The following is a 72089-nucleotide window of genomic DNA, read 5'->3' as shown; positions in this document are numbered from 1 at the left end:
TTAACATATAAAAACATCCGAAAAACGTTTAGTTCTAACGTTTTTTACATCTGAAAACATCCAAAAACGTTTGTTTCTAACATCAGGAAACATCTACATTAGAAAACATCAGAAAACGTTTACATTTAAAAACATCCGAACAACGTTTAGTTCTAACGTTTTGTACATCCGAAAACATCCTTAAAACGTTTGGTTCTAATTGTGAGGTGCACAATTGACTGAATGGATTATCATTCAGTCATAGTGCAATATCCATTGATGATCCCCTCGACGAGCTGTCAACTGGATGAACAGGATGAATCTATTCATCCTCTTTAATCTGACCACCCAACGACGCTTCAATCAGCAAGCATCTCGTTCGTCCTCTTTCGTCGCAGTGCAGTTGAATAGGTAGGTTGTGCCTGCTCTCCAAAAGGGTTGGGTGATTCCGGTGGGATACGGTCCAAACCTCACACTAATGTCAATAGATTGAAATTTTTGACGTCAGACCGACATTAGAATGGCAAAATTTTGTTCCAAAATTTCTGATGTTTCTATCGAATTGGGCTCTCCGGCAGCAATTTATGTGCGTGTGGCAGTGGCTATCACGATATCGAGCATGTTGTTTGGTCGTGTACCCTGCACCGTGTTGCTAGATCTGAGTTATCCACATCCCTCAGGGCCCGAGGAAAACAACCCGCGATACCCGTTAGAGATGTCTTGGCGAGCCGAGATCTCGACTATTTGAATTTAATTTATGTGTTTTTAAAACGGATAGATCTGAGGATTTAGAAGTTAGTGTCATCTTGTGTTCTCCCAAGTTGTTAGCTGCTCATCGGTGTACCCCCATGTGTCTTTTTCATCAGAGTGTCGCTTAGTTCGAGATCAAGAGCATATTGCCACAAACGAAGTGACAGACGGAGCGGCTCGAAAACTTTGGTGACTAACCTGCTATTTCAATTTTTCAGTGTACAACATGGCAACATCATTACTACTGGATTGTACCACATGGCAACACTACTACTGGATTGTGCTAGCATTTTCACCAAATGTATTAGAATGTTTTGGTTCTATCTCTTTCACTCTACTCAAAACTGAAATGCATAAAAAAAAAGACAAAATGATATACTCTTTGCACACTGTCAAAGAATCATTATACACAAAATCAACTTTGTTCAAATCAAAACAAAAAAACTAACCCATCTGGTGGATGATGGCACAAGCTTCCAAGAAAATTCTATTACAGTGAACCACATTATTTTAATGGATTTCTTCGCCAGTTAGTCGTCTGTAACTTCGTTTGTGATATTGCTCTCCAAACCTTGTGTTCACAATCCCTACCCTGCCATCCATTTGTTACAATTTGTCACCCTTAACCTCGAGATAGCTGCGAGTAATCGGCCCCCGCTTTACTAACGTTAGTTTTAAGTCATTTTGTAATCTATTCAATGAATATTGGCTCCGCAAAGCTATAGCAAATGAGCCTGGAAAAATAAACGCATTATAAAAAAAAAAGTGTCGTATTTTCAATTTTTTTTTCTCCTTCTCAAAACTACGACTTTACTTCACAGCGATCATTTACAGAATCACATGCTCAAGCTGCTTTCTCTTTCACGTTCTTTTCAATTTCTCCTCTTGCACACCTTTAAGCCAACTCGGCATCCGGTCAGAGTTTGCGTTTCGATGTTTTGATGCAAGTCCAATAACTGTTGTAAAGCTTCCAGTAGTGTGCGTTCATAAGCACACTGAACATAAAATAGAATTATACTTACTGAATTATTTATTTCCTCTTCCGTAAAAGTAACATCATTAAGGTCAACAAATAATTTGTATACTCGTTTGTATATATCTTTCACATAAATAAACTAAATAATTTATAATCAATTCGAACTGCTAATCCGAATGCATAATTCGATTATCTTATTATGAATTTCACATTCAGATTGTTGTAACCAAGGTGGCTACATATAGGTGTTCTAATGTGTCAAATTCATGATTCAGCCATGTTGGATTTTTGTATGGGACAGCGACCGAGTTTGTTTACAATTTGCTCTAAAACTGCACTTTCCCCCCCCCCCCCCGCGACCTCCTCACCTATATAGTGACAAAGCTGTATCACCATTTATATACCCACCATGGTTGTAACTATACGTATACAACCAAAATGTAAGCATAATCTTTAATTTATTTTTGTTAATTCGTTTTACTCATTTTATTTACATTTGACTATAGCTTTGTAAGTTCACATAACAGTGTACCCGCTAAGATCAGTTTACCCCGCAGAGAGTACAAAGAGATTACCGAGATTGGCCGTAAATTGCACAAACTCACATATGGGTAAATTTTTTTAACCCAAATATGGGTTCTTATGATCTATAAATGATTTATTTTTATTCAAATTTGACTTAAATTTCCTCATATTTGGGTTAAAAAATTTACCCATATCTGAGTTTGTGCAGTTTACGCCTGATTTGGGTAAAGTAAACCTACATTTGGGTTATCTGAACTTAGCGTGATAGCCTATAAAACAAACGTTGTAGTGTTTCAATCATATCTGTTCACATCTCTAAACAATGGTCATCATACGGTAACCAGCGTAAACACATTAATTAGAGTCGGTGTATAATGAGTCACGCCAAGAGAAAAACAGTTGAACTCGCATCACGGTTTTCGAAAGATTCCAATTCTTTTCACTTGGCAACAGAGGACTTCTACAACAACTTCAAATGACTTCTAGCGAGAGAAAAAATACTGCGGCTGTATTAAATCATTATATCAGTGATTTTGTCAAATTATCTTAACAAAACTAGTAGAAATTCTCATTACTAATCATTACCGAGCGTATCCCATGACAATTTAACGCTCACTGCGTGTTTATGCTCATTTCTTCGATTATATTTTATATTTTATTGCAATACCTTTCGTGAACCTTTCATAGCATCGTAATGTTTATTTACTTTGCACGATAGGTAGCCGCTTTGACAGTTCAATAGGTAGACTTGGCTTCACTCTTGGCGTGACTCATTATACACCGACTCTAACATTAATGTGTAATAATATAATAATATGATAAAATAAAGCCTGGGTTCAATCCCAGTCGGCACCGCTGGGATGTTCTGAGGCATAACATCTCTGATCACGCCGAGAATCACGTATTCCTTCGGAAGGGAAGTAAAGCCATTGGTCCCCGGTTCATGAGTTGATGGATCGAACGGGAAGGATCCAGGTGTGGGAACTGCCTTCCTGGCGTCAGAAGCATTGGTGCTCAGCACAGAAAAACAAATCAAGGAAAAAAAACAAAAATCAGGATGAAGCAAGCAAAGCGAGACATCGGACATTGAATGATTTTTTTTTCTAAAACTTAATTATGAAAATAGTATTAATCACCTACCGTCTAGTATGTCCATCGTTGCACTGTCCAGTTTGGAACATAGTTCCTTCATTTTCCGTTCAACAGGAAATATATACAAATGGCGTCTTGTTTACGCAGGATACAGTAAAGTTTGAAGTTTTTTTTACCCATTAATGAGTATAAAAATACACATTTTTTGACTTGTACTTCATTCTTAAAATGTGTATATTTTTACACATTTTAAGATCTCCAAATTTACACATTTTTTGACAGCTGCATATAAATATAAAAAATGTGTATTTTTTTACTCATTAATGTGTTTACGCTGGTTACCGTGCGTATGACAACATGTGAATAATCAATGACATTTATATAAGGTCTGGGCCAACAGGCCAATGAGTACAGAGAGAGGTGAAGCAGATCGTGAAATATTGTTGTATTAGTAAACCAAAATATCAACGTAAACGCAAGTAGTGACGTCACTAATTGCTTGTATCGTACAGGGGTTTTACTCACACAACTTAACCGATTGCTTCACCTCGGTAATCCAGCTCATTGCCAACAGGCAGCTTGCTGGTGTTAGAAGCAAAAATGTTGTAAACATTGCTGAACATCTGCGAACAGATAGAAATACGTCACTGCCAACATACTGAGCACAGATATAAATACGTCACTGCCAACAGCTGTTTCGTGTAAAAAGATAAACGTTGCAATAAAATACGAACACCACTAAACATTTGCACATTTCACTAACACCAATAAGCCCTTTGACCCAGACCTTATATAAACGTCATTGGTGAATAATGTCATGTCGCAGATGTTCAGCAATGTTTACAACATTTTTGCTTCTAACACCAGCAAGCTGCCTGTTGGCCCAGACCTTATATAAATGTCATTGAATGTCATGGTGGTAGCTCCAACCGGTATTGTATTATCTTCGGATTACTTACCTTACCAATCAGGCTAAGGCCTTGTTGTCCTCTGCTATCCGAAGAAGTCGTCTCCACTCTACTCGATCCATGGCCACAGTTCGCCAGCCTCGTAGTCTGCGAAGGGTCCGCAGGTCACCTTCTACTTGGTCGATCCACCTTGCCCGCTGCGCGCCTCTTCTTCTTGTTCCTGTTGGGTCGCTTTCTAGAACCATTTTCACTGGGTCGTCGTGCGGCATTCTTACGACGTGCCCAGCCCACCGTAGTCGCCCAATTTTTGCAATGTGGACGATGGATGGTTCTCCCAGCAGCTGGTGCAATTCGTGGTTCATTCGCCTCCTCCACGTTCCGTCATCCATGATGTGTGGGCACGTTGTATTCGCGGCATTTCTGCAGAACCTGCCGAATCGCGAAAATTTGGTCCGTGGTAGCGCGGGCACCCATGAATCCCGCTTGGTATTGCCCCACGAACTCTCTTGCATATGGTGACAGACGGCGGCATAGAATTTGGGAGAGTACCTTGTAGGCGGCGCTCAGCAGTGTGATCGCGCGGTAGTTGCAGCAATCCAACTTGTCGCCCTTTTTGTAGATTGGGCATACGACACCTTCCATCCACTCCTCCGGTAATATCTCCTCCTCCCAAATCTTGGCAATTACCCAGTGCAGCGCTCTAGCCAGTGCTTCACCACCGTATTTCAATAGCTCACTTGGTAGTTGATCTACACCAGTTGCTTTGTTGTTCTTCAGCCGACCGATCTCCTCCTCAACTTCTTGAAGATCAGGGGCCGGTAGCCTGTCGTCCTCTGCGCGTGCTCCAAGGTCTGTTGCCGTGCCACCTTCGTTTTCTGCTGCTTCACCGTTGAGGTGCTCGTCATAGTACTGCTTCCACCTCTCAATCACCTCACACTCGTTCGTGAGAAGGTTACCGTCCAAGTCCTTGCACATATCGGCTTGCGGCACGTAGCCTTTGCGCGAACTATTTAGCTTCTCGTAGAACTTCCGTGTGTCGTTTACGCGGTACAGATTTTCCATCGCCTCGCGATCTCGGTCTTCTTGCTGACGCTTCTTCCTTCGGAAAACCGAGTTTTGTCTGTTCCGCGCTTGTCTGTATCGCTCCACATTCAATCTCGTGCGGTGTTGCAGCATTCTCGCCCGTGCTGCATTCTTCTCCTCTACTAACAGTTTGCATTCGCCGTCAAACCAGTCATTTCTTCGGTCCGGGATTGCAGTACCTAGTGCCGCTGCAGCAGTACTACCTATGGCTGAACGGATGTCCCTCCAGCCATCTTCAAGAGAAGCTGCGCCAAGCTGCGCCAAGCTGCTCTTCCGTGGGTAGTGCAACTTCCAGCTGCTGCGCGTAGTCCTGGGCAACTCCGGTGTCCCGTAGTTGCTCAATGTTGGGTCGTGGCGTTCGACTTCGACGTGTGTTATGCACCGTCGAGAGTTTTGAGCGCATGCATACTGCAACTAGGTAGTGGTCCGAATCTATGTTCGCACTGCGGTACGTGCGGACGTTGATAATGTCGGAGAAGAATTTCCCGTCGATTAGAACGTGATCGATTTGGTTTTCTGTGTGTTGGTCAGGTGATCTCCAGGTGGCTTTGTGGATATCCTTGCGGGGGAAAAAGGTACTTCGAACTACCATACCCCGGGAGGCTGCAAAGTTCACGCATCGTTGGCCGTTGTCGTTCGATACGGCATGCAGGCTGTTTGGCCCGATTGCCGGTCTATACATTGCCTCCCGTCCTACCTGAGCGTTCATGTCGCCGATGACGATTTTGACGTCCCGTTGCGAACAGCCGTCGTACACCTGCTCCAGCTGCGCATAGAACGCTTCTTTCTCGTCGTCGGGTCTCCCTTCGTGTGGGCAGTGCACGTTGATGATGCTGTAGTTGAAGAAACGGCCCTTAATCCTCAACTTGCACATCCTCGCGTTGATCGGCTGCCAACCAATCACGCGTTGGCGCATCTTACCCAGCACTACAAAGCCGGTTCCCAGCTCGTTGGTGGTGCCACAGCTCTGGTAGAAAGTAGCCGCTCGATGCCCGCTTTTCCATACCTTTTGTCCCGTCCAGCAAAGTTCCTGCAGTGCTACGACTTCGAAGTTGCGTGGTTGAAGTTCGTCATAGATTAACCTATCGCAACCCGGGAAGCCGAGCGATTTGCAGTTCCATGTTCCGAGTTTCCAATCGTAGTCCTTATTTCGTCGCGTAGGTCTGTGCCGATTGTTCCGATCCGTATTTCTTTCTTCGGTATTTGCAACTTTGTTTTTTTCCAGGGCGGCTTGTTGGGCCTGCCCCAACCCCCTGTCTCGCCGGGGGACCATCGTGCACAGCTCTGTTTAGAGTCCCACGCTGGCACTAGGACGGTGATCAGCCGCTCCTAACATGGAGAACAGACGCCGTTTTGAGCCGCACCTCCATGGTGAGCAGACGCTCAGGTTTGGTGAAGCATTTCCTCTATCACCGTACTATGGTTACCGCGCCAGTGTTCGCGTCGCACCTCTTCACTTTGCTATTGCCGGACTGGCAACATTGCCCAGGCTACGCCAACCAGCTGTGTCCATGTTTCAGCTGGTAGTCTTTTGTTATCATATGACTCGAGGAGGCGTGAAGTAGGAACTTGTGAGGACCAGGGCTAGGTATTCCGCTCCTTCCAGGTTGTCAACTCACCATTTTGTAGCCCCATCTTCGGATTAAGTCCTCATCAAAATGTCCGATTGTTTTGATGTCGACTTCAGAGTTAATCAACACGCCTCTAAGCAAACATGTTGCAGATCATCCAAACAGGGACGGGATCAAAAGTTAATCTGAGGTGGAGCTTACCGTCATCAAAGTTTGGTTTCGTTCGTCTATTGGCGTTGACAGCACCGTCGATAAATTTGCTCTTCCAGCAAATTTAGATAGTTTCTTATGGGAATTTTATGTGGAGTGAAAGGATAGTACAAAGTCCGCCATGTTTCACGCACAGTCTGACGTTTGCCTATGGATTTTCTCATAGGAGTAAAGAGCTACAGAGTCGCCGTCAACGACAATTCGTCTCGGTGCCTATACATCCTTCTCCTTGTCTACTCTAAAATACATTTTCCAGGTAAACAGTAAACAGAGAATTCCAGAATAATTTCAAATCTAAATGTATATTGCAGGGCACATATCGCACCAAAACAAACTCCGTCACCTCATAATCTACCATGGCAGAACAGTAAAAGTCAACCTCGAGTTATCTGCTGCATGAAACGCAGGATCATGACAGAACACAAGCGAAGTGCAAACAAAATACACTGGAGTCGCTTTTTACGCGGTTGATACGTCCTGCGTAAAAAAACCGCGTAAATTCCGGAATCCGCGTAAAAAAAACCGTGTAAATTCCGAAATCCGCGTAAAAAAACCGCGTAAAATAAGACCGTGTAAAAAAAAAACCGCATAAAAAGCGATTCTAGCGTATAACAATAAACCGCGTAAATTCTGAAATCCGCGTAAAAACAAAAACCGTGTAAATTCCGAAATCCGCGTAAAAAAAAAACGTGTAAAAAAAACCGCGTAAAAAGCGACTCCAGTGTAGTCTACCGTACTCAGGGCTGGTAGCGAGTCACTTTTTAGTGACTTGGTCACTTTTTTTAAGCCAGTCACTAAAAAGTCTCTTTTTTTAAGGCTAAGTCACTAAAGTCACTTTTTCTTGCAATAAGTCACTATTTCTAACTTTTTTAAACGTGAATTTATTTCAAGATTGATCATTTTTCTGGATAGGCCTATACTGCCCATAATCGCAAGTCAGTCCCATCTGTAAAAAACTGGAAATGAAAAAAAGGCGTTCAAAGATTTTTCAAGATTTCTGATTTGACACTTATGTTGGCAGGATAAATTTAAAAATAAACGTACAATGTGATAGAATGTTTATCCAAAAATATTTTAAAAATATCATATATTTTTTTATTTTATGGCTAAAATCTAATCTTGCGATTACATTTAACGTCAATGAGAAAAATAACCGCAAGTCAGTCACAATTCCATGATGATGCTGCATTAGTTTAGTACAGTATTGAACAGTAGAAAGATACCATGGTCCCATAAAACGTTATTGCATGTTTTTGGATTTGTTCCGCTGGTTCCAGAGCAATGTCCGAAACATACTCCGGTGAGTATGGGTCTTTATCAGACCAGAGCTTTTCATAAACGTGCCAAACCCACCATGCGATAAATCAATTCACATGAAAATTAAAAAATAAGATCAATAAGAGTCATGATGACTGACCAGCACCATGTTGGCCACACCCGGACGTATTCCGGGTATTCCCGGGGAAGTGGTAAATCCTTTTTAAATCAAAATCCATCAAGCGTTACGTCAAATCACATGATAATTCAAAGCCATATCCATTGGCGGTCAAACTGAGTATCGTAAGAACTATATTGGCCACATCCAGACATGTTCCAGATACCATAAGGGAAGTGGACTAACTCTGTCTTGAGACAAATCTCATGATGCGATGCGTTGTCTAACATTTCTAACACATTTTTTTTCTAATGGGACTGACTTGCGGTTACTTTTCGCTGTGGGACAATTTGACTTGGTATTGTTTTTCATTTTTCTTGAACAAACCACCTTTTTTCAATAGCACATCTCAAAAAACATAGAAAGATAAACTGAATAATGATGCTAACTCAAAATTGATAAAAATGCAGATGGGACTGACTTGCGATTACCGGCAGTATATTTTGTTCTATTTTTGAACAATTCGAGGTTTACGACCTGATATAGAATTTTTTTTACGTTTAATCGTTCTTCTCTATCTACAGGTGTCCATTCATTTGGCTAAATAAAGTTTCTTGAGTTTTCCAGGTTTTTTTTTCCATAACTTTGGCGGATGATTTCCAGGTTTACAATAAGAATGCTATTTATGAAATGCGTGGAAAATATGTTTTTAAGGCAAACGTTTTTAAGACATAACAATCAGTTTTAAAGAAACGGCTTTAACTCAAATCCAATAAATTTTGAAGTTGCACACTTACTTCATTTTACTAAGTCTAAGATTACAACATTTTTAATGGCTTGCCGTTTCGTACTATCAAAAATGTGGAAACTTTAGTGACGTTCTATTGATCTCAGAAAAGCTAGATCTAGAGATCTTTAGGGGATTCCAGAGATCCTTAGGGGAAGTCCCCCAAACTTTAGCCCAGACTATTATTTATTAAGTTATTTGATAAGGCTCAACCGAATTAACTTGTTCACTATACAAAACACTAAAACTGTAGTCAAAAGGTACAACACAATAAAATCTTTATCTTCAACTATGCTATAAGCCTCCTGCATCAGAACGGGAGCCGCTTCCAGTGGTTGTATGGCAGATTCGCCAATGGGGGTTAGAGCGCTTCCATTGCAGCAATAGACGCAAAACGTGGTCAGTACTCACACATTCATCACGAAACGGTTGCTTTCCAAAGTCGACGACGCATCGACTGAAAGAACTGCTGATGAAGAACAATGAGGAGGACCACACAATGGTTGCTGCCGAGTAAACAAACGATCGCGTGACACACATCGAGAGTGGCCTACTTCTGTCGATAGCCGAGTGAACACTCAACCCACACTATTAAATTGGTTTAAAAATCTAAGCGTGAGTTTAGACAAATTCAGGTTTGTTTCATGAGGTGCTGAAACCTTAAGGAAATTTGCAGCGACTTACAAGGAGTTCCTTAGAATTATGGGATATTCCGAGAATTCTATGATTGATCCGAAAACTTTAGAAGCTTCAGGGAATTATAAATATTTATCAGAAAATTTACCGGAACATTTGATCAATTTAGAGAAATTAAGGTAAGCATTCTTCTTGTAGGGAAAATAAGTGATTTAAGGAAAAGTTCCGTGAGCGTTTATAAACTTTATAAAACATAAGAAGAATTGTAGAACTTAAAGGCAATTTAATCAATTCCATTAAAATGGTGGATTCTTTTAAAAAATACTAAGGCATGACAGTCTAGAGATTTTTAAGGAAATTGAGAAATATTTTGGGCAGTTTTATAAACATCAGGAAACTCTAGACTATCGAAATAGCTACGAATTAGTTTCGATGATTTAAACTTCAGACAGATCTTGAGACCTTCTGTGAAAATCATAGAACTATATTAATTATTTCGCTGCGGAGTGCGTATGAGAATCTAATTGAATAAGTCTAAAACATCAAATATTTATTTGGTATGCCATCAGAACGACTAGTTTTCTTCCCTTAGGTCACTTTTTAGTCACTTTTTTACAACTTTAAGTCACTATTTGGTCACTTATTTCATCAACATGGTCACTAAAATCACTATTTTTGACAGCATTGATCGCTACCAGCCCTGACCGTACTCCAAATAGATTTCCTCTTCAGCAGGATGCACTGATGACCACACATGGCATACATACCAGCAACCATATCATCACACCGCTGAGTGAAAAAGAAGAAAAAATTATGTTCCTAGCAAACTGGAACTAAGTAGGTCAATTTATTTTCCATTTTTTTTTCGTTTCTATGACAATTCCGAAACAAGTGTTGCGTTCTGATTAGCTGTTGAAAAATTAATGAAGCTATTTCATTCCACGAAGGCTAGTTGAACACGAAGTCGTTGTCATATCTCGAAGGTCGTTTAATGAAATTCCTGCGACGAAGCGATCTTGATTCTGTGCTCGATGAAGGAAGAATCCCCCTTATTCTGCGAGTCACGTGACTCTCTGTAAATCAAATGGAGAGTCACCTCACACGAGATGACTATTGTCACCTCACCGGTGAGAGAGAGTCACGTGACTCGCAGAATAGGGGGGAATACCTGATGCACCTGAAGTTTCTGGTTGTTGGAACGGTTCCCGATTTTTAATAGGAGAAGTCAATGATTCATCAAGAGTCGTTCCTGGCATTTCGTTCTCTGCTTGGAGAAGCTGCTCTTCCCGCATAAGCGCGAACCATAAATTGACCTTACCTAAAATGGTTATAAATTGTTTATAATCCCTGCTAAACTTCAACTGAAATGGTTATGGAACTTTACATGAACGTTTAATGATAAAGTTTTAACCTTAAGTATTATAGTTTTTTGGAAGTGGACCTTACAAATAATGGGTTGTTAAGAACCATTACCATTCAAAATTCTTGTTTTCTCCATACATTTTCGGAAAGAAAACTATACTAAAACCTTTTAACTTATGGTTTGAGAACATCAATGGTAATGGTTATGGTAACCAGTAAGGTCCATGAATGGTTTTGTAACATCGATCAACTTTATGTGGAATATATCGCAAATTGGTTGCCTGTAAATTACTGATTACCAATTCACGATATATTTCACGTAAAGTTGAGCGATAATACAAAACCATTAATGGACCTTACTGACTACCATAACCATAACCATTAATGTTCTCAAACCATAAGTAAAAACGTTCTAATATAGTTCTCTTTCCGAAAATGTATGGAGAAAACAAGAATTTGGAATGGTAATGGTTCTTAACAACCCATTATTTGTAAGGTCCGCTTCCAAAAAACCATAATACATAAGGTTAAAACTTTATCACACAAACGTTCATGTAAAGTTCCATAACCATTTCAGTTGAAGTTTAGCAGGGATTATAAACAATTTATAACCATTATCGGTAAGGTCATGTGATGGTTCGCGTTTATGCGGGTTCTGTCTGAACGTCCTCTGGTTCAAACCCAGGAGCTTTTTACGTCTTGAACATTGACAATTGTCACCTCGTGTGAGGTGACTCTCCATGTAAATCAAATGGAGAGTCACCTCACACGAGGTGACTATTGTCACCTCACACGAGGAGACTATTGTCACCTCACCGGTGAGAGAGAGTCACGTGACTCGCAGAATAAGGGGGATTGTTGTAAAGCGGATCGCCAATTTCTACCTTCCATGGTAGAGGCCGATAGAGTCTTGATTATTCCCTGGTGCTGTCTTTCGACAGCTCCATTGGACTGCGGACTTAGAGGTATAGATTTACGTATATTAATTCCCTTCTCTTCCCAGAAACTAATGAAAGCCGAACTTTGGAAAGGTGGACCATTGTCGCTCTGGATTATGATAGGCAATCCCCACATTTTAAATACCTCACTAAGAGCAGCATTAGTACTACCCGCATCCATGGACCTCATCTCAATTACCGATAAGTATCGCGAGTATGTATCGATTACAACTAGAAACTCACCTGAACCGCAGCGAGGAACAGACAAAAAATCTATCTGTAGGATTTCCCACGATCCGTCAGGCAACTCCCTGGATACTAATGGCAAAGGTGGATTACGTTTAGACAGAAGTGTGCATGTTTCACAGTCTCGGACGAATTTCGACACATCAGAAGACATTTTTGGCCACCCTAAAAATTGTCGCATTATGCGCTTCATGGCCATTTCTCCTACGTGACCACCATGAGCTGAGTTTAGAGCTTTCTGTCGAAGAAATTTTGGCAAAACAACCCGCTCATTTTTGAACAATAGGAATCCCATATACTGTAGATTTTTCTTCTGTGCCTCATAAGGACGTAATTCACTAGGCCATTTCTTTGATTCCAAAGCTTCACGAACCAGTTGAAGCTCGTTGTCTTCTTTTGACATAACTTCGATTTCAGTCCAGGTAACCTCCATGCAGCCAGCATCTAACGCATACAGGAAATGTTTCTCGTCGTCTCCATCAAATGGATCGGTCTTCTGTGTTTCTGGAACCAGACGCGATAATACGTCAGCAACATTTTCATCACCGGGCACACGTTCCATAGCAAAATCAGAAGGTTGTAACCTCAACGCCCAACCTTCTGCTCGGGAAACGGCTCTCTTCCCTAGTCGATGTTGTGGATTAAAAATGTACTGATTAGCTTCAGAATCAGTGCGAACTACGAATGATCTAGCGAGTAAGTAGTAGCTGAAACTTTCCACTCCCCAGACTACTACTAGCGCTTCTTTCTGAGTTTGCGGGTATCTCTTTTCGGAATCACTAAGCGTGCCTCAACATGCTATAATCCGAGGATTTCCTGTTTCGTTAAATTGAGTAAGAACAGCTCCAATTCCTACCGGTGACACAACAACAAGCAACTCAGTCCTGTCAGTTGGACTGCAGTAGCCCAAACGCTGTATAACACCAAGGGCTTCTTCTTTCAGGTAGGCAAATTCCGCTTCTTCGTTTTCAGTCCAGTAAAAGCTGTCTGAGGTAGCAATAGAACGCGGGTTCTCTGTTTTCGTAGCTCGGTGCATAATGAACTTGTCGACAAAAGTGATTAGTCCCAGGAAACTCTTGACTTCTGAGTGTAACAGGCATCGGATTTTCAGAAGTAAATACACAAAATAGGCGTCCCGTTAACAAGCACTTTATTCGGTAGTCCGATCTGCTCAACTAGCTACTAACGACTGATACAATGTGTTTCTACTCTATGGAGGCAAGTGATGCCAGTTCTGCCAAATTCAATCTTTCAACGCTTTCTTTCTTTAATTAAATTTTTCATGAAAATGTCTCTTACATTTGATCAGAGATTGAGTCTGTTAGGAGGTCACGAAAATCTACCACTTCGAGTGGTATACGGAACTCTAGGGTCTTTACGTGCCGGTGGACTAAGGGTCATGGGAAGGGGACTGTTCAAAGAACTAGGCGAACTAGGCGAAGGCTCAGAGTAACTGTCAGAATCACTACTAGCATCATAGTATGTAGACAAATCAGAGGATTTAGGATCCGATCGGTTACTTATGGAAAGATCTTCACATGGGGGCCGAATTTCTTGATCAGAGACGATTTGGGGAGAAACTGCCTTTGCAGGGTTATCTGCTTGATCCAAATATCTTCGAACGTGTTCCTCATACAACAGCTCACTCGAATCGCAACCAGAGTTTTGTGACCTTGTTATAAACCGTCTATTTCTACGAAAATAATTTCCAAACTGATCTCTAATGATATACGAACGGTCGTTCACTTGCCGAGCTATTTCCCCATACTTCCATTCCTTTCCGTTTTTCTTGAAGAGGACCCTCTCACCCATGGTTAGAACCGGTAACTGTTTTGCCGAACGATCAAAGTAGCGTTTTTGATTCGAACGTTTCCGTTCTATTCTGTTTCTGACATCTGTTTCGCTCAAATTATGTTTCATTAACAGTTCACTAGTTACCGGAAGACGTGTTTTCAATTGACGACCGAAAAACAACTGAGCTGGTGTAAGACCCATTGAAGCAACTGGAGTGGTATTATATTCCAACAATCGATATTGGTAACTCTCAACTTCATTCATCTCACAACACCGTTTCAGGATGTTCTTGGTTATAGCTACGCCTTTTTCAGCTAAACCATTGCTTTGTGGAAATCTGGGGCTTGAGAAAACAAATTCGACATTACACCGGTTAGCATATTCTTCGAACGCAGATGAGTTAAAAGGCACGTTGTCACATCGTATTTGTGTAGGATATCCGTATCGGAGAAATATTCGATCGAGGATGTCAATAACATGACGAGCAGTTTTTTCACGCAAGGGTTCTGCGAATATATAACCGGAATAAGCATCAATAACGGCTAGGTAATCTGTCCCAGCATACTCATAAAGATCTGTTCCAATACGATGGAAAGGATACTGCGGAGAACTTTCCTGAACCAATGGTTCTTTCTGAAGGTTTCGTGTAAACTTTTCACAAATTTCACAGTTCTTGACAAGTTCTGTTATATCCGTCGTCATGCCTGGCCAAAAGAACTGAGACCTGGCACGGGCCAGAGTTTTTTCTATTCCGAAATGCGGTGCATGTAACCACTTGGAAATGAGTTTTTGCAACGCCGTTGGGATGACCAGACGATGATCCTTGAATAACAAGCCGTGTTCATAATGCAAACAGTTACGATATTTGTGGAATAATTGGCTTAGATCATCCAGCTGATGATACGAAGGCCAACCATTTCCAACGTACTTCACCACACGTTGGTACCTCTCATCGTTTTGCAGGGCTTCAACATATAAGTTACGATTTTCGGGCGAAAGACATGCTCGTTCGGAGATCACATGGATCATACCAGACAGCTCCTCACTAAAGTCACTTTCATCAGTAAGTGGAGCACGTGACAAACAATCAGCAATTAACATGTCTTTCCCCGGTGTATATGTTATACTAATACCCGGATACTTTAGCAAATGCATGAACATGCGTTGAAGACGAGGAGTTACGTCGTCAATGTCGCGCTGGACAAGTGACTCGAGGGGTTTATGATCCGACTGAACAACAAAACTACGCCCATAGAGAAAATAATGAAAACGTTCGCATGCGAATACTATCGCCAGGAGCTCTTTCTCTATCTGAGCCCATTTCTGCTCAGATTTCGATAATGTCCGAGAAGCATATGCTACAGGTGCACCATTTTGCATTATAACACTACCAACGCCGTCTTTAGAGCTATCTGTCTGAATTACAATAGGTTCTTTGGGATTAAAGATAGCTAGAACGGGTGTAGAAGTAACAGTGTTAATCAAACTCTCCAATTCAGCGACGTGATCCTTGGTCCAATTCCACTCAACGTCATTGTGAGTCAAATTACGCAACGCCACAGTACGTTGGGATAAATTAGGGATGAACTTTCCCAAATACTTGAACAATCCCAAAAGTCTAAGTACGTCTGATTTGCTCTGCGGTTTAGGTATATCAACAATAGCTTGAATATATGACTGATCCGGTTCAACGCGACCCTCCGATATGATGTGACCCATAAACTTCACCTTATCAGTTCGGTACTGGATTTTAGCAGGATTGAACTTTATATTATTCTGCTGAGCTCGATCAAGAACAATGGAAAGAATTCTGTCATGATCATCGTAATCTGTCCCTGCAATAGACAAGTCATCAAAATAAATTTCTACACCCGGAATATCCCCGAAGAGCTGCACCATTCGTTTTTGAAACATTTCTGGCGCACTGTTTATCCCAAATGGTACTCGATTCCATCTATAACGGCCAAATGGGGTCATAATAGTGGTCAAATCAGAGCTTTTACGGTCAAGCTCCATCTGCCAGAACCCGTTTCGTAAGTCCAACACGGTAAACACTCGCTTACCACTCAAACGACTGATGATATCTTCAGATGTAGGAATAAGATAATGCTCCCTCTTGATGCAAGCATTAAGCGGCTTAGGGTCCAAACATATACGCAGGGAACCGTTAGGTTTTTCAACTATTTGCATATTGTTGACCCAGTCTGTCGGATAATCAACGGGGCTGATAACTTGTTGTTCGACCATCGAAGTTAATTCACTCTTGAGGCGATCATGAAGGAATGCGCTTTTTGTAATGCAACACAGGTATTGAATTTTCTTTGAGGACGATTGTACAACTGACAGGGAACTTTCCAAGACCCACAAATAATTCACTGTTCTGGTCAACAAATAGTGATTGGTCAGATGGAAACCGTTTTTCAGACTGTACGTTACACACACGCTTAATTAATCCAAACGACACACAGGTTTCTAACCCCAGCAACGGTTCAAATGAATTATCGACCACAAGAAAATCTGCTACTTGAGTTATTTGCCTTTCGGCATCAAAACAGGGGAGAGAGACTTTGCCATGGATTTGGATTTTATTTGAACTATAGTCAATTACTTCAACAGCGGAATCATGAACAAAAGAAAATTTCAACCCTTCAACAACATTTAGCGGAATACAGTTGACATCTGCCCCGGTGTCCAACTTAAAAACAACGAGCTGATCCCGGATACGATACCGCTTAGTCCACCTGACACGTTTCACCTCACCTGGAACTGTGTTCGAATTTATTCTATAATTAGAGTAGAGACCACTTACTGTTTCTGTTTCAACCTTATCCTGATCAATGAAAAAATTGTTACCTGCATCGACCCAGTTTACGCTGCGAACAGCGTTACTAGTCGGCGGCCGTCTCGAAGTACCAGGCCTTCCTCCGTTTGCTTGGCCGTTGATGTTGTTACCCTTCTTCGGCGTTCTGCAAAACTTCTTGAAGTGCCCAAGGCGTCCACAAGCATCACAGTTGACATTGGCCGCCGGGCAGTACCGACGATGACGCACGCTGTACGGTTGACCACAATTAAAACACGTAGCAGCCTTGACCACAGCGACTTCGTTGCTTTCCTTGGGTGGTGACTCGTTTACTGTGTGCACCTCGCTATGCATGGCTTTCCGGTCGAGTAACTGTTTATTTTCAGCGGCTGCCTCATAGATTTTGCATGTCTCCACAATTTTCAATAATGGATCATCCTTCCCGTCCAATAACTTGAGCTGCAACTTTTTGTCTTGCACACCAATGATGATTCTGTCCCGCAACATACGGTCTGCATACGATGCATGGCACGCCGAACATTCGTATTCACAGTATGCAAGTTGTGTACGAAGCGCTGTTTCGAAATCAGCAAATGGTTGCTTCTCTTTTTGAGTGATCATATTGAATTTAAACGCCTCCATGGCAACATTTTTCCGCGGGAGGCAATATCCATCAAATGCTTCGATGACAAGCGTAAGTGTACGCTCGGCTCGTCGACCAGCAGGTGCAGCAGCTCCAGCACCAGCGGCAGCATTGGCAGCGGCAGCGCCACCAGCAGCAGCACCTCCAGCAGCAGCACCCTCAGCAGCAGCACCTCCAACAGCAGCAGCACCAAACAAACTTTCGACGTCCCCATTGTTCGGAAACAAATTATTGTAAATTTCCAGCCGTTCCCCGATGAGCCACAAAAATGTTGCTATTTTGTTCTTCTCCGATTCCTCATTTTTGTTCGTCGCGATCATGTAGATGCAAAATTGTTGCTTCCATTTCGGCCACTCTTTTGCCAGATTTGAGCAGTCAAGTGGTTGTGGCAAACGCTGATCCATAGCGTATCTCACTCAAAGTCATCAACACACGCGCACAATCCGGCAATATTTGTTTTTGTTTTGTTTTCACTTATGTGCCGACGTGATTGTATTAGTCAAACGTTTCACTCATACAACCCTCGGACGATGCGAGTGGCTCGGCATCACACACACACAACTGTTTGTTTTCGTATTCACGCTTCACGCTTCTGGAACATTCGTTTCCACGGTTGTCGCGACCAAACCGCACTTCATCGCAATGCAAACTAAACGCTCCACAAATTACACTGCACCTTTTACAAGTGTCCTGGTATCCTTTTTCTTCTGACACCATGTAACAGGCATCGGATTTTCAGAAGTAAATACACAAAATAGGCGTCCCGTTAACAAGCACTTTATTCGGTAGTCCGATCTGCTCAACTAGCTACTAACGACTGATACAATGTGTTTCTACTCTATGGAGGCAAGTGATGCCAGTTCTGCCAAATTCAATCTTTTTACACTGAGCAACTGTTCGGTCTTCTAAAATTTTTGATCGCTGCGACTTTCTCTTTCTCTACTTGTCAACCCTGAGGAGTTAATGTAAATCCAAGAAATTTCACCTTTTGGCAACCAAATACACATTTGCTTTCATTTATCTTCACATTGTGGTTAGCCAGCCTAGCGCGCACTGTCGCTAGGTTTGCATCATGTTCAGTTTTTGTTTTTCCAAACACGAGGATGTCATCCAAGTAGTTCTTGCAGCCTTTGCATCCTCCTAATACTTTTTGTTGCAGAATCTCCTGAAATAAGTCTGGAGCATTGCAGAGGCCGAATGGTAGTCTCACACAACGAAACATTCCAAACTCCGTAAAGAAGTTTGTTAGATGTCTCGAATCTTCATCCAACTCAACATGGAAAAATGCGTTTGAAAGGTCGATAGTAGAGAACCAGGTAGCTCCTTCTAGTTCTGCTAAAATCTTTTCCAATGTTGGCATCGAAAAAGGTGTTCGATGGATATACTGATTTGGCCCTCTCAAATCGATCACCAAACGTATGTCCACCGACAAACCGACATGAATGACCATAATAAAAACATTAAAATTTCTGACCAAAGCACACTACTGACATCTGGCTCCGTGTTCGCGGGAAATATTTAGCTAAGCCATGAACCCGCATGCAAAAGTTATGAATTGGTTCGTTTCTGATCTATTCTGGACAAACTATGTTTATCTAGATCAAAAAATCTTATGGTTTTGACAGTTCGGATCACTGCACATTTAAATCGGCCGTTTACGATTTTCTAACATAAGTCAAAATTAAGTGTCATGTCGGTTTGTCGGTGGTATGTCATCCTTCCCCTTTGGCACCACTAACAAGGATGAACAGAAAGAGGAATCCATTCCATCTACCACAGGCTCTATGATATTTGAAGAGATTAATCCTTTAAGTCGTTTCTCAACTATAGGTTTCACAGCCAACGGAACATTCACGAAAACATTTCTGCATGGTGGCTTCGACTTATCATAATAGATATTCACAGGTGGAATGATGAATTTCGGGACGATATCCGTGGAAATCGACGCAATTTCCCCTGCATGCAGTGACTGAAGAATGGTGTTCACACTGTGAGTATTTACTGGGAATTTCAGTCCGAGCATTAAAACGCTGTATCTCGATGCTGTTGCTCTACTCAAAAGAGCACGAAGTTCCTTGACAACATAAAATTTTTCCAACAGTGTTGGCCTATCATCTGTAATGTACAGGTACGCGTGGAATGTAGCAGTCACCTTAATTTCTCCAGCGGAAGCGTACGCTTTTAGTGGTCGATCTGTATAGTACTGTACATTGAACACCTCACTATGACATTTATCGTCTGAGATGATCTGAAGAAACCTATCTTCCGTGAAGGTATTTACCTCGGCTCCAGAATCGATCAAAAAAGGACATTTTAATCCGGCTACTACCGCGATAATAACTCCGTCGTCGCAAGACATAGCATTTGAATATTGATCTAGTATACAGAGGTTAAGTGATAAGCATATTTCTCACATCTAACAGATGACTAATACTTACTCCATTTATGCTTCTAGCATCACTGAATTCTCCAACCATTTCATCAACACCAGCTTCAACGAGGTTGTTAGAGCCATCTCGCTTTGTTTCAGTGCATGTCACATCAACAGTTATTGATTCCGGGTTGGGTTTCTTTGATTTACTTGCAATTGTGGATGACTGACCGCAAGAAGCGATGGTTTGTGTATTATTATTTCTTTCCTGTATTGATACATAATATTTTAATTATCTTTCATTTTTTTTATTTCTTATACATAAGTATCGAATGTCATTGGCAATTTCGTTTCATATCATTGTATAGCTTCTATTTTAAGAAATATGTTAATCTAATGACTTTTATTATTGCAATTATTCAGTAATTCAATGCCTCAACTTTCAAGGTGTAATCACAGACAAACAGACGTAACTCTTTGAAAAACTTGTTCTTGAAAACATAGTATCTCAAAACATATAACTTCAGTAACGACATCTATCTGGCTTCTCGCTGAAAACAAGCTTGCCCGTTAACTCGTAAACAATATTGCATAAAATTTCTATAGAATATATAGAAACGTCAAAGTGATCCGATGCCAGCGCTGCGGCGAGTAGTTCGCGGAACTGATAATATTCAAATCAACCGTTAAATGCATGAACGAAGATACACAATGAAGAGTTACGTCTGTTTGTCTGTGGTTGAATGATTGATATTAATAACTCAAACTTTAATGTTCGTTGTTTAAATTTTAGTGAATGAGATAAAAAACATCACTCATCGGCATTTTCACTTACCCTTTCTTCCTCCTTTGTCTCTTCAACTGACTTCTCAAGAACAGCAATCTTCGTTGATAGGGCTTCCAAAGATTCTTTCGCTGGCCGTTTGTACGTATCTCGAGAACGACACGCCCTTTGGATATGGCCAACGTGTCCGCATTTATTGCAAATCTTATCCTTAACGCAGCACTCGTTTGCCGAATGGTATATGCCACCGCAACGCCAACATTTTTCACCACGCATGGGACGTGATTGGAAGCTTCCACCTTTGAATGCCTGCCTGCTTCTGGGCGCACGCCAATCACCGCTATGAGCTAGGTAATTTCGCTGATGTCCACTTCCACGAGAATCATTTTCCGTAAAACTTTGTTGTCGATTCCAAAACCCGTCAGAGTAAGAGCTAACCGGTGCAACCAACGCTTGATCTGAATATCCGTGTTTCCGCATAACGAACTCCTCATTGAGCCTGATAGCCTCAATCTCACGCACCTTGTCTACCAGGTCTGTGAAGTTACATTTGAGAGCAGTAGTACGAACTTCACGGTTTCTAGCATGTTCCGCAACAGTGGCCACAATTTCTTCAAATTCTTTTCCGCATCGAATTCACAAAGATGTGCGATAGATCCAATTCGAGTAATAAAAGTGAGGTCAGATTCAGTTGGTTTTTGCGTCATAAATGCCAGCCTGCGCCTCATCAACATCACATCTGACCCTGACCCGAAATAGGTCTTTAGACGGTACATTGCGTTCGAAAAAGGGGCTGTGTCTGAATCTGGTGCATCTGCTTGAAGCTTGGAGTTCCTGAATATCTCAAGAAGGCATGGTCCAGCCTTTACCTTGAATACTGATAATTTGGTAGATTCGTCCTCGATTCCTGTCAGCTTCATGGAGTCGGTGAGCAAATCCTTCCACAGCTCAAATGTTTGTCGGTAAATTTCTCGATCATCTGATGCCTTGCATTCAGGAACGTTGATCGACGCAACGGAAAGTTGGTTCATTTATGATAAAAATCTGGATTTTTCAAAACTGTGGATTGAGGCCATATTCCGAGTGCTACAAAACCCATTATCTGCATAAAACTCCACATTAGGGTTATTCTGTGCGTTGCCATTGTCCGTAGAACTGGTACCAGCTTGGAGCTCTTCGTTGACTTGTAGACTGCGATGTAACTCCTTTTCCAACAGGGCACTTTTAGCCTTTTCTTTTTCAAGCTCCCGCATTAAATCTTTAACTTTGCTCAAATTCACTCGGTTTTTGTATTTCTTCACTCAGATTATTGGAAAAGATTTTTTTTCTTTTTCGTTCCTCAAGTGTTATCTATAAACACACAAGAAAAAATACTATTCTTACTTGCACTCTACTCATTACTCATTTATAATAATGATTTTCATTATTTTTCTATTTTTTTTCATTTAGAGACCTGCTTGCTCTAGATTTATCTTACAATAAAGAGACCTACTCGCTCTTTATGGTTTTTTTTTTGTATAGGGACCTACTATATTCTTTCGATGTAGAGACCTACTCGCTCTACATTTATCTTACAATAAAGAGACCTACTCGCTCTTTTTCAATGTAGAGACCTACTCGCTCTACATTTTTCTTACAATAAAGAGACCTACTCGCTCTATATTCTTTCAATGTAGAGACACCCTAATAAAAATTGTATGGTTAATTTGCTTAACGACGTGTTCTGGGTATCATTCAAACCATTTATGAAATAGTTCAATAATTTGGGTTATCATTCGTTTATGGTTATTTTTTATTAGGGCATGCTCGCTCTACATTATATATAAATATATATTTTTTTATAACAGCTATTCCTCCGAAAATTAACTTCTTTAGTGCTGAGATCTACTCACTCAACACATTTTGATTATATTCTTCTTGTTTTCACCCTCCATTGGTGCAGAATCCACTCGCTTCACAGCAATCCCTTTACTCATCTGATTCAATCAGTCCCACCATTTTGGATAACACATAGCAATCCTTCCACTTCAGCCATCCGTTCCACCATTTTGGATAACAAACCTTTTTTCACCCCTTTATGGATATAACGATAACCAACTTCAATTCACACGTATTAACAATCATCACCAATTTCTGGTTTCTGTCGAGTCTGATTAGTAGAAATATTCTACTATTCATACTTACCTGCCGACTGCGTCATGTCGTATTTTCAATTTTTTTTTCTCCTTCTCAAAACCACGACTTTACTTCACAGCGATTATATACAGAATCACATGCTCAAGCTGCTTTCTTGTTCACGTTCTTTTCAATTTCCCCTCTTGGACACCTTTAAAGGCCGGCACACAATAGATACGTTTTCAGGTTTTTTGACAGTTAGCCCATGCATTATCTGTCAAAAAACCCGAAAACGTATCTATTGTGCGCCGGCCTTAAGCCAACTCGGCATCCGGTCAGAGTTTGCGTTTCGATGTTTTGATGCAAGTCCAATAACTGTTGTAAAGCTTCCAGTAGTTTGCGTTCATAAGCACACTGAACATAAAATATAATTATACTTACTGAATTATTTATTTCCTCTTCTGTAAAAGTAACATCATTAAGGTCAACAAATATATTTGTATATACCTTTCACATAAATAAACTAAATAATTTATAATCAATTAGAACTGCTAATCCGAATGCATAATTCGATTATCTTATTATGAATTTCACATTCAGATTGTTGTAACTACGTATACAACCAAAATGTAAGCATAATCTTTAAATTTTTTTGTTAATTCGTTTTACTCATTTTATTTACATTTGACTATAGCTTTGTAAGTTCACATTACAGTGTAGCCTATAAAACAAACGTTGTAGTGTTTCAATCATAGCTGTTCACATCTCTAAACAATGTACACGGTAAGAAAAAAGTACCCAACGGCCAGTTCACTTTTACCTAATTTTGACTAGTTTGTCTCATTTTCTCCTTCTAATGTTGTCAAAAAAGAAGGAGCAAAACCACCCAATAGGGGTAGTAAAGTTTGGGAACCCAACGTTGGGTATAATCATATTTACCTACTGTTGGGTACAACTAACTTACCTTTGGTTAAAAAGCTAGTGGAAAATTCCATACGAACTGCACACAAGTAAATCAAAATTACTTTGACCCGCTTTACCTACTTTTGGGTTCCTGCACTATAGTGCCGAGATGAGTGAAAAGAACTTAATTTTGGGTACTTTTTTCTAACCGTGATGACAACATGTTAGAGTCACGCCAAGAGAAAAACAGTTGAACTCGCATCACGGTTTCCGAAGGATTCCCTTTCTTTTCACTTGGCAACAGAGGACTTCTACATCAACTTTAAATGACTTCTAACGAGAACCAAAAATAACGGCTGTAGTGAATCATAGTATCAGTGATTTTGTCAAATTATCTTATCAAAAAATAGTAGAAATTCTCATTACTGATCAAAACCAAACGTATCCCATGACCATTTAATGCTCGCTGCGTGTTTATGATGATTTCTTCAATTTTATTTTATATTTCATTGCAATACCTTTCGTAGACCTTTCATAGCATCGTTAATGTTTATTTACTTTGCACGATAGGTAGCCGATTTGACAGTTCAATAGGTAGACTTGGCTTCACTCTTGGCGTGACTCATTAATACACCGACTCTACAACATGTGAATAATGTCATGGTGGTAGCTCCAACCTAAGAGGAAGAGGTGACAATTAATTCAAGAGCAAATTTTTATTATGTCGTAAGTAACATTCGCACCGATCCAAGAAAAATAAAGTTTTGTTTTGATGACCGAAAAGTTATTCCTATTTCCAATTAAACACATATAATCTCATAGTGATAGCTTAGCTTAGTCTTAGCTTAGTCTGACTGCACGTATCGATAGTTGCACTCCGTGATTGATCTGAACCAGTGAAATTGTACAAAGAATCAACTGAATGGGGCTTGGGAGTAACCTGCCATTCTCAGTGTACATGTTCCAGTGACTCCTACCTTTAAAGATCAATAACGTCACCGGCCACGTCCTTGCAATCAGGTGGGAGAGGGAAGGAATGTTAGTGTGTGACTTTTGTTGTTTTGGGACCGTGTTTACCTCTGCATCCCACAAAAGTCACAGGAAGGAGGTTTTGTTAGTGGGTTAGGTTCGTTGGATCAGGATTCACCTTGATAAGTGATGCGATCTTTTGTTTTGTGTAGTTATTTATAAGTATTTTCGATTTATGCTCTAAACAGCCGGCTGTCTAGAGATGTAGATCATTATTAGATGTGTGTATACCGATTTAAACCAACAATAAGGATACTGTTGGGGCCCCTCACAAAGTGTGATGATGGTTTATTTTATTTTATCAATGACCAAAATAATTAATTATAAGCGGTTTGAACCGATTTAAACCAACAGCAAGGATGCTGTTGGGGCCACTCACAAAGTGTGATGGTGGTTTACTTGATGGAATATAAAATAATTATTAGAACCGATTTGACCCGATTTAGACCAACGGCAAGGATACTGTTGGGGCCACTCACAAAGTGTGATGGTGGTTTATTTAGTTCGGAAGAAAATGAATATGTATACTTCTTTTTTTTTTATATAATAGAACGAATTTGTACTGATTCAAACCAAAAGCAAGGATTCTATTGGGGCAACTCACGAAGTGCGATGGTGGTTTATACTATAAGGGCATAAAACAAAATCAAGAGCCATTTCGGTTTCCATAGCTTCCTAGACACTCGGCCGCAAAATAATCTTATCCGACGGAAACGTCTCGATCATCGCGCGATTTACCTTATTGATTCAAATTCCGAACAGTGCGTTAAAATCATCCTTTGAAAAACACCTTTTTTACCTAAAATATTGCTGATCCGCTCAGAATGTATTTAAACTCACGACTTATCGTAATATGGACATCCTAAAAGAAAATTTTTCAAAATCCGTCCCATACAAAAACACAAGTGCTCAGAATTTGAGCGTGTTCGTAATATGAATCAGAACGGTACAAACTGTAAAAATACCATTATACAATACATACTGGTATCACGTATGCCCCATTCAAATTCACTCATGCATTTTGGGTTCATTCACACTCTTAGTCATAGAATAAAATTCACGTAAAGTTTCGAAGTGGTTCCGAGAATAAAGATGTCACAGCTCTTCACTTTAACCCGTAACGGTTCTCCCTTGAGGGGAAAAGCATTCCTACACTGTGCGCCGGCCGGCACTCACGCCGGTATGAAAGAAGCAACTAGAGCAAGTTTACTCTCTCACACCATCGCAAAACACGCCCGACCAGGACAGCGCACAGTGCAGTTAGATGAGCTCTTCTACCACTACCACGAAACACAATTTCGGCGCTCACACTTTCCCACTCCAGCAAAGATCGACCGTTTCTAATAAGAATTTCCAGTTGGGAGAAAGGATAGTAAAAATCAAGCACACCAACAAAACAAAACATCACACACTCATAACGAATTTTGTATCTGCCTAATTCACAATATCACAGTATTAGCTACTCGAGAATTTTTGACAATATTTTAGTTTGAAACATGATACTTAGCTGATTCCTTTGCGATTATGTATTTAGTCCAAATACTCCGGGCAGACAACATTCCTCACAGCCAGAGCATAAGCTTCGTCTCACGGTAGAAGTGGCATCAGGAGATATTTTGCTGTCAATACACACACTCACACCCGTTATTATACTGCGATCCACGTATCCGAAGTATAGACAAAAAAAACAATACGGGGGCGAAAATGAACCACTTTTCTGTCAAACGTGAACCAGCTCCTGATTGGCTGATTTCATGTGCGTAAGATAGAGATAGAGATAGATAAAGATAGAGATAGAGGTAGAAATAGAAATAAAAGAGGAAGAAGCCAATTGTCATCTCTTCCTCTTAGGTTCCTACAATAAGTATTTCCCAATTCCCAGGAATTATCAAGATGAGCTATTAGGTTTTGCACCGTCGGGGTTAACCTCAATCTGATGACAGTTTAGTGGTTCTGTTTACGTGGACTTAGCCGATTTTTTCTTGGGTGGATTTTCTCGATAATTTTTCAGACTGCAGTGAGATGTAAACCACATTTCTGCAATGTTCACGAGCATCATCCTTGCAATGCGCTGTTCCTCGACAATTTTTAAGTTAAAATTCGGAAATTTTAGAATTTTTTTTTCGAAAAAACGACTAAGTGCTTGTAAACAGTACCACTGAACTGTCAAAAAGGTTCAGCCGATAGATCAGTGCACGGCCCTAACCTCACTTTTTGCTCCCTATCATTTTGCTTCTGAGTAAAAGAGATAGCAACGAATGGGAGCCAAAACAAACCAGCCAAAACTGTCAAAACTTACGGGTGAGAGAAGAGTGCGGCAAATCTTCGTGAACTGATCAATTAACGCTGAGTTCATTTGTGACGTCACGCTGCAGAACCTAATTAGCTTTTTCTCGATTTATGGGTTGCCAAACACGGCGAAGAAATGGAAATATAATCAAAAGAGTATCAAGCATAAGCGAGCATGTATTAAGTACGTCACGTCGTTTTAGAGAAATTCAACCCCTCCCACCTTTTGTCACGTTTTTCTTATACCTATTACGTTCCCAATAAACAATTTGAGCTGATTAATAAGCTGAATAAACTTTCATAGTGAATCAAAACAAACATAGTGCAGTACTAGAAATTCGACTAGAATGGGATGCGTTAATCGATTTGCTTGGGACCAATAGGCTAGTCAAGTACTGAGCCAATTTAAAATTGTTAGTTTCCACCGGTTGATAAAAGTCTCTCACACTAGTTTTTTCTGATATTTGAGCGTAGGCAGGCATTCATAATTGTGATTATTAAAAATCGGTATAGAATCTAAAAAATCGGTATCCTGATGAGCCTTATCTGTATATCGGTATCAAGTCTAAAAATCGGTACAAATCAAGAGCAAATTTTCATTACGTCGAATGTAACAAAGGTAAACAAAGTCGAGCTATCAGTGTCAATCGATTCTCCTGCTATTACACTATATACTGTCCGAATATAGGATCAAATCCCATTTTTAAATTTATTTACCAGTCAAATTGCTTTTTGACGTAATCACCTTCCGATCAAAATAGTTTTCGATGTTACTTAAGTCACCCAATTTCTATGGATATGCCGTTTGACTTAAGTAACAGCGCTGAGAAACCCGTGAAAAGTGTACGTTCGTCGTTTCGCTTTCTCATTATTAAAGTGAATAAATCGAACTGTTTGTTGCTAAGATGATTTCGGTGGTCCTAAAATGATGAATGGGCTGCACGTAAGGAGACGTAATTGATAATTCTCCCGAATATCCTGGTAAATACACTTTGACTTAAGTAACAATAGGGGCCACCAAACGGCGTATAATAACTTTTGACTCAAAAACCAGTATTTCTTAGCATGAAAGCTAGCGATTTGCCTTTGTATGATTAAAACCCGGCTGAATATGTTAAACATTGCTATCACTATGAGATTATATGTGTTTAATTGGAAATAGGAATAACTTTTCGGTCATCAAAACAAAACTTTATTTTTCTTGGATCGGTGCGAATGTTACTTACGACATAATAAAAATTTGCTCTTGAAATACCCATAAATCGGTATATCTGGCAACGCTGAGTGGAAGGGACGGTCCCGGGTACACTGAACGAATTTGACATTTTCCTGTTATGTGGAAGTCTAATAAATTTGCGCTATAAGATAATCCATTGAAAATGATATGATTGAAAATGTGTCAGGTAAATTCTATATGAATATCTGATACATTTACAATGCTGATAATTTGGTAACTTTTATACGATCGTCATATGATAAATGAAAATCGATCAAATTATAATAATTAACTGAAATGGATTTGAAACCCATAAGCATAAGCTATACTTTTCACCACAATATAATATACGTGTCATAAATCAATCGAAGTAAAGTTTATGTGAAAATAACATGAAATTTACTTCTTCTTTTGACACATATATTTAATCGATTTCTAAAAATAAATTCGAAAAATAAACATCAGGCAGTGGGAGCTTTCACAGTTGTGCCTTTTTTTTTATTGTAGCTGATTTGGGATTCGATCAAGATCTGTTGAGGTGTGATGCTTTCGGTGTCTGTGCTCGATTCCACTGAGCCACGGCTGACTTCAAGATTGAGCTCGTTCAAATAGCATGAAGTAAGAACAGCTCTCCCGACATGGAATGTAGTGCAACTTTATGCTCGTTTTGCTAGAGTGAAGACAAATAGCACTGACAAATTTATGTTCCGTTTCGGTGGTGTGGTTTGTTCAAATCTTTCTTAATGCACCTGTGTGCAATAAATCAACGACTAAATTATATGATTTGATAGAACTGGCTCATGAAGTTCGAATACTACTTAGGGCTGGAATCTGAATTAGCCGTGTAGAAGGCTTACAATTAGAATCATAGCAAAGTAAATATTACAGTAGAATCATCTTTTTTCAATCTCAATACATTCTTTTCTGGAACCAATTATCATATGAAACAATAACAAACAAAGATTATTCAATACAGTAGCATTGTTGTTAGTAGTATTTAGTTCAACTAATCATTTTAATGAGTGTACGTTAACATCGTTGAAAATTGTTTCAATAATTTATAAAGAACAATCATGTAAGATGTATTTTATTGGGAGCGATATTCATCCCAGAAAAAACATGCAAAAACAAATGCTTGCTGTTGGATTTCTTAAAAGGAATTTCTATATGACTATTTAATGATTGGGATAGATCTGTTTACAATCCCGAATAGAAATTGTAATGTAGGAAACATCAGCAGACATCTTCAATACATTAAATTTTAATGTGTATTGCTGTACCCTTAATGTATTCAGACTTCAGTGTGACATCCAAGTACATAAAAATACATTAGCCTCAAACGTTACATCAGAATCAAACGTCTTGACGATGTAAAATTTGACATCAGAATACATCCAATAACAACAGAACCAAACGTTACATTAGAATCAAAGTTCATCACGATGTAATTTGTTGCACGCATAAAACATCAGAATACATCCAATTACAACAGAACCTAACGTTACATTAGAATCAAACTTCATCACGATGTAATTTGTTGCACGCATAAAACATCAGAATACATCCAATTACAACAGAACCTAACGTTACATTAGAATCAAACTTCATCACGATGTAATTTGTTGCACGCATAAAACATCAGAATACATCCAATTACAACAGAACCTAACGTTACATTAGAATCAAAGTTCATCACGATGTAAATTGTTGTCCTTCGGTCCCTCGCCGCATGCAAAGTTTGTTTTGTCCTGAGTCAGCACTACACGGCGAATGAGAACACCCACATTTGAGTTTAGTTCACTCATAAATCGCAAAAAGTACAGGAACTCAGTTTTGAGTTAATTTCCCTTTGTTTTTCCAGGTTTTCCAGGTTTTTCCAGTAATTTTTTTCCGAATATAAGAAAAGTAAAGATTGGATTCTGTGGATTTTCGTCAATCCTAATTTTCCGAAAGATTTTTGAAGTTTTCCACCGGAAAACATGAGGCAAATCTCGAGGCAAATTTACTCATCGCTGCGTTCCTGCACTTTTTGTGATTTTGAGTACACTGTATTCAAATTTGGGTTGATCACATTGACCGTGTACAGTTTTTTTCGCGGTGTGAAAAGATCGAAAAGATCGATTTTTTGGCGAATTAGTCCGGGAAAGTGCCGAAAATGTGTCCGTCGCGAGTTTTGGTGGCGATTCGGTGTCCGACGTTGCGGCAAATCCTTTGGTTTGTTTTTTTCCGTCGATCTTGTTTTCCGTGCTTCACGATGCGAATACGCATCCCAATGGGGATTCCGTAGACGGATCCCGATGGGGAAACCGAATACGGATCCCGATGGGGAAACCGAATACGAATCCCAATGGGGAAACCGAATACGGATCCCGATGGGGAAACCGAATACCGATCCCGATAGGGAAACCGAATACGGATCCCGATGGGGAAACCGAATACGGGTCCCAATGGGGAAACCGAATACGCATCCCAATGGGGATTCCGTAGACGGATCCCGATGGGGAAACCGAATACGGATCCCGATGGGGAAACCGAATACGGATCCCGATGGGGAAACCGAATACGCATCCCGATGGGGATTCCGTAGACGGATCCCGATGGGGAAACCGAATACGGATCCCGATGGGGAAACCGAATACGCATCCCGATACGGATCCCGATAGGGAAACCGAATACGGATCCCGATGGGGAAACCGAGTACGGGTCCCAATGGGGAAACCGAATACGGATCCCGATGGGGAAACCGAATACGGATCCCGATGGGGAAACCGAATACGGATCCCGATGGGGAAACCGAATACGGATCCCGATGGGGAAACCGAATACGGATCCCGATGGGGAAACCGAATACGGGACCCAATGGGGAAACCGAATATGCATCCCAATGGGGATTCCGTAGACGGATCCCGATGGGGATTTCGTAGACGGATCCCGATGGGGAAACCGAATACGAATCCCGATGGGGAAACCGAATACGGATCCCGATGGGGAAACCGAATACGGATCCCGATGGGGAAACTGAATACGGGTCCCAATGGGGAAACCGAATACGGATCCCGATGGGGAAACTGAATACGGGTCCCAATGGGGAAACCGAATACGGATCCCGATGGGGAAGCCGAATACGGATCCCGATGGGGATTTCGTAGACGGATCCCGATGGGGAAACCGAATACGGATCCCGATGGGGAAACCGAATACGGATCCCGATGGGGAAACCGAATACGGGTCCCAATGGGGAAACCGAATACGGATCCCGATGGGGAAACCGAATACGGATCCCGATGGGGAAACCGAATACGGATCCCGGTGGGGAAACCGAATACGGTTCCCGATGGGGATTCCGTAGACGGATCCCGATGGGGATTCCGTAGACGGATCCCGATGGGGAAACCGAATACGGATCCCGATGGGGAAACCGAATACGGATCCCGATGGGGAAACCGAATACGGGTCCCAATGGGGAAACCGAATACGGATCCCGATGGGGAAACCGAATACGGATCCCGATGGGGAAACCGAATACGGATCCCGATGGGGAAACCGAATACGGGACCCAATGGGGAAACCGAATATGCATCCCGATGGGGATTCCGTAGACGGATCCCGATGGGGATTTCGTAGACGGATCCCGATGGGGAAACCGAATACGAATCCCGGTGGGGAAACCGAATACGGATCCCGATGGGGAAACCGAATACGGATCCCGATGGGGATTTCGTAGACGGATCCCGATGGGGAAACCGAATACGAATCCCGGTGGGGAAACCGAATACGGATCCCGATGGGGAAACCGAATACGGATCCCGATGGGGAAACCGAATACGAATCCCGATGGGGAAACCGAATACGGATCCCGATGGGGAAACCGAATACGGGTCCCAATGGGGAAACCGAATACGCATCCCAATGGGGATTCCGTAGACGGATCCCGATGGGGAAACCGAATACGGATCCCGATGGGGAAACCGAATACGGATCCCGATGGGGAAACCGAATACGGATCCCGATGGGGAAACCGAATACGCATCCCGATGGGGATTCCGTAGACGGATCCCGATGAGGATTTCGTAGACGGATTCCGATGGGGAAACCGAATACGTATCCCGATGGGGAAACCGAATACGAATCCCGATGGGGAAACCGAATACGGATCCCGATGGGGAAACCGAATACGGATCCCGATAGGGAAACCGAATACGGATCCCGATAACTCAAATCTTCTAAATATTAATTTCTTTAAATTAAATCAAGAATTTTATTATTCTCTTCCGCAATCGTGGGGATGGGAGTGATAGGGCTGCAGATAGCAGTGGTGGGGGACTTGGTGACTAATCCGATGAAACTGTTACTTCTTGAAGCTACTCTTTTTTGTATTTCTTTCATTCTCTTTTCGCACTTTGCATATGACACCATCTATGTACATTGATATCTACATATCTACATTGATCCTACATTGATTCAATGATGTGTGGAGAGCTCATTCCGAATGATCAGTGGACCAGCCTCATCCCAGATGACCATGGCAATGCAAGAAAATTTGTTTTCATTGAAGGAAGTATCACAACACAGGTAATTGCTATTAAATATTTTTGCAAACAATGACAGATTGTGAACATGACGATCCAGTTATGCTGTAGTGAGTTGGCTTTGGTAATACCTTAACCTATTATCGTCCTTGAGAGCTCAATTTTGGCATGTGGATACATTGTGTTTTAGAGCAACTATTGGCCAAATTTGAGTGCTCTAGGACTTTGTTTACCCCCCGGACGATAATAGGTTAAGGTTTTGCCGAAGCCAACATATCCCCTATCTAATAACTATTTCTTCGAACTTTTAGGCAGTTTGGATAATAATTTGGCAAACGTATAAGATACTTACTTTACTTTTGCTGGTCCGACGTCCCTCAAGATTTGACCTGTATAACAAAGTTGCGCCAACTAACTCGGTCCCTGACTGCTTGTCTCCAATTTCTCGAGCATCCCACACTTCCTACATCTTGCTCCACTTGGTCTAACCACCTAGCACGCTGTACTTTTCTGCGTCTTGTACCGGCCGGATTTGAGGAAAACACCATTTTTGCGGGATTGTTGTCTGGCATTCCTAAGCACGCGTCGTTCGAAAACTCCCAGTGTTCCTCGAGCATTGTACATTGTCATATTTTTCATGCACAATAATTTTGTTTATTATATGTTTGCAGTTCGTCAATTAGGTAGAAGACTGGTAGCCCAAAACTTTCCGCATTTGTGGATCATCCCGATCCACGTCCAAAGTGTCATGCATTATTGACAAATTGGCGCAGCGGGTCGATTTAAAGGGAGATCTGGAGGCGCAGCGATCTTATTGTCATGATTGTGTGGTAGTTCACTCAAAAATGCTATAACAATCGCCAAGCTCGCTGTAATGTCACCAAGTGCCTCGTCACCCACGAATAGGCGCCTATGTCAGTGGTCTAACAACTCTTAGCGCGCTAATGGCATAGTTCCCCTGCCGCATAGAGAGTTGCCACAATGATATTAGGTTAGCTAAGGTCAGTTAACTGACTGGTGGGAAACGGGAGCTTAAGCAATGGCTATTCTGTATGCATTTAAGAGATAGTCTACCAGAATGGATGATTTTTTTTTGTACTATTTTATGTTTTCTGATGGTTTTGGTTATGCAAAACATGAGAATTAACTTTTCCAATGCTTTCAATTGTACAAAACATTAGAGCTAGAAACATGATCTTGTAAACACTACACACCATAACTGGAAGTTTGCTAAAAAAAAAATGCTACAACAATCGTCAAGCTCGCTGTAATGTCACCAAGTGCCTCGTCACCTACAAATTGGCGCCTATGTCAGTGGTCTAATAACTCTTAGCGCGCTAATGGCATAGTTCCCCTGCCGCATAGAGAGTTGCCGCAATGATATTTGGTTAGCTAAGGTCAGTTATCTGACTGGTGGGAAACGGGAGCTTCAGCATTGACTATTATGTACGCATTTTTATGATGTTAGCTAACAACAATGGTGTGTAGTGTTTACACGATCATGTTTCTAATTCTAATGTGTTGTAAATATAATTGAAAGCATTTGAAAAGTAAGATTCTAGTGTTTTGTATATCTAAAAACATTAGTAAACATCTACATTTGAAAACATTCAAACAACGTTTACTTTAAACGTTTTGTACATCTGAAAACATCAGAGAACAACAAACACGAAGTACAATTGAAAACATCCGAACAACGTTTAGTTCTAACGTTGTGTACATCCGAAAACATCCAAAAAACGTTTGGTTCTAGCATCGGGAAACATCTACGTTAGAAAACATCAGAATACATTTACATATAAAAACATCCGAACAACGTTTAGTTCTAACGTTTTTTACATCCGAAAACAACCGAAAAACGTTTGATTCTAACATCAGGAAACATCTACATTAGAAAACATCAGAATACATTTACATATAAAAACATCCGAACAACGTTTAGTTCTAACGTTATGTACATCCGAAAACATCCAAAAACGTTTGGTTCTAACATCAGGAAACATCTACATTAGAAAACATCAGGAAACGTTTACATTTAAAAACATCCGAACAACGTTTAGTTCTAACGTTTTTTACATCTGAAAACATCCTTAAAACGTTTGGTTCTAATGTCAATAGATTAAAATTTTTGACGTCAGACCGACATTAGAATGGCAAAATTTTGTTCCGAAATTTCTGATGTATACACCATGTTACGTTGCTTAAATACAACTAAATCATAATGTTTTCTAATGTTTGACATCAGGCATACATTTGATTTCGATGCTGATGTAGACAGCAAAATCAAACGTTGGGCTAATGTAAATTTCTATTCGGGATCTTTAAACGTCAAAAATCAAAGCAAGCTATTACAATGAGATATACATGTTTTCCTATACTGCAAAGTTAAATGACAGTCCAATAGTTTCTACATGTCTATTTACACGCGACATATCAACAAACGTCAAAAATCAGTAAAAGCAACTCCAATAAAATATACATGATTATCTTATAAGATATGTATTTTAGTGAGCAATATTCATCATGAAAACAGGTATATTTTACTGAATTTTCTCATAGTGCAAACGTATATGATTTTCCATTAGTTTCTAGATGTCTGTTCCCACCCATGACATATCAACAGTTTTTCACCATGAAATATATCAGACAATATTCATATACTTCATACCTTCGCTAACCACGTTCGAAGCAAAGTATTATCAAGTACTAAGTATGTGAAATTACGATAGAAATCATTCCATATCGCAGTCATAGTTTTTAAGTGATAATCCAATGGAATCTATCAATCATCACATAGAATGAATAAATCTGCTGACATTGCTATGTTATTAAGATGGATCCAATAAACGGTACATGTCGATTTGTTTCAGTGTAGAAATACTCAGAGGGAGAGATAAGCGGAAGGAATGTTTTGAGCCAAATGAACTGTCAAAATCTGAGCCAGTCGAACATTCCCATTAGATTTTTTGCGAGGATTTCTTATTCTTACTAGATTAATTTAGAGAGTATTGCAATCCAACAGAAATTCAATCACCTTTATGTATCGTGTGCTTCTCAAATTCAACTAGTTTTTTGAATAAAAAAACAATAATAGTAACTCTATTGATTAATTGATCTTAGTTGGTTAAGTAATAGCACCAAGAAATGTGCAAAATATTGCCATGCACTCAATTATTATTTTGCACGTAAATCGAATCAAAAGTAAAAGTCATGTGAAATGCTAGTTTCTAGCTTGGGTTGCAAGATTATTTAGGTACAAATCCCTACTGCCGAATTGTATTTTGTTTTCTCCGCCCATCTCTCCCTCTGAGTATTTCCCGGGACAGTCAACCATACATTGAAATCGAGACCAACCTTTTTGACGTTTAATCGTCAACCAACCGAATTGCCGGCGAAAAAGTGACGTCATTTGACATTGCGCGCCTGAAAAATGATCGCTCGCCCTTCGTCCGTGATGCGGACGAAGGGCGGACCGCTCCGCTAGAGCACCCACATACAGCGGGCGAGTCGCCCACGGCTCGCCCCTGGACCGCTTGGTGGACGGGGCGGACTTGGGCGACTCGAATTTCGTGGCGCCACTTGATCCAAATTTGGTCGCCCCCGGCGCGCCGGCGCGCCTGAGGCGAAAACGATACCTGTCAAAAAACTGATAGTTTCGGCCATTTTGTCCGCCCACAAGCGCCCCGGTTGTTCACCACCATTTTTTTTTCAATGGGTTTTAATTTAATAAAAATAAAAACAGTGTAATAAGCATGAACATGACTTCATCAATAAACTTTATTTTTCATTTTCTTATAACTAACATATTTGTTTTTTTTTTAGATCTTACAATAGGTTACAATAATATCTTACAAGCTAAGTCAACCGCATCATGTGACAAATCAAATTACATGAGAACTCCAATCTAGTTCCAAGAACCGCTTTGGCCACATCGAGACACATTCCGGGTGTCTCGGGGGATGCAATCAGCATCTGATTAGGGTCAAACCCACCATGTGACACATCAAATTACATGAGAATTCAATTTCTGATTCAATAGAAGTCAAATTTAGTTCCTAGAACCGCTTTGGCCAGATCCGGACATATTACGGGTGTCCCGGGGGAAGAGGCCAACATCTGATTAGGGTCAAACCCATGATGCGACACATCAAATTACATGAAAATTCTATGACTGGTTCAATGGAACTCAAATTTAGTTCCAAGAACCGCTTCGACCAGATCCGGACATATTACGGGTGTCCCGAGGGAAGAAGCCAACATCTGATTAGGGTCAAACCGATCATGCGACACATCAAATTACATGAGAATTCAATGACCTGTGCAATGGAACTCAAATTTAGTTCCAAGAACCACTTTGGCCACATCCGGACATATTCCGAGTGTCCCGGGGGAAGAAGCCAACATCTGATTAGGGTTAAAACCCACCATGCGACAGATCAAATTACATAAGAATTCTATGACTTGTTAAATGGAACTCAAATTTAGTTCCAAGAACCACTTTGGCCACATCCGGACATATTCCGGGTGCCCAGGGGGAAGAAGCCAACATCTGATTATGATCAAACCCATCATGCGACACATCAAATTACATGAGAATTCAATCACTAGTTTAAAGGAACTCAAACTTAGTTCCTACAACCACTTTGACCACATCCGCCTAGGGTTCGGAAAATCGATATCTGACGCATTTCGAAACCAAAGATGGCAGCTTCCGGTTTCCGAAAAAGTGGGATATACTGTCAAATATCGGTTAATATGGGTATTTATGCAAGCAGGATGACTTCTAGAAGCCGAAAAGCATTATCCGACGCCATTTTAAAATCAAAGATGGCGGCTTCCGCTTTCAGAAAAAGGGAAATGCTATCAAAAACCAATCAATCTGGGTAGTTTTGGAATCGGGGTAACGTCTAGAGATTGGAAATCGATATCCGATGCCATTTTAAAATAAAAAATGGCGGCTTCCGATATCAGAAAAAGCGAAAAATACTTTCAAATATCCATATACATTGATATTTTTCTAATCGGGGTTATGTATAGACATCAGAAATCGATATCCGACGCCAATTTGAAATCAAATATGGCGACTCCCGGATTAAGAAAAATAGGGAAATACATCCCGGCGGCGCCGACTGGTATTTAACCCAGGCCTGCTGGGGTGAGAGGCAATCACGCTTACCACTACACCACCGGTGCCGCTGGAAATACTATCAAATAGCCACAAATCTGGATATTTTTGTAATCGGGGTAACGTCTAGAAATCTGAAATAGATATCCGACGCCATTTTGAAATCCTAAATGGCCGCTGCTGGTTAAAGAAATGTGGGAAATACTTTATTATAAGTATTTTTAGAATCAGGGTTTTGTCTAGAGACCGAAAATCGATAACGCCATTTTGAAATCAAAGATGGTGGCTTCCGATTACAGAAAAGTAGAAAATTCTGTCAAATACCCATCAATATACACGGATACGAATTTTGTTCATTTAAATCAAAATTTTTAATGTTTATACTCTAAACATATGAATTCAGTGCTAACATTTGAAAACGGCACAAAAGCCATTTGTAAACAAATGGTTTGTGGGCCCTTTACTCACTACTTGAAGTACACCCACGCGACACAACAGCAACATCGAGTAGGGGAAATTTTCCCCTTCCTGACGATGCTGTTGTTTTGCGTGGGCGTTCTTCGGGTAGCGAGTAAAGGGCCCACAAACCATTTGTTTACAAATGGCTTTTGCGCCGTTTTCAAATGTTAGCACTGAATTATTCAAAGTAAATTGAAAGGATGTTTAAATCTAAAATATTTATGTTTGAATTAAATTCAAAAGCATGTTTATTTTAACATTATGGAAATATCAGTTGTATTTGACAGTATCTGTCACCGAAGTGTTTGTGTTTGACTGACAATGATCGGTTACGTGGCGAATACGAATAAGAATGGAATCATTGGCGGTGATAAAGGCGCAGAAGACCAAACAAAAAACGATAGTTTTTTTTTTTTTTTTTTTCTTTATTTGAGAGATTTTTAGCCATAGGCTAGTTCATCTCTTAAAAACGATAGTTATTCGTTGGCCATTTTGCAGAATCTGGTAGTGGCCAATGAGATCAAGAGCTGGACGGAGCGACACTGGAGCTGGTGAACACAGAACATTCGTTGTTACCGTTGAGACTGTTGTGGTCCTTGGATAAAAGGCTGATCCCTGCATACGGATGTGATTGCATCCGGATCATGTGACGGCGATACCAACAATCAATACGAAACTAACGATTTTAAATTGGTTCACCACTTTAGTAGCCTATTGGTCCCAAGCAAACGAATAACGTACCCTATTCTAGTCGAAATTCTAGTACTACGCAATGTTTGTTTTGATTCGCTATGAAAGTTTGACAGATAAAATGAGGGGTTATTGGTTTTCCTATGTTTCGAGGGGTGAATCGATTAGCTTGGGACCGAAGAGAGTACCAGAGCTGTGCCAAAAAGTTGAGCACGTTTCTACGGGACCTTCTAGTCTTATGGCGGTAAGCTCCAACTCGGATTAACTTTTAATACCGTCCCTGTTTGAATGATCTGCAAAGTGTTTGCATAACATCGTGTTGAATAACTGTGATGTCGACATCAAAGCAGCTGGATATTCTTGATCGGGATTTAATCCGAGGATAATACCGATTGGAGCTTACCGCCATTAGAGTTACCTCTATGGCGATACTGCGAATAAAAGCGCACGATTGGTGATTTAACCTAATCGCGCACTTTTATTTATTTCATCGCACATACGAAAATAATTTATATTAATAAATAGAAAATCATGCTAAATATTAAATACGTGTAAAATAAACTTCAAAATCACGTTTAAAATATAAATTTTTATTTTTGATTACAAAGCAAAAATATTCACGTTCATTTTCAACACGAATGTTTTTAAAATAAACGTAGCATGACTTTTATTTTAAACATTGATGTCACATGACTTTAAACATATAATACGTTTGAAATAAATCTAATTTATTTTTGTGGCCAGAACAAACTGAGTTTACGTTTATATTTACCTCAAATATTTTTATTTCGATAATATTTTTTCTGCGTGTAGGAGTGACGTTTAGAGGCCAGAAATTCAAGTTTGTGGCTTCCGGTTTAAGAAAAAGTATCAAATACCCATCATCCATCTATTCTAATGTTGTTTTGACTTCAAGAATTTCAATCGTTTGACATTAGAACCAAACGTTTTTGGGATGTTTTTAGATGTACAAACACCCAAGGCTGAAAATCTCTCTAATAAAGCAAAAAAAAAAAAAAAAAGATGTACAACAAAACTTTTTTTGGCTGTTTTCAATTGTACCTAGAGCCTGTTGTTCTCTGATGTTTTTAAAAGTACTAAACGTTAGAACTAAACGTTGTTCAGATGTTTTCAAATACGGATGCTTTTTAATGTTTCCAGTTGTACAAAATATTAGAATCAATTAATTTTCGGATGCTTTCATGATAGTCAATGCTAAAGCTCCCGTTCCCCACCTACTAACCGTAACTGACCTAAGCTAACCTAATATCATTGCAGCAACTCTCTATGCGGCGTTGGAACCATGCCATCAGCGCGCTAAGAGTTATTAGACTACTGACATAGGCGCCAATTCGTGGATGACGAGGCACTAGGTGACGTTACAGTGAGCTTGACGATTGTTGTAGCCTTTTTGAACGAACTACCAGACAATGATGCGCAGTGTTTACATGATCAAGTTTTCAACTCTACTACAATCTACAATCAACTGGAAATCGATATCCGACGCCATTTTTAATTCAAATATGGCCTCTTCCTGTTACAGAAAAAGTGGGATATATTGTCATATACCCATCGATATGGGTATTTTTGGAATCGGGGTGGCGTGTACAGATAGGAAATCGATATCCGACGCTATTTTGAAATCCAAGGTGTAGGATTCCTGTTTCATAAAAAGTGGGAAATACTGTCAAATATCCAGGTGTTTTCAAATGGAGATGCTTCCTGATGTTGTCAAATGTGCAAGACATTAAAACAAAATGATTTTCGGGTGTTTTCAATTGTACTAAGAACTTATTGTTTTCGGATGTTTTCAAATGTGCAAAACATTAGAATCTAACTTTTTCAAATGCTTTCAACCATACAACACATTAGAATTACAAACATGATTTTGTAAACAGTACACACCATTGTTGTGAGATAACGTTATAGAAATGCATACATAATAGTCATTTCTAAGCTCCCGTTCCCCACCAGTCAGTTAACTGACCTTAGCTAACCTAATATCATTGTAGCAACTCTCTATGCGGCATTGGAACCATGCCATCAGCGCGCTAAGAGCTATTAGACTGCTGACATAGGCGCCAATTCGTGGATGACGAGGCACTAGGTGACGTTACAGCGAGCTTGACGATTGTTGTATCATTTTCGAATGAACTACCAGACAATGATGCCTAGCGTTTACATGATCATGTTTCCAAATCTACAGGGCCACCCACATTAGATCCGGATCTGACGCGATGCAGTAAAGTACAGCTAAATATATTGTTTAACTATCAAATATACGTCAACGCAACGCAAGCAGATCTAATGTGGATAACCCATAAGACCTGTGTCAGAGTGAAAACTGGTGGCTGCGTGAAATTTTAATAAATTGCAAACTTTATCAATACACAAATGCTCCGTCCGTGTGTCGAACCACAAACGAAACTCGTCAGTTGGTGGTGATTGATGACTTCCTTGGTTGCCTTGGTGGTGTCATTCCTTCCTTCGAAAAGAAGCACAGCCGTGAGTTCTGGCCCTTCAGTTGATGAGTCCAGATCTAGGTGTTAATGGTTGCCACTCGGTTGCAGAACATAGAGCGATAGAAAATAAACAAGAAAATAAATCCTTTAAATTTGTGGTGTTGAGTACTTGGCACTGATGAAGTCTGCAAGTAGTAGACTAAATACGCGTATCTATCAAAAGATAAGCAATTACAACGGAATTTAAAGGAAATAAACCAACACACTCAAAGCTCTTCATAAGAAAATAAAACCGAATTGAAGATTTATCCAAGGATTTTGCAGTAAATATTTAGATGAGCGGTTGAAAAAGGGGAAATAAGTAAAGAACAGCTTTTAAAGTCTATTTAGCTAAGACTAGAGAATGCTAGAGAAACTGTGAAAGACTATCAAAGCAAACTATGCACTTAGATCCAATTTTTTTTCAGAAAACTTGTCAATACGTATAGTTTGAACCGATAACATCTTGCAGAAATTGTTGTCTTTGAAATGTCTAAGAGCCAGGTAAAGGGCCGAACACAATGACACCGGGACAGCGGCATTGCGGTACAGCGGCATTGCGGTACAGCGGTAAATGTACATTTTCAGGGAAGTTCGAAGAACTGCTAGACTGCAGAACTGCAGAACTGTTCTATAAACATCAGAAAAATGCGGGATTTAATTTAATTTAAGTTAATAATTATTCTGAAGACCTACAACTGAACAGAAATTCAAACAATATCCTTTTGATATTCTTTGAATAGGTCAAATTGATCAGGTATTGTTCTGAGAACCTACAACTAATCAATAAATCAATTGAAACTTCTCGGATATTACAAGAGATCAAAATAAGCAAGAATTGTTTTGAAGGCCTACAACTGATCAGAAATTCAAAAAAGTAGTTTCGAAAATATTCGAAGTGATTAGAAATTAAAATCTTGAGATATTCTTCGAAGAGGTCAAGTTGATCAGGAATTATACTGAGGACCAACATCTGATCAAAAATTGAATTGAAGTCGTTTGAAAATTTCTTCAGAACGCAGAATAATCAGACATTGTTTTGAAGACCTTACTACACCAAAGGTTGTAGATCTTCAGAGAAATTAGCAGAACTTCAGGGAAGTTAAAAAAAAACTTCAGGGAAGTTTAAAAAACTTCAGGGAAGTTCAGAGATCTTCAGGTAAGTTCGGCAATCTTCAGAGAAATCAAAAGAAAATCAGGGAAGTTCGTAGATCTGCTGAGAAATTAACAGAACTTCAGGGATGTTCGTAAATCTTCTGAGTAATTAGCAGAACTACAGTGATGTTCGTAGATTTTAATATAAATTTTCAGTTCCTTAGGGAAATTAATAGAACAGAATTTCAGAGCAGTTCAAATAAATTTAGATTAATTCTCAGAACTTTAGATAAACTTCAGGGAAGATCACATAAATTTAAAGATCCTCGTATATCTTAAGAGTTTATTTCAGTACTTCAGGGCAGTTCATAGAGTTTTTGGCAAATTGGCAGAACTTCAGGGAAAAACACTGAATTTCAGGGAAATTTGTTGATCCTCAGAGAAATTTGCAGAGCTTAAAGGAGGTCTTCAGATAAATATTAATTGCTACAGAAAAATTTTCAGAAATTCAGGGAAGTTTGTAAACATTCAGAGAAATTATTAGTGCTTCAGGGTAGTTCGAATATCTTCAGTGAAATTTACAGAATTTGGGGAGTACACAGAACTTCAGGGAAGTTCGAAGATCGTCAGAGTAATTTGCAGATGGGAAGTTTATAGATCTTCAGATAAATTTTCAGGGGGCTTATTACGGATGTCACTTCACGGTGAAAAGTTGTCACTTGTCGTCACGGTGGAGTGATTCCCATTTGATTTGTACGGTAATCACGGCTCTTATTCTGAGCATCATTTGCTTATCACCATGTAGTGACACCCGTAATAAGGCCCCAGAACTTCAGGGAAATTCGTACAACTTCAGAATAACTTACAGTGCTTCAGAAATATTTGTTGATCTTCAGAGTAATTTTCAGTATTTTACGGAAGTTCATAGATATGCACAGAAATTTACAGAACTACAGGAAAGTTTGCAGATGTTCAGAGATATTTTCAGTGGTTCAGAACAATTATTAGTTCTTTAAAGAAATTTGTGGGACTTCAGGAATGTTCGTAGATGGTCAGAGCAAATCTAACTTTAGGGAAGTTCTTAGATTTTCAGAATAATGTTTAGTGCTTCAGGAAAATTCGTTTAGAAACCGGCGAATTTCAAATAATTTCAAGAAAGTTCATATATCTTTAGATAAATCAACCCATATTAGCTAGGGACATCCCACTCTAAACTTTGTATTTCTATCGACATACTTATTATATTTATAAATACTTAAGAAATACTTTAGAAATAGGTATCTAGGTATGTTTGCTCGGTTGCTAGACAAATTTCAGTAGTTTGTTTATCTGACGTGTGGATTCAATTCATAGCTGATTTCGTGTAGATTTTTTTTACGCATAATACGATATAAACATTTAATCTATTACAGCGTAAGCTGCACGCATCTAACCGATTCCAGCGTGATTCGTTGCTACAGTTCCAGGAAAAAAGCCATACTGATGGATATTGAAACCTTTCGACCATTGCTCGACCAATTTATCGTTTAGATCTGGAAATGACTACCGTGTTATAAGTATAGTTTTCACCCACTAGGATCTGTATCGTGTTATAATGACAACGGACATTTAGGTTGTTGGGAGCTGAATCGGGATTTTAACTGAGGGTTTGTGCATGAAAACCAAAGACCCAACGACTTCGAATACGCAGAAGTCTTTGAATACAAATTAGCAAACTACGAAAAAATAAAATTTAGATTAAACAGTGTCAATTGGCAATTAATTTTAAGGAATGTAGGAAATGTCGAAATTGGTATAGACGTGTTCTACTAAATTTCAACAGAAATAATTTCGGAAGAAATTTCTTTGAAGAAAAAAAGACGCAACAGAAACACACAAAATCCAGTCTGGTATAACAGACAAATGAAAAACTTGAAAAATCGGAAGCAAAAAGCACATAAAATTTATAAAAAACACAATAGTAGTAATAATGTATTAATTTATTTGGATTTATGCGATCAACTGAATTTTTCTATCAGTTCTGCACGTTCTGCATTTAAAGAATATAATGCAAAAACAGAACATGAAATAAAGTCCTGTCCATAGAACTTCTTTAATTACGTAAGAACCAAATTAAAATCTTACAATTTTCCTTCAATAATGCATCCGGAATAAAATACACATATTTTACATATGGTGCAAAAAAGTCTACTAGAATTGAATGTAAAAATATGAAACTTAATATCATTTAGCAGGAAAAGAACAACTTAAAATATTTCAATTGCACTAGGAAATAAAAATGTAGAAAAATGTGAAAGAGTTAGGGATCTATGAATTATCTTAGGCTCTAAACTAACTTTCATAGACCATTAAAACACAATTATTCACAGAGCAAATAACATGCTAGGCTTTATCAAGCGCTTTTGCTATAACTTTCAGGACCCATACATATGATTTGAGTAGTAGCTATACTGAAGATCCGAGAGATGTCGCCCCTGGTAGGAAAGTGGTAGGAAAATCATTTTTGCAGTATGGAGAATATCAGAAAATCCACGATTTGTGACATACTTTCACAGAAGGAAACAAATAAACGAGTGTTTACCTTATCACCATAGTAATGTACTCGTGCAATTTTTGTGCATCTAAAACTGCCCATAAAGACGATAATGGATAAAAACTGAAAATTTTCATGCATTTCCAAATGGTTTCCTACCATTCCCATACATTCGAAAGTGACTGTGATGATGTGGATATGGATGATGTCAAAAACAACATCACATGATTAATTAAAACACTATATATTGCCTATGTGAGGTCAATACTGGAATATTGAAGCATTGTATGGTATCCTATATTAAATTTGAATATGACAACATTCAATTCACCTGATATTTTTCTTACACACGCTTACTTTGAACATTCCCAAGCGAAGTTTATGGTCCTACAGGTATTGTTTCGTTGGAAGAAGATTATGTAATACCGAGAATTATTATTTCACCCTAAAGAAACCGACCGCGCTGGAACCATTGAGTTTAAGAGGGCTTAGCTTGCTTCTAGTGGTTAGTTTAATTGCTTTGCGTCACAGATTATAAAAATTGTGTCGATATTGGAAGCATGCTCATTAAATAAGTTAATGAGCTGAATGATAACCTTACCAAAATGCTCCATTTTCCATTTTTCATAACTTTAACCAAACTTTAACTTAACTTTAACTTTAACATAACTTTAAAATAACTTTTACATAACTTCATCTTACCTTTAACATAACATAAACATAACGTTAACTTACCTTTAACATAACATTAATTTAAGATTAACCTAACTTTAGCTTTAAAATTACTTTAACCTAACTTTCTACCAGCAGAGCAACCAAGCTCTTGGATTTCCTCTCTTCAACGGCAGCTAAGTGTTTTGCTTTGACGGCGGTCGCGGCCAAGGCAGCAGCTGCTGCCGATTGGAAATTTCCCTCGTTAAATACCTTCGGGTCACCATTCTCCTTGGCAAGTTCCGAAGATCCTTCCTTGTCCTTACCCTTGTCGGCTTCTGCTCCGGCCTCTGACTTTTGCTGGTCGCATCCTGCCGCAGCATTAGACTCAGACGCTTTGGTATCATCTTCTTGAGAAGAATTCTCTGTTTTATCAGATTGGTTATCTTTGTCTTAGAGAGACCATCAAACAACAACAAAATCACAAACCCCCAAGCTAAGAAAAATAAAATAAGTAGAGCACACAGCCGTAGCCAAACAATGAAACGAAAACAAATAGATATTGGAAATGAGACCCTTGAAAAAGCTTAGAGAAACAAAGTGTGCAGATTGAAGGTTGAAATAATATAATAATATAATATATATGCTGCCGGTGGACGCATAATTGTCCCATGGCTTATGCAGTTTCACATACACGTGGGACAATTATGCTTCCAGCGGCAGTATGGTGCTCCAGCATAGAGGCTATCTTACCGTCGTCCTTCTTGGAACCATCCTTCATCTCGACATCAGTGGATCCCGGAGTAGCTGGAGCACTCGTTCCGGTAGTGCCAGCGGCTCCAGGGACTTTGCTCTCTTCATCTTCCTTATCGTTGTCTGGACCAGTACCGGCAATGCCGCTTGTTGCCAACCCAGCGTACGCATCAAACTTTCCTCCGAAACTGGACATTTCCACATTCTTCAGATGGGCATCCATCATCGTAGCATAGAATACATATTAGTAACGAAATATTTCAACTCCATACATCACATACCTTAATAGCGGCAAACTCTTCCATTGCAGCCTTGGCAGCGCTGGCAGAAATCCTCGGATCTACTACCGAAGCCAGGAACGCAACCGTCGACATAATCGGATTGCCAGCCTTACTGAACGGAATCGACTGGTAGGACAACGGTCCCAGATACGTATTATCATCCTCCAGATAGGGATCCTCTATCGGAAGTTTCAGGAAATGCAGAATACACTCGTCCTGGGTACGCGTTCCAACATGCTCGCACACCTTGTTCCAATCATCCTTGTACATTTCCAGACGCTCGAGTAAAAGAAGTGTCTCCTGTTCGGACCAATCACGGGACATGCTTGCAGCGGTCTTGTTCCGCATGGCAGACGGTTTCTTGACGTACTGATCCAAACGAAGACCGAATTGGCCGTTGGGATCTGCGGTGATCGTTCCCAGTTCGGTTTTTATTCCGTCCAATATGCCAGCAGAGGGAGCTCCCGTTGCTACTGGTATGGCTCCAGGAGTAGCTGGGTCATCCTTTTTGTCTGGCTTTGTAACAGTAAACCTGCTAGAAAGTAGACGACCCAAACTCAAAGCGGTACAAACGGAACGATACGATCCCAAAATCGCCACTTTCAGGGGGAATATGTTACGTATGGCTTTAACGGATTCTGGTACTCAGAGATGAGACGGAATCAGGCTAGGTTGTGGTAGTTTATACCGAACCCTTTCTAACCCGGACCAACGTCGACCAAAAACCCTGAATCGAAATCAACAAATCCGCTTAAGCGCCAACACATACAAAGATGTGATGCGGAAATGCGTGTTTAAGTTTGCCGAGCTGGCTCACTCAGGGCGTGTCTAACGTACGCGATCAAACTCATGCAATCAACGTGTGTCAAAAAGAGATTAATTCACTAAAAGCATTCAATCAGGTTCATTTAACTATGTATATTTACGGGATCAAAGGTTGAGATTGAATTTGCAGGTTGGTTCTCGCTCACAAAGAGAAACTAAGTGTGGGCAAAGAATACAATTTTGGAAGCTACGTATTTCACATGAGTTAAACTTAAAAACTAAAGCGCTCTAACCTTTTCTTTTTCGATGGCAACCCGGGTTACTTGCTGCTGCTGATGCACGTGGAGGTGATCGAGGTCGGCGGAATGCCAACGCCGTTGTTGCCAATCGCCAATCGGAGTGACGACTCGTTCGCTGAAGCGGTCGGCCGGAAGCCGCGTGGGTAGCGTTGTTCGACTGCGGGATCGCTACAGTTCGATCGACGGCCTATTGCTATTGGCCGGGGGCCACAGCGTGCTCTTCGGTGTGCTACGAAGTCACGGCGGTACGATCAACGGTTGTCGCTATTGGCCGGGGGCCACGGTGTAGGCGAATACGGAATACAAGAATACTGCGGTTGTGCGATCGGCGACTCTTCACGGCGGTGTGAGTCGAGCCTCTCACGGATCCCGTTGGCTACCCGTGCCGACGAGTGGTGCCGACAAAGGTTCGGAAACGTAGGCGGCGGAGCGTGAAACGATCACGGTTTACTAGCGGCGTGGCTTGCGTAGTGCTGCAGAAAGCAGAGAGCACTTCTTCGGTGGGTGACCACCGAACGACGGAAAGCACTAGAGAGCGCGGTCCGAAAACGCACTGGACACCGAGATACTCTGGTGTAAGATGGCTGCTGTGTGCTTGTGTACTCGACCACGAGGTGGAACGTCGATGACGCCGATAGTTTTCGGTCCCCACCGAGAACCTTCTTTCGAAGGATTGACCTTCGAAACGTTATTAACCTAATTAATTTCTTGCCACACACTTCACTGAATTAACTAATTACCTGGTATGATTCACCGAATCGATAATATCGGTGATACGCTAGCACTATAAATTTAAGTATTTGTCTGATGGTGATATCTATCACCCAAAACACTACATTAGAATTTTTATTATTTAATTAGATTAGAAAATCACTTACTTTTCAAAGTACCGATCTCCCGCACTTGACAGTGCCTTAGCACTCACTGCTCGGTAACTTTATAATTTTTCGCTCTGAATAAATTTACGGTTTAGCTTTAAATCTTCCTAACTGTCTAGCTCGATAGCCAACTTGCAGATGATCTCACCACGCGCAGAGTCGTGTTTATATCCCCTCTGCATTTTACACGCGGCCGATTCTGATTGGCCGCTTTTGTTGCATAATCTTTTCTTATCAATCTGTAGATTGCATGCTATGAGAGGGAGACAGCTGATGTCTCAATACATCAAGAACACACAGAAAAAAAAGTTGTTGAATATTACATCCAAACTGCTGCAACCAGGTCAATCCATCGGTTGTGTAATATAACGTTGTACGATGTACATCGATTTTGCGAACAAAATTACATCCATTGATGTAATATTGTATCTGCTTTTTGCTATTACATCATTATTTCATACATCAGCTTGAATTACATCGAACGATATTACATTTTTTTTTGCTGTGCACGAACGCTTCGCGATGGGTTTGGTTGTTGTCCGCGCTAGAAATATTGATAATGGGGTATTACGAATGATCGTAACGCCAATATCAATCTAGCCTCATTATGAAGCGTCTCCGCTATGCTGTCAGTCTGATGATAGCTAGCGGAGGCGTTACAGTTTCTTGTCCAAATCAATCAAATTTTTAGCAGCTGTGAGCGGTTTTCGGAGGATTGAGCGGTTTCAATCCGGATGGCGTATCGCTTAGCACATGGAAATGTGAAGTTGGTGGAGGACCCATTGGAGTAGGACGTGAATAAGCATCGATCTGGTTGTTGATCAATCCCCACTGTTCAAGAAAAGCATGAACACGCATAATAGCGCAGACGTCTCCTGCCAAATTTCTTCGGCAAGCAGTGCTGGTAAAGTACTCCGTTGGGTTCCGCCGATAGGTATCGATCATAAAATTACGATAAGCAAGATAGATTTCCGGAGTTTTCGACTTGTGCTTCCCATTGAAGAACTCCGGGAGGGCACGCTTCTCAACCACATGAATCGAATTGTAATCGAACCAAGCCGAATAGGAAGGAACTATAATATGATGTGTCTGCTGGGTAACAATATCCTCCAGGTTGTCCTTTTTGTGAGGAAACTCCTGAGTATTGCTGTTGTCGCTGGTTTTGCCAGCTTGACTATCATCTCCCGTTCGATCCGCATTAGCTCTGTCAATGTCGTCATCCAGATCCGTCATTGTTGCATATTTTATAGGCATCATTTCCGGATCTCTCTAGGGCTCTGGGGTGGCCGGACCTGAAGCAGAATTGCTCGAACCAGCCTTCACCTCAGTCAGATTAGTTTCCGGCAGGGGGTCGTCCATATCCTTTGTCAGATCTTCCGATTCTTCGTCATCAGCACGAGGTTTTTTTTTTGGAATACGGCCGGTGACCGGCCGCTCTTCCGTTTACCACCCTTTGCTTGCGGAGAAGGCGATCGTTTCGCTTCTGATGAACAACTTTAGCTTTCTTCACTTTATCGTCCGATCCACCGGCCATCAGATCCTCCACACCGAGTCGCAGTTTGTGGACCTTTTTACGACAGGCTTCATCCACTTCGTTATCTTATCTGCCATCCATTCGTTGTACTCTTCCAGATCGGTTACCCACGAAAGCGAAACACGCCAACGGTCACCCGGTAACATCGGAGAATCCGGCACGGTCTCCGGCAAATCAAACGTATTCGGTACCCAGGTATCGTACGAATCCGGGAAGAAATACCAATGAATCATCACAAGCTTATCCAGGCGGAATGTAGGCCTTGCATAATCCTCCGGCAGGGGATCAACCGCCGGCTCGACCGCCGGATAGATGATATGCGTCGCCTCCTCCTCGTCCAGCGTCATCTCACCCTGATGATTGGTTACAATGTCCAATCTTCGATTAGCAGTAGCCTTTTCCACTTCGGGCCTAACGTAAACGATCGGTAGCCGCATGCATTCAGCTTCGATTAGAGCCGTCTCCATGTCAAGCAGCATCTGTATAACGCATAGGGTTCTGAAAGGGTGGAACATTTCAGTGCCAACATTTCAAAGGGGCGTAATTGCTTTTGTAAACAATGGCTTTAGCCGTCCATTTCTCGCAAATAAAAGCCCACCCTTCCAAAATACCAATGCTAGCTGGAGCAGGAAACATTTCTCTACCTGCTGGTGTCATTCATTTTTATGATTGAGCTTTCAACCGCGAGAAATCGACGACTTAAACCATTGTTTACAAATGCAATTACGCCCCTTTGAAATCACAAACGAAGTGACAGACGACTAACTGGCGAAGAAATCCATTAAAATAATGTGGTCGCTGTAATAGAATTTTCTTGGAAGCTTGTGCCATCATCCACCAGATGGGTTAGTTTTTTTGTTTTGATTTGAACAAAGTTGATTTTGTGTATAATGATTCTTTGACAGTGTGCAAAGATAGTGTGTCATTTTGTCATCTTTTTATGCATTTTAGTTTCTACATTCTAATACATTTGGTGAAAATGCTAGTACAATCCAGTAGTAGTGTTGCAATGTGGTACAATCCAGTAGCAGTGGTGTTGCCATGTGGTTCACTGAAAAATTGAAATAGCAGGTTAGTCACCAAAGTTTTCGAGCCGCTCCGTCTGTCACTTCGTTTGTGTTTGAAATGTTGGCACTGATTTGATTACAAGGGAATTAGCACGAGCAGATGAACCAGCAGGTAGATAAATGTTTCCTGTTCCAGCTAGCATTGGTATTTTGGAAGGGTGGGCTTTTATTTGCGAGAAATGGACGGCTAAAGCCATTGTTTACAAAAGCAATTACGCCCCTTTGAAATGTTGGCACTGAAATGTTCCACCCTTTCAGAACCCTATGCGTTATACAGATGCTGCTTGACATGGAGACGGCTCTAATCGAAGCTGAATGCATGCGGCTACCGATCGTTTACGTTAGGCCCGAAGTGGAAAAGACTACTGCTAATCGAAGATCGGACATTGTAACCAATCATCAGGGTGAGATGATTACTTTTGCTCGAGCCACGAGCGAAGAGAAGCAACTTACAGTAAGTATTAAAATATATGTTATATTTAGTGCAATTATTTTGATATCATTTTGCGTAATTTCAGTACTTGGCACCTGATCCTCCGACAAACCGGGTGGATCGCTGTTTTATATTCTGGCCACGATGTACCGTTACAAGGCTGAACAGCGCTGGCGGAAATTCGATTTTATGGTAAACAAGGTAAGCATGTTCCACGCCCGGTGCTAATTCCCTTTTGATCAAATGTTCCACCCTTTCAGAACCCTATGCGTAAGGACCCCATTATACAGATGCTGCTTGACATGAAGACGGCTCTAATCGAAGCTGAATGCATGCGGCTACCGATCGTTTACGTTAGGCCCGAAGTGGACAAGGCTACTGCTAATCGAATATCGAAGATTGTAACCAATCATCAGGTTGAGATGACGATGGACGAGGAGGAGACGACGCATATCAGCTATCCGGCGGTACTGCCGTAGGATTATGCAAGGCCTACATTCCGCCGGGATAAGCATGTGATGATTCATTGGTATTACTTCCCGGATTCGTACGATACCTGGGTACCGAATACGTTTGATTAGCCCCGGAGGCCGTGCCGGATTCTCCGATGTCACCGGGTGACCGTTGGCGTGTTTCACTTTCGTGGGTAACCGATCTGGAAGAGTACAACGAATGGATGGCAGAAGAGGATTACGAAGCTGGTCGTAAAAAGGTCCACAAACTGCGACTCGGTGTGGAGGATCTGATGGCCGGTGGATCGGACGATAAAGTGAAGAAAGCTAAAGTTGTTCATCAGAAGTGCAAACGGTCGCCTTCTCCGCAAGCAAAAGGTGGTAAACGGAAGAGCGGTCGGCCACCGGCCGTATTTCAAGAAAAACCTCGTGCTGATGACGAAGAATCGGAAGATCTGACAAAGGATATGGACGACCCCCAGCCGGAAACTAATCTGACTGAGGTGAAGGCTGGTTCGAGCAATTCTGCTTCAGGTCCGGCCACTCCACAGCCCTAGAGAGATCCGGAAATGATGCCTATAAAATATGCAACAATGACGGATCTGGATGACGACATTGACAGAGCTAATGCGGATCGAACGGGAGATGATAGTCAAGCTGGCAAAACCAGCGACAACAGCAATACTCAGGAGTTTCCTCACAACAAGGACGACCTGGAGGATATTCCCTGCGCTTTGGTCAGAGAGCGTATAGGGCGTCGTTGTGCCAATTAGGTCGTGGCACATTTCGAGTATGAGAGAGTGATTGCAGTTTGCTCAAAAGTGCCTGAGTAAAATGCAAGTATTTTCGATGATTACCCGTAGTTGTTACAGTGAAGATATACACCCATATTCTTGTTTATGTCTGGACGTGTTTGCCATACAGAAACATTTTTATTTGATTTTGTGTGGTGGATGGGTTTCGGGCGTGGACGGGCATATTAAGTTTACGTTAGGATAACGTTGAAAAATTGTGAAATGTATCGCTTCAGTTTGAGAAGCACTTCACTTCGCAACTGATGAACCATTCTGACGGCCCACATTGCCTTGCAGGCGCCGTGTGTTGGCAGGGTCCAATATTGGACAGTTTGATGTTTAGAAAATACCATCAGTTAAAACTGTATTTTTGAACTTTATCTCTATACATTCCCGAAAAAAAAAATTACATTGAAATTTTCAATGGAAACAATGCTCTAACATTAATATTTATTGTCGACAATAAAAATGATTGTTATAATGTTGTACCCTTCCGAAACGGCAAAAGTGCTACCTAGATGTACAATGAAGGTACATAATAAAATGTTGTTACAATGATTTTTATCATATTTTTCATTTATTTTATTGTTAATATGATTCGATCGTGAACAATAATGAACAACTCTATTACAATAAAAATTGTTGTTACATTAAATATTGATGTGTTTTCATTGTAGGTTACGTCACGAACAATAAAAATAAATCTAATTGAAGCATGCAGACTATGAGAGGGTCAGCAACACTGCCAATGTAATCAAGATAGGCGCTGCCCGTATGGCTCTGCCTTTGACAGTTCGTTTGGCTGAGCGATATCGGACTTGCTCTATTCGTTGCCAAGTCAACGACCAGATCGGGTTGAGTTGAATTCAACTCACCTGCCTCATCTAAATCCCGCTTAATGCAGACCTTTTCCGTGCAGTCAATAATCATACAATAATAATAAAAAAAAAAATCCACCACTGGAAGATGTCAGGAAGGAATTCTCAGGTGGAAGCATACTTCATGGGCGATTCTCTCCAGTCGAATGTATTAACTTACCAACGACGCTCAACCACCAAGGAGGCGTGACCTAGGGAGATCGATTGCAGGGGAGTTGGCCTGAATTTCTCACAAGTTCCGGATCGAATCTCAATCCAAAACCAGTAAAAAAAGGACGCACCCGTAATAGACATACTACCCCCTTCCCTTCCCGGGGCGATGTTTTATTTTTTCGATTTTTTTTATAAAGTCGATAAAGTAGATCTGTCCAGCCAACACATACACTCTAAAGTACACTGTTATTTTTTTAATCAATAAATCCGCCAACCAACAGTAAAATAACAATAATATATACTGTTATTGAAAAAAAAAAATGATATGGGGAAATCTCGAAAAATTCATTGTTAAGATACTTAACAACCCCCCTTTTTTATTGTAAATTTTCCATTTACCATGAAATTTACTGTTTAGTACAACATAAATCAAGGTAAATTTATTGTAGACGTAACAATATAAATCATTGTTAAGACAATAATTTTCGTCTTATTGTGACATTGTTTTTTAATGTATTTTTGTTGTTATTTTTTTTTCGGGTTCTTAGATGTTTCTTAGTAGATTATCATGTTGGTGTAAGCTGATTCAAAGAGTAAATGGTATTAACATTGAACTGTCCATAGTTGGGCGTTGTTGAACTTGTGGTACTTGCACAACATTTCATGTGAGTACCAAAGCAACCATATAATCACAAAATAGCTTTAGGTGTGGGTTCAGAGTGGGACAATGTCACTGAGATATGGTTAGTTGGGCATTCAGATGAAACTATTACTTTAAAAAACTAATCCTGGTTGTATCTCTTTTTCGTTTGCATGTAACACTGTTTGATATTACTAACCGCACCGAGCCTTCATTCCGGGTGGTGAGCGAACCCGAAGTAGAAGAAGACCATAAGCCCCTTCTCGGAACGAGTGTTTTGTTAGTGGACCTGGTCTGCGATTTAAGGTTGGACTCTGTGATGATAAGTATCACATAACAGGTAAAGTAGGTAGCATCATCTTTATCGAAATGTAAGTATTATTGACAATGATCATAACTAGATTATATGAAAATTTTAATTATAGGTACCTGGATCAACGTTGTTTAAACATGCGCATTCAATCGTGACGGCATCTAGTTCTGCATTTCAAACCTACCCAACCCTTTTCCTTTCTACAATCCCTGAACCGCTGGTTCACCATAAGTGTACCTTGCAGAACTTTTTTAACCCCCATGGGTAAAGATGCTGTGTTGCTCACTCCTCTCCCCTTCCCTGGTGTATTATGGATGGTTCAGATCGGTGACATGGCCCCTGACCCCCTTGTACATCATAAAATGAAAATGAAAATGAAAACAAGGACGACCTGGAGGATATTGTTACCGAGTAGACACATTATATTATAGTTCCATCCTATTCGGCTTGGTTCGATTACAATCCGATTCATGTGGTTGAGAAGCGTGCCCTCCCGGAGTTCTTCAAATCTATCTTGCTTATCGTAATTTTATGATCGATACCTATCGGCTGAACCCAACGGAGTATTTGACCAGCAATGCTTGCCGAAGAAATTTGGCAGGAGACGTCTGCGCTATTATGCGTGTTCATGCTTTTCTTGAACAGTGGGGATTGATCAACTACCAGATCGATGCTGATTCACGTCCTACCCTAATGGGTCCTCCACCAACTTCGCATTTCAATGTGCTAAGCGATACCCCATCCGGATTGCAACCGTTCAACCATCGGCTGCTAAAAATTTGCTTGATTTGGACAAGAAGCCAGACTAAAAGGATGACCCAGCTACTCCTGGAGCCATACCAGGAGCAACGGGAGCTCCCTCCGGTGGCATGTTGGACGGAATAAAAACCGAACCGGGAACGATCACCGCAGATCCCAACGGCCAATTCGGTCTTCGTTTGGATCAGTACGTCAAGAAACCATCTGCCATGCGGAACAAGACCGCTGCAAGCATGTTCCGTGATTGGTCCGAACAGGAGACACTTCTTTTGCTCGAGGGTCTGGAAATGTACAAGGATGATTGGAACAAGGTGTGCGAGCATGTTGGATCGCGTACCCAGGACGAGTGTATTCTGCATTTCCTGAAACTTCCGATAGAGGATCCCTATCTGGAGGATGATAATACGTATCTGGGACCGTTGTCCTACCAGCCGATTCCGTTCAGTAAGGCTGGCAATCCGATTATGTCGACGGTTGCGTTCCTGGCTTCGGTAGTAGATCCGAGGATTTCTGCCAGCACTGCCAAGGCTGCAATGGAAGAGTTTGCCGCTATTAAGGTATGTGATGTATGGGGTTGAAATATTTCGTTACTAATATGTATTCTATTATTGTTACAGGACGAAGTCCCCGCTACGATGATGGATGCCCATCTGAAAAATGTGGAAAAGTTCAGCTTCGGAGGAAAGTTTGATCCGTACGTTGGGTTGGCAACAAGTGGCATTGCCGGTACTGGTCCTTACAAGGATAAGGAAGATGAAGAGAGCAAAGTCCCGGGTGCTCCAGCTACTCCGGGATCCACTGATGTCGAGATGAAGGATGGTTCCAAGAAGGACGACGGTAAGATAGCCTTTATGCTGGAGCGCCATACTGCCGCTGGTTGAAGAGAGGAAATTCAAGAGCTTGGTTGCTCTGCTGGTCGAAACACAGATGAAGAAACTGGAGATCAAGCTACGACACTTTGAAGAGCTCGAAACAACGATGGAGCGAGAGCGGGAAGGTTTGGGATACCAGCGACAGCAGTTGATACAAGAACGGTTGCAGTTCCATTTGGAACAGCTGAAGGCAACGGAGTTCCGTGCTCGACAACAGGCTCATCAGCGATTCCAGCTGGAACAAGGTCAATGGCAGCAGCCTGCGATAGGTGGTGCTCCAGCAGCTGGCGTTACTCCTCCTCAGCAACAGGCCCTAAACTTAAATTAAAGTTCTGTTATAGGTAATTAAAGTTAAGTTAAGTTAACGTTATGTTAAAGTTAAAGTTAAGTTAAAGATAAGTTAAAGTTCTGTTAAAGTTAAGTTAAATTTATGTTATGTTAAAGTTTAAGTTAAGTTAAAGTTAAAGTTAAAATAATTTTAAGGTAAAGTCATGTGAAAGATAAGTTAAAATTAAGTTAAAGTTATGTCAAAATTAAGTAAGGGCTATGTTAAAGCTTAAGTTAAGTTAAAGTTCGGTTAATGTTGGGTTAAAGTTATGTTAAATTTAAGTTAAAATTACTTTAAGGTTATGTTAAAGTTTAGTTAAAGTTATGTTAATTGTTAAAGTTAAGTTAAAGATATGTTAAGTTAATGTTTGGTTATAGTTAATATAAAGTTATTTTCATTCCGTATCGAGCGCTGAGCCAGTTAGCAGCGTCCTGGTCTCTTCATACGACACTCGTTTTTTACCGCGTTTCCATCGCTATCGTTGTTGAAAAAAAGTGTTCAGGTGAATCGCGCACGGTTTTCGGAAGCAGCTATCGTAAGCTGAGTCTTACGTATAGACTGTTCACCTTTACCCCAGTGATCGATCATCATCAAATCATCACCACCATCATCGCATCATCTCCGTCAATAGCCGCAGCGTAGCAGCAGCAAACGGAATACCTAGCTGCACCGTCCATTGCCTCCCTATTGTAGTTTTGTTTTGCCTCGTGGCGCGTGGTTCTGTCTCTCACCCCTGGTAAGGGAGTATGGTTCATAGTGAGACAACTTGTTGCAACTAGATAAAAGTTTTTTTTTTCGATTTTTTTTCGCTTTAATTTGCTTGTACGCCGTGCAAAAAAATTTAATTACTAGTAATTAAAATTAATAAATTGGAGAAGGTTTTTATTTTTTTTTCCTTCTTAAGCGGTTGCACACCGCTTTTGCGCAACACTTATGGCATCTTCCGATGCCAACGTTGCGCGAACTAGGTATTACCAACCACTTTCGAAAGGACCATGGGTTGTCTTTTTTCGGCCTAAAAATAAACCCTTGAAAACTCTCGATATTTTGAGAGACTTGCTGCGTAAGTATCCTGGAATCTTGGTACATAAGGAGAGATTCATCAAACTGCGTGTAGAAGCACCGAATTATGATGTAGCAAATAAAATTGCTGATCACGAGTTGTTTAGTGTTGAGTACAACATCTACATCCCTTCTCGAGATGTGGAGATAGAAGGCGTGGTCTCCGACGCGAGTCTGTCTGTCGAGGACTTGAAACGTGCCTCGGGTTGTTTTAAAAACAGAAAAGTCACAAGCGAGCTTGTAAAGATACTGGATGTAAGGCAACTGCATTCAGTGTCTTTACAAGATGGCAAGAAAGTCTATCAGCATTCAGACTCGTTTCGGGTGACTTTCGCTGGTTCAGTTCTCCCAAACTTTGTCAAAGTTGATGGTGCTTTTTTCCGGTGCGGTTGTTTGTACAGAGGGTTTATAACTGTACCAACTGCAAAAGGCTAGGACACTCGGCCAGCCATTGCGGCAACAAAACTCGTTGTGGCAAATGTGGTGAAAACCACAAAGAGGATTCTTGCCACAAAGAATCAGTAAAATGCGCGTACTGTGGCGAGAATCCTCACCCCTTGCAGGAGTGCCCGATGTACAAGCAGCACCCCGATAAAGTGCAGCGTTCAATCTCAGGACGCTCCAAGCAGATATATGCTCAAATGGTGAAGGCTGCATCAGCCGTCCAAGATGCAAACCAATTTTCGATTTTGTCAGCTGAAGAATCGGACTCTGACTCATCCGATGAAGGTGATTCTACGGTGATACACGCACCTTCAAAAATGGACGGATCCTCAAAAAGAAAATGCCCCTCCCCGAAAGTGCGCCGTAAGAAAACTAAAGTCACCTCCAGAAGATTGGCAAATTCCCAGGGTAATGGGGATGAAAAAACGAAACCGAAGGCTCCTGCTGAACCAATCCCTGGATGCAGCAGGAATTTTCCACCATTGCCCAAAAAAAATAAGAAAAATAATAAAGCTGCTCCTCTACCTTCTCAAAAGAAATCCAAGTCCGAACGAGGTTTGCTAGCTTTTTCGGACATTGTGGAATTCATATTAAATATGTTCAACATACAAGACCCTCTTAGAAGCTTAGTTTCTGCCTTGCTTCCAACATTAGAATCATATCTTAAGCAATTGACTGTTTCATGGCCCCTCCTTGCATCAATCATATCTTTCGATGGATAATTCGTCGAACGAGGTTGAAGATATGAGTGCTACAGTGGAACTGCCGTAGTCTAGTGCCTAAACTAGACTCGTTCAAATTTTTACTTCACAATTCTGATTGTGATATATTTGCTCTCTGTGAAACATGGCTTTCTTCCGATGAAGAACTCAACTTCCACGATTTTAACATTATACGCCTGGATAGAGACGATTCTTATGGAGGAGTACTTTTAGGGATCAAAAAGTGCTACCCTTTCTACAAAATTTCCCTTCCTGCTCTATCAGGCGTCGAAATCGTCGCTTGCCAAATAAATGTGAAGAACAAAGACCTTTGCATAGCTTCAGTTTATGTTCCACCAAGAACCTCCATTAGCCGTAGTCAACTCTGGAATCTAGTTTCGATTCTTCCATCCCCAGTATTAATTCTGGGTGATATGAACTCCCATGGTACTGGGTGGGGCTATTTTTTACGATTTATGCGACGATTTCAACTTGACTATTTTGAACACTGGTGAAGCGACACGTATAGCAAAACCTCCGGCTCGAGAAAGCCGACTCGACATATCTTTGTGTTCAAGATCGCTATCATTGGATTGTCAGTGGAAGGTTATCAATGATCTCCATGGTAGCGATCACTTGCCAATCATCATTTCAATTAAGTGTGCCCCTCACTCTGCAGAACCATCTCGAGTTCCATTTGATCTTACTAGGAACATAGATTGGCATAAATATGCAACGGCGGTGACAATCGGTGCCGAATCAATAGATACGCTTCCACCATTGGAAGAATATCGATTCCTCGCCGATTTGATTTACAAAAGTTCACTGGAAGCACAAAAAAGAAAAGTTCCAAGTGCGCCCTTCAAAAGGAGACCAGCCACACCTGGATGGGACGAAGAATGCACAAAATTGTATGTAGAAAAATCTGATGCTTTCAAAGCTTTTCGTAGACACAAAACCTCCACATACTTCGAGGAATATTCAAAGCTTGAGACAAAGCTGAAACAATTAATCAAAGCAAAAAAACGCGGTTATTGGCGCAATTTCGTCGAGGGACTCTCACGAGAAACCTCAATGACCACCTTGTGGAGGGTGGCTCGCAACATGCGTAACCGCGCATCTTCTAATGAGAGTGAAGAATACTCTAACCGATGGATATTCGATTTCGCTAAAAAGGTCTGTCCGGACTAAGTTCCAGCACAACACATTCTTCGAGAAGCGTCTCCGAGCGGCAGCTCTCTGGATAGACCATTCACAATGCTGGAATTCTCTATGGCTCTTCTTTCATCGAACAACTCCTCACCGGGAAGCGATATGATTAAATTCAATCTTCTGAAAAATCTCCCAGATATCGCTAAAAGACGCTTGCTAGACTTATTCAATTCCTTACTAGAAAACAACATTATACCACCTGAATGGAGACAGGTCAAAGTAATAGCCATTCGAAAACCTGGCAAACCAGCGTCTGACCATAACTCATACCGCCCGATTGCGATGCTTTCGTGCATTACCACAGGCCTGTGGACTTGGAGACATACTTCAAGTCCCTGCGTACATCGTACGGGTTAGGCAAAAATGTGCGTCTATCTTGAAAAACTGTCGCATTAATGGCCCTTCGCTCATTTTCTAACGGAACTATCCACCTACCCTCTTCTAAAGATCATTCTCTAGCTAATAAATCATCACACTAAAGCTTCATGTTAGCATTTCCAAGCAACTCTGAAAATCGTTAACTTCGCGTATGAAGTAACATAAAAACACTTTGAATGCCATATTACGTATTTGAAGCAAAAATGTCAGCAGAGGATCAACTTTCTCCGTTCAATTTGCGGCACATGGTGGGGTTCTCATCCGGGACGCTTTATAAAACAACTATTCTCTCTGTTCTAGAGTACGGCTCTTTCTGCTTTCTCTCGGCAAGAAAATGTCACCTAATAAAATTGGAACGAATGCAATATCGTTGTCTGCGTATTGCTCTTGGCTGTATGCACTCAACGCATAACATGAGTCTCGAGGTTCTGGCAGGAGTAACACCCCTCCAGAACCGTTTCTGGGAGCTCTCTCTCAGAATACTAATCAAATGCGGAGTGACGAACACACTTATAATTGCAAATTTTGAAGAAATTCTTGGGCTGAGGCTGAATTCACAATCTCGATTTATGAGAATCTACCACCACTACATATCGTCGGATATGTGTCTTCCTTGTTATACTCCAGACCGTGCTCACTTCACCAATCGCAGTTCCTCAATTGAATATAATCTGTCCATGAAACAAGTGATTAACGGGATTCCAGATCAACTTCGAACTATTATTATCCCGCGTATTTTTACTGAAAAGTACCAACACGTCAATTGCGTAAACAGATATTTTACAGACGGGTCTCGTCTCAGTGGATCCACTGGCTTCGGTGTCTTCAATGAAAACTCTAGCGCCTTCCGCAAACTCCAGGAACCTTGTTCCGTTTTTGTTGCTGAGCTGGCAGCAATCAACTTCGCATTGGGGATGATTTCCAACATGCCCGCAGACCATTACTTCATCTTCTCGGATAGTCTCAGTTCGATTGAGGCTATTCGGTCGATGAAACCAAGTAGGCACTCATCTTATTTCCTTTCAAAGGTAAGGGAGCAGATGATTGTACTGGTCGAAAGATCATATATGATTACCTTTGTATGGGTCCCATCACATTGCTCAATCCCAGGCAATGAGAAGGCGGACTCTCTCGCAAAGGTGGGCGCGCAGGAAGGCGAATTTTATGACAGGCAAATTTCACACGATGAATTTTACCATTTAGTGCGTCAGAGTACCCTTTCGAGTTGGCAAACCGATTGGGACAATGGAAATCTTGGACGGTGGTTACATTCAATTATTCCTAATGTTTCTTCGAGAGCGCGGTTTAAAGGCTTTGACTTAAGTCGTGACTTCATTCGCGTGATGAGTAGACTTATGTCCAACCACTACTCGCTAGATGCTCATCTCAATAGAATAAACCTCGTAGACAGCAACATCTGTCGGTGTGGAAACGGTTACGATGACATCGATCACGCAGTTTGGCAATGTACGGATAATGACGCCGCAAGAGAGCGACTTTTGAATACCCTTGAGGCCCAAGGAAGACAACCCTATGTTCCTATTAGAGACGTGTTGGGAACTCGCGATATCTGCTATATGCAGTCGGTTTATGTGTTTCTTCAAATGTCTAGTATAAGAATTTAATTCCTTTGTCTTTTGTCTCTCTTTAATAGTTTTTGTTTGTCTTGTCTCCCCGTCTCGATGAGTCTCATCGTCGCCCACTGGTCACCATAGCCGGTCGAACTCCAGACAAAACTAGAACCGCACTACCATTCATACTGGCGACAACGCTCTGATGAGACAACGAAACCTTACCCCCAAACTCCTCCCCTGATCCTATCCTTCGACAATGTACCTCTCTAACCTCGAGTAAGCCGCGAGTATTCGGCCCAACTCCTACTAGACATAGAATTAAGTGAATTTTGTTACAAACAAAGAACAATGAACTATCGGCTCCGTAAAGCTAACGCGATTGAGCCTCCCAAATAAACGAACTAGTTAAAAAAAAAATATAAAGTTATTTTATTGTTAAAGTTTTGTTAAATTTAAGTTTAAAATTTAAAGTTAAGTTAATGTTAGCTTAATGTTAGGTTAAAGTTATGTTAAGTTTAAGTTAAAATTAAGTTAAAGTTTAGCTAAAGTTATGTTAATGATAAAAATAAGTTAAAGTTTTGTTAAAGTTAAGTTAAAGCTACGTTAGAGTGAAGTTAAAGTTAAAATAATTTTAAACTTAAAGTTATGTTCAAGGTAAAGCTATGTGAAAGCTTAGTTAAAATTAAGTTAAAGTTATGTCAAAATTAAGGTCAAGTTATGTTAATACTTAAGTTAAGTTAAAGTTAATGTTAGGTTAAAGTTATGTTAAAGTTAAGTTAAAATTAAGTTAAAGTTATGATAAAATTAAGTTAATGTTCAGTTAAAGTTCAGTTAAGGTTAAGTTTAAGTTATTTTAGAGCAATTAAACTAACCACTAGAAGCAAGCTAACCCCTTTTAAACTCAATAGTTCCAGCTCGGTCGGTTTCTTTAGGGTGAAATAATAATTATCGGTATTACATAATCTTCTTGCAACCTGTAGGACCATAATATTTACTAGGGAATGTTCAAAGTAAGCGTTTGTAAGTAAAATATCAGGTGAATTAAATGTGGTCATAGTCAAATTTAATATCCTACCAAATTTTGTTTTGAACGAATTTTTCGTTTATAAAGTTTTCAACTAGGCGACCTTTATGAGCTTCAAGTGGAAGCCGAAATCCGCTATTAAGGGGAGGTTTACTTGGATTTGGCTGAAAAACAGTTGAACTTTGGAATTTTTTTTCAGGAGAATGAAAAGACATACGAACTTCCGGTTTCGATAATTATATTTGTACACTATTCCTGAATACTTGAAAATTTTTTGAAGGTAAAAAAACAAAATGGCGGCTCAAAATGGCGGCTCGCGTGGATGAGTGTCAGTCAGGTTTTGCTGCAGAACTTCGAGTGCACACCCTCTGGTGGTGAACTGAAATGAAATTTTTTTATAGTGGTTAAAGTTGATAATATTCCCTATGGCTTATACCTAACTAGAACGAAATCCGACAAAAATTGACCAAATTATGGACATTTGAAAATTTAGTGCTTTTTTTACCCCTTTTTTCTCACTTTGACCTTGCTTAAAAAATAGTTACTAACAATTTTTTTTCATTTTAGGTATAAGCCATACAAAAAATAGTATCCTTCAAAGCGCAATTTTCCGATTGTAAATCGGATCATTTGTTCAAGCCCTATGCTCTAAATTGTTATAAAAAATATGGTTTCGAGAAAAACGCGTTTAATGTTTTTGTAGCGTCCCTCAGCGCGCATGACAAAGGTTCACTCAAAGCGCTATAACTCGCTAAATATGTTTCGGATCGTAAAATCCTTTTGGCCACATATTCCGTGATTGGTCCGAACAGGAGACACTTCTTTTGCTCGAGGGTCTGGAAATGTACAAGGATGATTGGAACAAGGTGTGCGAGCATGTTGGATCGCGTACCCAGGACGAGTGTATTCTGCATTTCCTGAAACTTTCGATAGAGGATCCCTATCTGGAGGATGATAATACGTATCTGGGACCGTTGTCCTACCAGCCGATTCCGTTCAGTAAGGCTGGCAATCCGATTATGTCGACGGTTGCGTTCCTGGCTTCGGTAGTAGATCCGAGGATTTCTGCCAGCACTGCCAAGGCTGCAATGGAAGAGTTTGCCGCTATTAAGGTATGTGATGTATGGGGTTGAAATATTTCGTTACTAATATGTATTCTATTATTGTTACAGGACGAAGTCCCCGCTACGATGATGGATGCCCATCTGAAAAATGTGGAAAAGTTCAGCTTCGGAGGAAAGTTTGATCCGTACGTTGGGTTGGCAACAAGCGGCATTGCCGGTACTGGTCCTTACAAGGATAAGGAAGATGAAGAGAGCAAAGTCCCGGGTGCTCCAGCTACTCCGGGATCCACTGATGTCGAGATGAAGGATGGTTCCAAGAAGGACGACGGTAAGATAGCCTTTATGCTGGAGCGCCATACTGCCGCTGGTTGAAGAGAGGAAATTCAAGAGCTTGGTTGCTCTGCTGGTCGAAACACAGATGAAGAAACTGGAGATCAAGCTACGACACTTTGAAGAGCTCGAAACAACGATGGAGCGAGAGCGGGAAGGTTTGGGATACCAGCGACAGCAGTTGATACAAGAACGGTTGCAGTTCCATTTGGAACAGCTGAAGGCAACGGAGTTCCGTGCTCGACAACAGGCTCATCAGCGATTCCAGCTGGAACAAGGTCAATGGCAGCAGCCTGCGATAGGTGGTGCTCCAGCAGCTGGCGTTACTCCTCCTCAGCAACAGGCCCTAAACTTAAATTAAAGTTCTGTTATAGGTAATTAAAGTTAAGTTAAGTTAACGTTATGTTAAAGTTAAAGTTAAGTTAAAGATAAGTTAAAGTTCTGTTAAAGTTAAGTTAAATTTATGTTATGTTAAAGTTTAAGTTAAGTTAAAGTTAAAGTTAAAATAATTTTAAGGTAAAGTCATGTGAAAGATAAGTTAAAATTAAGTTAAAGTTATGTCAAAATTAAGTAAGGGCTATGTTAAAGCTTAAGTTAAGTTAAAGTTCGGTTAATGTTGGGTTAAAGTTATGTTAAATTTAAGTTAAAATTACTTTAAGGTTATGTTAAAGTTTAGTTAAAGTTATGTTAATTGTTAAAGTTAAGTTAAAGATATGTTAAGTTAATGTTTGGTTATAGTTAATATAAAGTTATTTTCATTCCGTATCGAGCGCTGAGCCAGTTAGCAGCGTCCTGGTCTCTTCATACGACACTCGTTTTTTACCGCGTTTCCATCGCTATCGTTGTTGAAAAAAAGTGTTCAGGTGAATCGCGCACGGTTTTCGGAAGCAGCTATCGTAAGCTGAGTCTTACGTATAGACTGTTCACCTTTACCCCAGTGATCGATCATCATCAAATCATCACCACCATCATCGCATCATCTCCGTCAATAGCCGCAGCGTAGCAGCAGCAAACGGAATACCTAGCTGCACCGTCCATTGCCTCCCTATTGTAGTTTTGTTTTGCCTCGTGGCGCGTGGTTCTGTCTCTCACCCCTGGTAAGGGAGTATGGTTCATAGTGAGACAACTTGTTGCAACTAGATAAAAGTTTTTTTTTTCGATTTTTTTTCGCTTTAATTTGCTTGTACGCCGTGCAAAAAAATTTAATTACTAGTAATTAAAATTAATAAATTGGAGAAGGTTTTTATTTTTTTTTCCTTCTTAAGCGGTTGCACACCGCTTTTGCGCAACACTTATGGCATCTTCCGATGCCAACGTTGCGCGAACTAGGTATTACCAACCACTTTCGAAAGGACCATGGGTTGTCTTTTTTCGGCCTAAAAATAAACCCTTGAAAACTCTCGATATTTTGAGAGACTTGCTGCGTAAGTATCCTGGAATCTTGGTACATAAGGAGAGATTCATCAAACTGCGTGTAGAAGCACCGAATTATGATGTAGCAAATAAAATTGCTGATCACGAGTTGTTTAGTGTTGAGTACAACATCTACATCCCTTCTCGAGATGTGGAGATAGAAGGCGTGGTCTCCGACGCGAGTCTGTCTGTCGAGGACTTGAAACGTGCCTCGGGTTGTTTTAAAAACAGAAAAGTCACAAGCGAGCTTGTAAAGATACTGGATGTAAGGCAACTGCATTCAGTGTCTTTACAAGATGGCAAGAAAGTCTATCAGCATTCAGACTCGTTTCGGGTGACTTTCGCTGGTTCAGTTCTCCCAAACTTTGTCAAAGTTGATGGTGCTTTTTTCCGGTGCGGTTGTTTGTACAGAGGGTTTATAACTGTACCAACTGCAAAAGGCTAGGACACTCGGCCAGCCATTGCGGCAACAAAACTCGTTGTGGCAAATGTGGTGAAAACCACAAAGAGGATTCTTGCCACAAAGAATCAGTAAAATGCGCGTACTGTGGCGAGAATCCTCACCCCTTGCAGGAGTGCCCGATGTACAAGCAGCACCCCGATAAAGTGCAGCGTTCAATCTCAGGACGCTCCAAGCAGATATATGCTCAAATGGTGAAGGCTGCATCAGCCGTCCAAGATGCAAACCAATTTTCGATTTTGTCAGCTGAAGAATCGGACTCTGACTCATCCGATGAAGGTGATTCTACGGTGATACACGCACCTTCAAAAATGGACGGATCCTCAAAAAGAAAATGCCCCTCCCCGAAAGTGCGCCGTAAGAAAACTAAAGTCACCTCCAGAAGATTGGCAAATTCCCAGGGTAATGGGGATGAAAAAACGAAACCGAAGGCTCCTGCTGAACCAATCCCTGGATGCAGCAGGAATTTTCCACCATTGCCCAAAAAAAATAAGAAAAATAATAAAGCTGCTCCTCTACCTTCTCAAAAGAAATCCAAGTCCGAACGAGGTTTGCTAGCTTTTTCGGACATTGTGGAATTCATATTAAATATGTTCAACATACAAGACCCTCTTAGAAGCTTAGTTTCTGCCTTGCTTCCAACATTAGAATCATATCTTAAGCAATTGACTGTTTCATGGCCCCTCCTTGCATCAATCATATCTTTCGATGGATAATTCGTCGAACGAGGTTGAAGATATGAGTGCTACAGTGGAACTGCCGTAGTCTAGTGCCTAAACTAGACTCGTTCAAATTTTTACTTCACAATTCTGATTGTGATATATTTGCTCTCTGTGAAACATGGCTTTCTTCCGATGAAGAACTCAACTTCCACGATTTTAACATTATACGCCTGGATAGAGACGATTCTTATGGAGGAGTACTTTTAGGGATCAAAAAGTGCTACCCTTTCTACAAAATTTCCCTTCCTGCTCTATCAGGCGTCGAAATCGTCGCTTGCCAAATAAATGTGAAGAACAAAGACCTTTGCATAGCTTCAGTTTATGTTCCACCAAGAACCTCCATTAGCCGTAGTCAACTCTGGAATCTAGTTTCGATTCTTCCATCCCCAGTATTAATTCTGGGTGATATGAACTCCCATGGTACTGGGTGGGGCTATTTTTTACGATTTATGCGACGATTTCAACTTGACTATTTTGAACACTGGTGAAGCGACACGTATAGCAAAACCTCCGGCTCGAGAAAGCCGACTCGACATATCTTTGTGTTCAAGATCGCTATCATTGGATTGTCAGTGGAAGGTTATCAATGATCTCCATGGTAGCGATCACTTGCCAATCATCATTTCAATTAAGTGTGCCCCTCACTCTGCAGAACCATCTCGAGTTCCATTTGATCTTACTAGGAACATAGATTGGCATAAATATGCAACGGCGGTGACAATCGGTGCCGAATCAATAGATACGCTTCCACCATTGGAAGAATATCGATTCCTCGCCGATTTGATTTACAAAAGTTCACTGGAAGCACAAAAAAGAAAAGTTCCAAGTGCGCCCTTCAAAAGGAGACCAGCCACACCTGGATGGGACGAAGAATGCACAAAATTGTATGTAGAAAAATCTGATGCTTTCAAAGCTTTTCGTAGACACAAAACCTCCACATACTTCGAGGAATATTCAAAGCTTGAGACAAAGCTGAAACAATTAATCAAAGCAAAAAAACGCGGTTATTGGCGCAATTTCGTCGAGGGACTCTCACGAGAAACCTCAATGACCACCTTGTGGAGGGTGGCTCGCAACATGCGTAACCGCGCATCTTCTAATGAGAGTGAAGAATACTCTAACCGATGGATATTCGATTTCGCTAAAAAGGTCTGTCCGGACTAAGTTCCAGCACAACACATTCTTCGAGAAGCGTCTCCGAGCGGCAGCTCTCTGGATAGACCATTCACAATGCTGGAATTCTCTATGGCTCTTCTTTCATCGAACAACTCCTCACCGGGAAGCGATATGATTAAATTCAATCTTCTGAAAAATCTCCCAGATATCGCTAAAAGACGCTTGCTAGACTTATTCAATTCCTTACTAGAAAACAACATTATACCACCTGAATGGAGACAGGTCAAAGTAATAGCCATTCGAAAACCTGGCAAACCAGCGTCTGACCATAACTCATACCGCCCGATTGCGATGCTTTCGTGCATTACCACAGGCCTGTGGACTTGGAGACATACTTCAAGTCCCTGCGTACATCGTACGGGTTAGGCAAAAATGTGCGTCTATCTTGAAAAACTGTCGCATTAATGGCCCTTCGCTCATTTTCTAACGGAACTATCCACCTACCCTCTTCTAAAGATCATTCTCTAGCTAATAAATCATCACACTAAAGCTTCATGTTAGCATTTCCAAGCAACTCTGAAAATCGTTAACTTCGCGTATGAAGTAACATAAAAACACTTTGAATGCCATATTACGTATTTGAAGCAAAAATGTCAGCAGAGGATCAACTTTCTCCGTTCAATTTGCGGCACATGGTGGGGTTCTCATCCGGGACGCTTTATAAAACAACTATTCTCTCTGTTCTAGAGTACGGCTCTTTCTGCTTTCTCTCGGCAAGAAAATGTCACCTAATAAAATTGGAACGAATGCAATATCGTTGTCTGCGTATTGCTCTTGGCTGTATGCACTCAACGCATAACATGAGTCTCGAGGTTCTGGCAGGAGTAACACCCCTCCAGAACCGTTTCTGGGAGCTCTCTCTCAGAATACTAATCAAATGCGGAGTGACGAACACACTTATAATTGCAAATTTTGAAGAAATTCTTGGGCTGAGGCTGAATTCACAATCTCGATTTATGAGAATCTACCACCACTACATATCGTCGGATATGTGTCTTCCTTGTTATACTCCAGACCGTGCTCACTTCACCAATCGCAGTTCCTCAATTGAATATAATCTGTCCATGAAACAAGTGATTAACGGGATTCCAGATCAACTTCGAACTATTATTATCCCGCGTATTTTTACTGAAAAGTACCAACACGTCAATTGCGTAAACAGATATTTTACAGACGGGTCTCGTCTCAGTGGATCCACTGGCTTCGGTGTCTTCAATGAAAACTCTAGCGCCTTCCGCAAACTCCAGGAACCTTGTTCCGTTTTTGTTGCTGAGCTGGCAGCAATCAACTTCGCATTGGGGATGATTTCCAACATGCCCGCAGACCATTACTTCATCTTCTCGGATAGTCTCAGTTCGATTGAGGCTATTCGGTCGATGAAACCAAGTAGGCACTCATCTTATTTCCTTTCAAAGGTAAGGGAGCAGATGATTGTACTGGTCGAAAGATCATATATGATTACCTTTGTATGGGTCCCATCACATTGCTCAATCCCAGGCAATGAGAAGGCGGACTCTCTCGCAAAGGTGGGCGCGCAGGAAGGCGAATTTTATGACAGGCAAATTTCACACGATGAATTTTACCATTTAGTGCGTCAGAGTACCCTTTCGAGTTGGCAAACCGATTGGGACAATGGAAATCTTGGACGGTGGTTACATTCAATTATTCCTAATGTTTCTTCGAGAGCGCGGTTTAAAGGCTTGGACTTAAGTCGTGACTTCATTCGCGTGATGAGTAGACTTATGTCCAACCACTACTCGCTAGATGCTCATCTCAATAGAATAAACCTCGTAGACAGCAACATCTGTCGGTGTGGAAACGGTTACGATGACATCGATCACGCAGTTTGGCAATGTACGGATAATGACGCCGCAAGAGAGCGACTTTTGAATACCCTTGAGGCCCAAGGAAGACAACCCTATGTTCCTATTAGAGACGTGTTGGGAACTCGCGATATCTGCTATATGCAGTCGGTTTATGTGTTTCTTCAAATGTCTAGTATAAGAATTTAATTCCTTTGTCTTTTGTCTCTCTTTAATAGTTTTTGTTTGTCTTGTCTCCCCGTCTCGATGAGTCTCATCGTCGCCCACTGGTCACCATAGCCGGTCGAACTCCAGACAAAACTAGAACCGCACTACCATTCATACTGGCGACAACGCTCTGATGAGACAACGAAACCTTACCCCCAAACTCCTCCCCTGATCCTATCCTTCGACAATGTACCTCTCTAACCTCGAGTAAGCCGCGAGTATTCGGCCCAACTCCTACTAGACATAGAATTAAGTGAATTTTGTTACAAACAAAGAACAATGAACTATCGGCTCCGTAAAGCTAACGCGATTGAGCCTCCCAAATAAACGAACTAGTTAAAAAAAAAATATAAAGTTATTTTATTGTTAAAGTTTTGTTAAATTTAAGTTTAAAATTTAAAGTTAAGTTAATGTTAGCTTAATGTTAGGTTAAAGTTATGTTAAGTTTAAGTTAAAATTAAGTTAAAGTTTAGCTAAAGTTATGTTAATGATAAAAATAAGTTAAAGTTTTGTTAAAGTTAAGTTAAAGCTACGTTAGAGTGAAGTTAAAGTTAAAATAATTTTAAAGTTAAAGTTATGTTCAAGGTAAAGCTATGTGAAAGCTTAGTTAAAATTAAGTTAAAGTTATGTCAAAATTAAGGTCAAGTTATGTTAATACTTAAGTTAAGTTAAAGTTAATGTTAGGTTAAAGTTATGTTAAAGTTAAGTTAAAATTAAGTTAAAGTTATGATAAAATTAAGTTAATGTTCAGTTAAAGTTCAGTTAAGGTTAAGTTTAAGTTATTTTAGAGCAATTAAACTAACCACTAGAAGCAAGCTAACCCCTTTTAAACTCAATAGTTCCAGCTCGGTCGGTTTCTTTAGGGTGAAATAATAATTATCGGTATTACATAATCTTCTTGCAACCTGTAGGACCATAATATTTACTAGGGAATGTTCAAAGTAAGCGTTTGTAAGTAAAATATCAGGTGAATTAAATGTGGTCATAGTCAAATTTAATATCCTACCAAATTTTGTTTTGAACGAATTTTTCGTTTATAAAGTTTTCAACTAGGCGACCTTTATGAGCTTCAAGTGGAAGCCGAAATCCGCTTTTAAGGGGAGGTTTACTTGGATTTGGCTGAAAAACAGTTGAACTTTGGAATTTTTTTTCAGGAGAATGAAAAGACATACGAACTTCCGGTTTCGATAATTATATTTGTACACTATTCCTGAATACTTGAAAATTTTTTGAAGGTAAAAAAACAAAATGGCGGCTCAAAATGGCGGCTCGCGTGGATGAGTGTCAGTCAGGTTTTGCTGCAGAACTTCGAGTGCACACCCTCTGGTGGTGAAC

At 40.6% G+C, this 72089-nt stretch overlaps 1 protein-coding gene and 3 pseudogenes across 1 annotated transcript; 2 read left to right on the top strand and 2 right to left on the bottom strand.

Moving 5' to 3' along the window:
- Positions 1–20857: 20857 nt before the first annotated feature.
- LOC135715363 (uncharacterized) lies at positions 20858–22060 on the bottom strand (annotated as a pseudogene).
- A 23980-nt stretch (positions 22061–46040) lies between these two features.
- LOC135715361 (SWI/SNF complex subunit SMARCC2-like) lies at positions 46041–51136 on the bottom strand (annotated as a pseudogene).
- Positions 51137–52450: 1314 nt separating this feature from the next.
- On the top strand, positions 52451–56845 carry LOC135715359 (SWI/SNF complex subunit SMARCC2-like; annotated as a pseudogene).
- A 7513-nt stretch (positions 56846–64358) lies between these two features.
- Positions 64359–65290, top strand: LOC135715362 (SWI/SNF complex subunit SMARCC1-like). Its single transcript, XM_065238676.1, has 2 exons — positions 64359–64671; positions 64732–65290. Exons 1-2 carry the CDS (start codon positions 64402–64404, stop codon positions 64993–64995), a joined length of 534 nt encoding a protein of 177 aa, XP_065094748.1. The 5' UTR covers positions 64359–64401; the 3' UTR covers positions 64996–65290.
- The last annotated feature ends 6799 nt before the right edge of the window (positions 65291–72089 follow it).

The sequence above is a fragment of the Ochlerotatus camptorhynchus genome, unplaced genomic scaffold (assembly GCF_037179485.1).
Source record: "Ochlerotatus camptorhynchus isolate MF236.1 unplaced genomic scaffold, CSIRO-AGI_Acam_v1.1 ptg000876l, whole genome shotgun sequence".
Classification (NCBI taxonomy): domain Eukaryota; kingdom Metazoa; phylum Arthropoda; class Insecta; order Diptera; family Culicidae; genus Ochlerotatus; species Ochlerotatus camptorhynchus.
This window is presented reverse-complemented; position numbering and strand designations above follow the sequence as displayed.

Coding starts and splice junctions, on each gene's coding strand:
- LOC135715362 (XM_065238676.1), top strand. CDS start 64,402: ATGTACAAGGATGATTGGAACAAGGTGTGCGAGCATGTTGGATCGCGT. Junction 64,672..64,731: donor AAGAGTTTGCCGCTATTAAG/GTATGTGATGTA, acceptor TTATTGTTACAG/GACGAAGTCCCCGCTACGAT.